We start from the raw sequence: 69,026 nt of genomic DNA, 5'->3' as shown, positions 1-69,026 counted from the left end.
CAAGTTGTCCTCATCACCTCAGGCTAAGCTTGCTGTACACAGAGCCGCCCAGACACTCCAACAGTGACTTTCCCTGAGCTGACTGAAAGGAGCAGCTCTTGGCTTTCATTCTGGAAGGAGGCAACGTATGTGTGGTATTTCAGTTGTTCTTGCTAGCCAAGTGAATGGCAAAAAGACACCCCAACCAGCTTCCCTTGAAGCTCATCAAACTACTTTTATTTGGTGAAAAGAAAGTTAAAAACAAACACCAATTGCAGCTTTCCAAACTCAAATTCCTCTTAAATGCACACCTTTATTTTGGTTGCCCTTTGCAACCATTAGGTACTGTCTTGTCTCCCTTAAAAAGAACTTTAATCTGCTAATATCTTTTTCTTATACAGTGGTAATGCTCTACATGAACCTGTCTACTGGGAGCGGAGACCCTCACCCCACCTTGTGCTTCTATTCCCATCAGAATGGCTCCCTCACTCTGGAATTGCTCAAAGGTGGCTAGCAGGATAGGTTTAATATCTGCAGCCCACCTACAAATGAATTGAACTCTGTGTAGAGTTACTAATTGTTAATGTCAGGAAGTAATTCAGTTTGCTTTGATTTCTCTGAGTCATACACAAAGAGGAATTTCCTATGCTCTGCTCATCACTGCAGAGGTGCCTTCATCAAACAAAGAAAAGCAAATTGCAATTTGATGAGAGAAATAGCTTTTCCTTCTAATGTCTTCCTTACAGCTAGACTGCATCTTTGTTTCTCCATCAACTCCTTGGTGATTGGATAAGGGAAAAAATACATGTATGGAGAGGAGATTCCTCTGTAGTGAAGAGCTGTGCTACAGAGACTCAATAGAAGTAACTTAATATTGTTTCCACTTCATTTGTATCTCTGAAACAATGATCAAAGAGTTACTAACCTCTCTTCCATCAGGATCTCACTACTCCCTCTCCTAACCTACAGTTATGCATGTTTTGCAAGGGGTGGTTTGTACAACAAGCTTGAAATAAGCTGACTCAGGCTCCGAAAGTATCCTCACTATGTTTGGACTTCAGTGGCTGAATTCCGTGTCACCTACAAATATCAATCCAGAATAGTTTTCCTGGATGGAGTGTCAGGAATGATATTGCTGTACATGTTTTATCTACCACTTGTGATCCTGATGGAACTTTACCTGCACTACTGTAGCTTCTCCTTGTTCAGAGGCACCTTTCTACGTGTCTGTTGGTGTTCTAGGTTCCCAAGTAAACATACTAGTTGAAAATGTGAATTATGGCTACGAGTAAAAAGAGAATGTTATTTGAAGAAATACATGTGCCTGGGGCAATCCAATAATTTCTTACCCTATCACATCTCACCGACAAAACCTGGGAGAAACTCAACTTTGGGCATTGCTTGAAGATCAGGGTCTCCAAGCTGTGCCCTGTGTTCTACACTGGCACCTTTGTCACCTTCCCCCAGAGCAGGAGAGCCCAATGAAGCGAGGTTCTCCTGGAGGCTCTGGTGGGAGCTTTGATGAGAGCCATTCCTCTGCTGCTGGCTTGTGCTGTGGGTCACCCTCCCAGGGGGCCAGGCTGGTCTGGAACTCCGTTGAGTGTGACTGTCGGGGCTGAGCTCATCCCAGGGCATTGCAGGGCTCTGCTCAGCCAGTGTTGCTCCCACAGTACCTGCACTATGCTATGGACAGAGGAACAGGTTAGAGCTTGTATTTGTACACAGCAGAGCCCTGCTTGCAGGACAAAGATGCAAGTTCTACATGTCTTAGCCCTTAGTGAATGGCTCAGGAAGTCTCACCCTGCTGAATGGTCACCTCCTTACTTGTTGCACAGATCCCTGGCTACTTTCCATCTTCTTTTTCTTGGAGATTGCTGGATTCCAGTGACACACCAGGCTATCATTTTGGACACTGTAGTTCTTATTACCAAGAAGCCAGTAGGTTTTCATTTTCCCTTTGCCCTGGGACAAGAAGAGGAGAGAGCAGAAAACAGCTGTTTTCATGGGGTACAAAGCAGAGCAGAGAATCACTATGGCCAGAGCTACTACCTGTACCACATTTGTTATCTCTTCTTCTCAGAAGTGGCTGCTCTTTGGGGAAAGAATGGTAATTTATGTGCAGTTTGGGTGTTAACAATTCTTTTCAGTTCAGAGACAGGCCTTGCTGGTCACTGGCAATGTTGCTATGGGTTTAAAATCAGCCTTATCGGTGTCTTTGTAACTGAATCCTAATGCTTTCAACCATGTTCATGTGATTCTGTGCAAGTGCAGACATAGCAGCTGGATTTCAAAGCACACAGTAACCCTGTTTTGTCAGTGAGGAGGAGTAATGTCTAGTCACTTCCAACTGAATTAGCAAAAGAACCTTGGGGCTATGGTTAAATATTGACTTACAGTTCACAGAAGAGCAATGGTCAAATCTGTCATATCTCCTTCCTATCTCATTGAACATCTTTACTATTGCAGGGTTAGAGAAAAGCTGTTACCTTGACTTCAATTTCTCCTCTCAGTTCAATTTCATACGCATCATCTGCGAGAAGGGCATCATATGTAGCTGAACTGATATGGATCTTCTGCGCTAGGATTCAGAGCAGAGCATTAGAAATGAGTGATTCCCCTATCCCCAGAGAGCGCATGCCAGCCCTCCTCATTTATCAGCCCTGTGTTTCCACCTCCTCTTTGGAAAATGTCAGTTGAAGAAGCACAAAGAAGGGGAAGATGGCTTAAACATCGGCTGAGGACTCTGCAACAGCTGTACATACCTGTTGGCTAAAACAGAGCAGCACAGTGCTGAACTGGATATGTGCACAGCAGCACTGTACAGCAGTTAAAATAGGTAGTAATGGTAGCAAAGTCTGGACCAAGAAGGCAAGCACTGCCCTCTTCTCTATAGCCATTACATTTCTTAATAATGCCTTTGTGTTAAAAGTCCTTAAACTCTGCTTTTGTCACCCTCTTTTTCCCCTTATTTCCAATTGCTTTCCAGAAATGGCATAAGGGATGTGACTCTACATGCCCATGTGGATACACAAGAGTTTCTTTTGCTTATTTGATAACCAGTGTACGTACAGGGACAGTGGGGATTGCAGGTCATGCACGTGCTGGTTCTTTAGACCTCTGGTGAGTAGTTCTCTAGCCTGGGATATGCCACAGAGAATGTTCCTTCTGTACAAACCTTATTTCACACTTGGCCACGCACACACAACTTGGGTGTTAGGGGTTTTCCTTTCACTGCAGTCCCTAAGAGGTGTGGAGTGTAGGTGTGAGCCTGACTGGCCTTTAAGGAACACACAGTGCCCAAGTCACTTACGCAAGCTGGTGAACTCCATGCGGGATGCTGTGTTTACAGTGTCCCCAAAAAGGCAGTATCGAGGCATTTTGTATCCCACAACTCCAGCTACACAGGGTCCTGGGAAAATACAGGGCAGAGAGGCCCCAATAAGAAACAAGTGGGAGAAGTGCAGGGAGATGCCAAAGGCAGGTACCTTTGCCAGTCACTCTGGATCCCCGAGGTCCTGCAGAGAGTCAATGGCTTGCATAGAAATGCAAATTTCTTTTGTTCTCACACAATTAGACTGTGTCTTATTCTCCTCCTGCCTCTACCTCAGCCTGCATACCTGTGTGTATCCCAGCCCGCAGCTGTAGTCTGCCCATTGGCATATGAGGGATCACGACTTGGCGAACTGCTGCCACCAGATCCAGAGACATTTTGGCAATCTCATCAGCATGTTTGGTGCCATTCCTCTCTGGCAAGCCACTCACCACCATATAGGCATCACCAATGGTTTCCACCTGATGGGAAGAGGCATGTGTCACTAAGTGGCAAACACCCAGCTTTACTTTCAAAGGGAGATCAGAATAAAACCTGTCTTGGCTCTCCACTCCTTGCTGTGTAGTCCCTGTGGATTGGCAGGGACTGGGGATTTCATGGCTTTCAGCCAGCTGGCCTGGTGTATTAAGTATTCGCTAAGGATCAAAGTAAGAAAGATTGCAGCAGCTTCCAGCTTCCTTGCCTGCAGGTTTGTACTCACCTTGTAAACATCATAAGACTCAATCCTGCTGTCAAAGCAGACGTAGAGATTGTTGAGCATCTCAACAACTTGCAGGGGAGTACAGGAGGCAGCGATGCTTGTGAACCCCACGATGTCCGAGAAAAAGATGGTCACCTGTTAGAGGGAGAAGAGAAGTGAGAAGCTCAGGTCTCCAGGCAACACTGGCTGAGCCTTTGAAGATTTTGGGAACCTGTGAAATTCCAAGCAAAACAGCCAAAGGCATAGGCTGCACATAGAACCAGTGTTGCAGAACTTAATAGATGCAAGCCCGAGCTAACAAGCTCTGCCTCCAAATTGTTCTCTATTACTTTGATAGATAGACTTTGGAGAGAAGCATAACTTTATCATCTGCACTGCTCTGAATACTTTGTACAAGATGGGAGGCTGAAAGTCAAATGCTTTGAGCCGTGATCACCAGACTCACTAAAGTAGGGCCTGATTTTTCTTTTCAAGTGATTTAAACTGTGGTAGAGATCACAGCCAGGTATCTGAACAAACTGCAAAATACAAAGCCAACTGTTGTCTCTGCTCTTGCTGCATTAGGGAATATTAACTGGGTTTGGTTTCTCTTCAAATGTTGTTTATCTCTGTTATGATCAAGTACAGGGAAACTCAAATTTGTAAAAGAAAGATCCACAGAAACCATAATAACTGAATTGAGGAAGAGAAATGAGCCTTAAAGCTGTTGGCAAAGGATCCAGTGTTTCTTCTCTGTGCTGCCTGGACTGTGTCGTTTAAGCTAAAATTGTTCTTTTATTCATCCTTGGTAATTCTGATTCATCCAGAAGAGGCACCTTTTCACTCCCTGCCTTGGTTCAGCTACTTTTGATGTCATGCCTACTGTGGATTATAATTAATTGTGCAATTACAGGTTGTTGTTTTGATAATGACACCTCCAAATGAAATGCAAACATTTATTATTGTGTTTCACAGCTGAAAGTAACGGAGCATCCGGGAGAGAAGAGTGAATAGAATGGCAATTGCAGTAGCAGGAGGATTTTGGCTGTGGGCTATGCAGCACAGCTGCTGAATTCAGGAGACAGCACATGCTGTGCGGCAGAGCTGCACATAAATGGGTGCCTGACCAAACTCTACTCTTGGTTTTATGTCAACAGGCTTCGTTACAGTTACACACTTGAGGCTATAAGATCATCCATCCCTCTCACCCTCCTCTAAGTCCAATGCTCTCCTTTCTGTTTATGTTTATGAAATAATATGGAAAAGTACAGACAGGGTTTGTCCTGTGTTGGTGTTTGGGATTCATCCCATTTTACAAGGTGGAAACTCAATTCTTGCTCCTATATACTCGTGATCTAATGATGCTGGCTGCCTCTCATGCGTAGGCTCTTAAACCCAAAGGAGACAACTTGCTAATATAGGATCTTTGACATCTAAAGCTACACATCTGGAAACTTCAGCTCTTTTTCCTTCCCTATCAGCTTAAGTGCTTCATGGCTCATTACACAGCTCTTCCCAAAACCCATCGTGAATCCCTGGATTTTCATCCACACTCAACTATTGGTGCAAAACCAGGTTCCTCCAAGTGGCAGCAAGGTAGGTGCTTTCTTAGGTGACTACTTTTCTCTCCTTGGTGACAGCATCCTATCCATTTGCTAACCTGGTCATAGTTTTCTGCCTCAACTTTCTGGCGTTTCCTTAGCTGCTTGGCCACAGATTTTGGCAACATCTGGTGTAAGAGGTCCTCAGCTAGCTGTCTTTCCCTTTTCAAATCCTCTGTCTTTTCCTTGAGGTTTCTGGCGTAATTGTGTATCCAATCTGTCATTTGCTTGAAGGACATCAGGGTTATGGGATATATGAGGCAGGCTATCACTAACAGACTGATCTTAAGGCTCATTGTGGAGACTATTTCTTTAGATTTCTTGAGGAGAATTTCCTGTCCCTTCTGCAGTAGGCAGCTCTCTGCATAATGCAGTCCCTTTACCAAGGTGGCAGTGGACGCAAATTCATTGGAGCCTGGGAATGGGATGAAAAGAGGGATTCCTTCATAGCGGGTGAAATGAAGTGACTGATTGACATTATCCATCCAGCACTGACATACGCTCTCTGATGAGAAGATAGCGTAGTTCAGAAGGGCAAAAAATTGATGCAGTTCTGTTTGAAAGCTTGTAGCTGCTGGCATCAAATGAGCTTTAAGCATGGCTTCTCTTATTTGAAGGATGAGTTTAAAAGCTACTATGTGTGCCCAGTCAGGATTGTATCTCATAGCTTTGAGGTCCTGATGGGGACTACTGAAATGCTCCAGCAGTTCAGAGATCACTCTGGACAGCACCTGTGTGGCATCAGTATCCCCTGTGCTATTTAACCTTTGTCTCACATCAGGGATGTAAAACCCACAAATGGAGATTTGCTCCTTCGTGCATTGGCAATTCTCACAATGCAGTTCTGCTTCACTCGCCTTACAGAGGGAGCTTAAATTCCCCAAGAGCTGAGCATGAAATGATCCGTTCCTCTCGTCTGCTGCTGGGAACGGCCCGTTGTGCCTTTCTTCCTGCAGGAGATAGATGAGGCGAACAGCCCAAAGGTTTTCACAGGAGGCAAGTTCCTGAAGGGCTTTCCCTGTGTTTCTCCATATTTCCAAGCTGTTGCTCAAATCAAAAGAAATGGCTCCCAGGAGGCTGCAGAAGGAGACCACGCATGCTGCCAAAATCCTTTGAATTGTTTTTCTACCACCAGCATTGGAAGGGGGAGAATATCTACAAAAAGAGAGAGGATTCAGGAAAAGGAAAGAACTGGGGGGTCTGATCCCTGTTTCTTCCTGAAAACACGACTGGCGCTAATAGCAGTATTTACCAATTCATTACATTCTGAAACTAAGTACAGGGAATATGCAGTAGCTGAACGTTATTGCAAGACATATTTTGTGATGTTTTCTTTAAAAGCAAAGCTGTGGTAAAGAGGCTGTTTCCATGATAGAGTCTGAGCCGCAGAAACACCTTAACAAAATCAGTCTGGTTTCCTGTGATATTGAAATCATTTGCTGAAGGTTTTATTCTCTGCGGTATTTCTATCTAGATTTAGATAGAAGCACCCCAGAAAAGGTGGGTTACTTATCCCAGTGATCACAAACTGGAGCTGTTTGGGGTTTTTAATCAAACCTGTAGAAGTTGTTCTTAGCTGGAATTTCCAGATGATGAATAATTTGTGTCCATACGTTCAAATGAGCTCAGCCGTTTCCAAAAGATTGTCTAGAAAAAGGGAACTGAATAAAATTCCAGTTTTGTTTCAGTTTTTACAGCAGATGCATATCCAGTTTTTACTGTTTGAGCTTCATAATTGCAGTTTTCTGTCCTCCTTTTGTGCTGCACATAAATGACACCCAGGCTCCATACAGCAAAGTAAAGATCTTCATTTTCAGAACTATTAATCAGCTACAATCTCACATTTATAATACTCATGGAAACAACTCGGGATGTTATGCTGAAGCTGGCGACTCCTGAATAACTGGACAGCCCTCACTGATGATCAATCTCGGCAGCTCCATCCTTCTTTCTCCTTTTCTCTTTCCCTCTGCATAGTAGAAGTGATTGAAAAAAAGCCCTGCTCAGATCCCCTGTTCTTTTAGAAACACGAAGTTCTATTTTTAATAGGACAAATAAAACCCCATTAAAGCCTGCTATTTCTCAGCAGAGGCTGGTATTAAGCAAAACAAGTTTCTGCTGGGCTCTTCGCAGCGGAATAGTGGTCAATGGGTGTAAAATAGATAAAAACATTGAAAGTGCAGTGCCCAAAGATGATAAAGAGCCACACTTTATTTATTTAATACAATATATGTTTATCTATATCTAATACAATATATGTTTATCTATATCTAATACAATATATGTTTATCTATATTTAATAAAATATATGTTTATCTATATTTCTTTTCAATCTAAAGGTAACAAATGCAAAATGTCTCACTGAAAGGAAATGCAAGCCAAGAAAAATTAATCTCTGAACCCAAACACATTTCTGTTCTCACAATGAATTTCCATCTTTTCCTCACTCTACCTATTGCTTACCTTTGAGTCACTTGTGCTCCCTTTTTAAGCAGTCGTTTTATCCTGAATCCACCTATATATGTGCCAGGAGGGAGAAGAAAACCACAACAGAAACCCACCTTGATTTTTATGCTGCCCACCTTCTGTGACAGCGAAAGAAATATAAATAGGGGAGTTAACTTAATGCTAGGCTAAAGGTGGTGATTCTGCTTGTGCTGTGCAAAGAATCCCCGTTTGTGTCTGTGTGTCAGCCGACAGTGACAGTTCAGAGGTCTTCACCCACCATCTGAATGACTTAAATATGAGCAACAGGGATATGAAGGAGATGGGTCCTCAGCGATGCTGCCGGCGCTCACTGCTGGGTTTTACCTTTCCCCTTGCTATGTCCCAAGACCACAGGGTGTTAAAATCAATCTGTAAAAGCATTTTGCAGCGCTCCCCACTCACCTGCATGGACCAGCTTGCACCCGTACTGTCTTCCCACGGGGCATCACCACTGCTTGCTGTGGTGAGTCCTGCTCAGCAGCTGCCTGCTGCCTTCAGCCCTGCCTGTGCCTTGCTTTGCCACCCCTACCCCCGGGGTGGCTCCTATGGCTCTCTGACTCTTCCTGCTGCCGAGCCTCTTCTCAGCAGGCTCACATCTTCCTCCAGGTGAGGGGAGCAAGCTCCAGCCCAAGGCAGGGGAAAGGCTGTAAAAGGTCTCTGGTGTTATCATTAAATACAGTGTCCAGTCTTAACAATACACAGGAAGATGTGGCAGGGACACATGTTTTTCTTTCACCTTGTGAAAAATAGCATGTATTGCAGTGTGATTTGGTATAATCTGTTGTTAAAAGTGTAATTTCCCAGTTGTTTCGGATCATAGGTGTCATGATTATGACTTTATTCAAACTGTTTCCCTTCTTGGTATCTATCATCCAGTTCTCTTTGGGTTCTATAAACATGTAGAACAAGTGAAAAATCAGATCACGAGCCCCAGGAATTTGTGGATGTTGTATCCAAGATGCCAGATTTAAATAGCTGAAATAATTCTTTAAATTTTAAATGTTAAAATTTTAAATGTTAAATAATAAATAATAAAAAATAATAATTTTAAATAATAAATTTTAGTTTTATTTTAATTCTTTAAAGAAGAATTTTGAATCTCAGTGATTTTTTTAAAGTTTATATTAAAAATAATTGATTGACTTGAGCAGGATGTGCTGCCTTCTAGGGTGCAATTGCAACAGTCAGTGTTATTGATGAATACAAGCTTCTAAAGTCACACCAGTAAAATCTTCATACAGCTCTAGTATAAAGGGATAATGCATTCCTAAGCATTGTGACTTATTTGAAAGTGAAAATAATTTGGATAACTTAAAAAGGGTACTTTAGTTTTACTGCAGAGATTGTGCTTGCCCTGGCACGGGCTTGTCTGCAGAGGTTACTTGTACATAAAGTAGGTTTGGCTCAAAAGTAGGTGGCAGAGATCTCAGGGGGAGCCCCAGGAATTGCACAGTGTCTGTATTCTCTAGCAGTGATACCTAGAACCTTCCCTGCAGGATCCAGCAGAGACCTGAGCGAAGACATAATGCTTGAGATAACAACTGCAGCCAAGAATAGAGCAATGCTGATGACACCATGCCCTTCACCTGCACCAGCACCTTGGCTGTAAAAAGGCCACCAGAGACCCCTGGGAGGAAGGTGAAACACAGGTAACGGCAGTCAGTGTGAATAGCTCCTCCTTGGGTGATTTTTGGGCTTTCAGTCCCATCAGGCCTGTTTGTGTCTGAAACCAAGCCCTAGGAGTGGTGTTCTCTGGACTCACCGCACACATGGAGGTGACTCCATCCCTACCAGTGCAAACCAAGATGGGTTTCACTGAGCCTCCCCAGTAGCTAGGCTTGGAGCAAGTGCGTAATCTACCACCAGCAAAACGCCCTGCTGCAGGTCATCTGGAAGAGCTCCATTTGCTGTGAGGAAAGAGAAACAACAGAATCATACTACCAGCTGTCACTGAAGAAAGAACAAAACCACGTTGATGTGTTTCTCCCAGGATCTGGATACTGTCCCTCCTGGTAAGAAACTCCCTAAGGGCTGTATTAAAGAAGCTGTGTGATCCATTCCTTAGGTCCAGTCTTGATGGATGGCCTTAACTTAAAAAGGTCTCATTGTTAGAGAAATGAAGGGCAGCTCTTTGTTCAGAAGGTTGCCATTTACTTACTGCTCTGGGAACTGCCTCTTGAGTTGGGCTGACACTTCTGCTGAAGTCTCTGAGGTTTTCTTCACATTACATCTATTCCCTTATGTGTCTTTTGAGTTATTCAGCAGGGTATGTTAGGATTAGTAAAGTCACCAGGCTGCACAACGTTAACGTTTGTGTTACAGTAACTTCTAACAGCTTAGCACAAGGCCCTCTAGTGCATTACTAGCCCCATTGCAAGCAAAATAAACTCGAAGGCAGGGAAAAACCACACTGTGAGTGAAGGGGCCTGATAAACTACCTCACTACACTGAGATTGAGGGGATCTTGAGCAGCATCAAGAACCTTTTCCCAATCAATCTCAAAGGAAAAGGCAGTACTGAAAGATTTTGTTCCACAATTTTGCAAATGGCCAAGTACTTACTCTGCATTCTTCCCCATTAGCAGTGTTGGATGCCAGGGTGCTTTCAGCAGGAGGAGCCAGGCCAGCTTAATGTGGTCATTAGGGTCATGTGTTTGGTGAGTTTGTGCATGTGAGCACAGGTAGGACATTGCTTTGATCACTTTTGAGAGTGGGGAGGAGAAAGAGAAGGTGTGAAGAGGGTTGCAAATAGAGTAAGACACAGTAGCACAAATACTCAGGCCAAGTGCTGTATAGCTGCTATTTGAAAGAGATGCAAGGGAGCGAAGAGACCAGTACACAAGCAGTAAAGATTCCTCCACCCTCAAAGCAATGGGAAATCCATGGACTGGAAGGCTATTCCCTGCAGAACTGTCCACTTTCCTGCTGACAGCTTTCTGTGTATTGCCTTTTATAGCCTCTTTTCTGCCTCTGGGACATGGGACTTAAAATGCAGTTAGTGTATCTCTGAGACAAGTGACTGATACCAATGGAAAAAGCGTGCGATTGTGGGTTAAATTTTTGTATGCCCAAGTTGCTAAAACTCCCAAACAGCAGTTTAGATGGACCTTGGATCCAGGCTATATAAATAACTTGGTTAAAAAACCCCATCCAACAGAGCTGCATATTGCATGTAGCATCTGTTTGCTTTCCCATTGCCTTGAAAGTTCGTAAGTGCTGTTTTCAGAGGGAAAATGTTAAATGGATTATTCTAACATCAGATACAACGACTGTGTTTGATATATTCAGACAGTGATAGATTCTGACGTACCAGTGGGGTTGGATTAGAGGATTTCTGGAAGCCCCCTTCCAGCCTGACTTCTGGTATGATTCTATCTATGATCATGAGCTTTTCTTTTGTTCTGGTTTGTTTTGTGACTGAATGGCAACTACCACTTTGCACTGAGTGAAAACCTAAATCTTCTTTTCTAGATCAAGTTGCGTGTGTTTCAGCATGCCATACTTCTTCAATAAACCAAACTGTAATCACTTTGAAGTGGAAGATGTTTCAAGCAATACAAAGAACCAGCTGTCCATGATAATGGAGAAATGCTGCTGTAGCGGGTGAGCCACACTTCATTTCTTTCCTATGTACCTATGTTAGATCAATAGCACATCCCTGGAGTAGAATAGGGCATTTTTACACCCCAAATCAGCATGCTGACCTGTCGCATAATGCAGTGTGAGCTTGTAAATGAAAAAGGGCAAACCATCTTCATTAATAGGACAAACCAGGCAAGAACAGGCATTCTATGATTCTATGATTTAGATCTCTACAGAGCTGCTGCCACAAAATGAAGTGTGCTAATTCATTAATGGACATTTGAGATCAATTACTTGGTAGCAACACTTACTGTTGTGTCTCTTTCTTCCTTTATTCCTACTATGGATATTTTCCATTCTCTGTCCTGCTTCCTTCCACCTGCCCTTCACCTGAAAAACCGTTCCTATTTAAAAACTAAACATCTCTATAGCATAAACCAAGTCACACATTAGAATGGAAGCAAATCTCACAATGCCAGTTTTGTAACCAGAGTTGCATTGTACATACAGACCAAACTAGAGGTTTCAAAGAAGCTGAAATTAATCTACAGTCTAATGTCAGTATTAATAAGCAGCAAACCCCCTGATTTTCATAGCTGCCATTCCACAGTAGGTACTGATTTGGATGGAAGATGCCTGGAGCACACATGTGGAAGACAGAAATATATAATGCATTGCTGCTTTGTCTGCCTCTCAAGCATGTATTATCCTCCCCAAACAATAGCACTTGAGAAAGCTGCATTCTGAATTTCAAATGAAATCAGCCAAAGTCTGTCCTGGCATCTTGTATTTATTATCTGACAAAAGCATAAATCAGGATGAGCTGAGTGCAGAATTGAGATTCTGAATTCTTTTTCTTCATGAATTAGTTGGCTTTCTTAATGTTTGAATTTACGAACTAACCATAGCACACTTTTCAGTTTAACTTCCAGGCCGTGATCACCTTCATTGAAGAGCACCTAAAAATGAAGTATAAATTTTGGCTGTTCAGTTACTATTTCAGCTTTCCTGTTTTATGGGTGTGCTTGTAAACATGGAATTTTGTTTAGATTTTAAACATTTCTGCAATTTCACAAATATAACCTTCTGCTGTCTTGCACACTGTAAATACAGAAACCCTATTCTTTGGTTTTCCCCTTTTTCTTTGCAAAGGAAATCTGATATAGTTATTATCTGGTAAGAATCATTATGTATTTAATGTAAAACATCCTGAAAGCTTTTTGCCGTTTTTGTTCCACTCCTGCTTTATGTAGCAATTGCTTATCCATCTTTTCCAGGCCTCGTCTGAACAGGCTAAAGGATCTTTCTTGGACTCAGTGGGCATCATACTGTTGGCAGTTGAGTGAACAACATCAAAAGCCTCAGCCTCCAGCTGATACCGTGGTGGCTTGGAAACTGCACCCTGAAGCTCTTATCATTTTCATGCCAGATGTTTCACAGAGACTAAGCAGCTCATGGAACTTCAGTAAGAAAGAGCAGGAACTTCTGGTATGTTCTGTTAAAGCCTAATAGTTAGTAACTCTTTCAATACACAGTGTATTTATAATGAAATCCATTGCCTCATATCTTCAGTCTGTTTCCTTGTATAGAGGTAACTATGCTAAACCAATTAGTAAGTGGAATGGTCTGCAGGTAACAGACACTGGAATCTACTTTTCATCTGAAGCTACACAGCAACCTATTTACAAATTCCAAGTTAAATCCTGCTGTAGCTTTTCACTGGGAGCACTTGGATGTGCCTAATTCATTCCTTGCTGGATGGACGTTAAATCTGCTGCTTGATTGTTCCCTGGGTTCATTTCTGTGTTCCTAAAACTACAGGCTGGCCTGCATGCCTCAAGATAGAACAAGGTTATACAGAGCCAGGGAAATGGAGATTAGCACCACCCTGTGTCTTTCTGTCGTATTGTGCTTTCCATATTGTCAGTCCCCACCCTAAATTCATTTATGTATTATTTTCCACATTGTATTTGCTTTTGATCCAAGCACTTTTGTCGTCAGTACTGGCCCCAGATGTAACATAAGGCTCCGCTTGTTTTAACTGGGTGGGAGGAAGGGGAGAAGAGAACAGAGACTGGAAAAATACCCCAACCACAACCAACCAACCAAAAAGGAAACCCAGCCACAGTTCAGTGATCAGATTAGACTGACAGATCTTTATTTAGAAACAACAGCTTTGGTATTTTAAAACCAAAAGACCTTTAAATCACTAGAAAGTGGGATGTGGTGTCACCCCTCCCCACAGCCAAAACAAACCAATGCACAAAGCCTCAGTATGCTTAGAACAGGAAACCCACAGATCAGGATTTCCAAGTGTAAAGCCAGAAAACAATTTCATTAAATTGGTTTTGCACTCTACAGTCAAAAAAGCTGAAAAACCTGTTACCAGCACTCAGGTATCTATGGTTCAGTTGAGCGACTTGTTACTGAAGTGGATTTTATTAACATCCTCCCACCTCCCCAGCAATAAGTTACGAAATGTATACCAGAAAGGAAGTTGCACTGAAGTTTTCTGGTTGTTAACTCTGTGAAGGGAATCATCATTCTTTTATTTTCCTGTAAAATTAAGAAACAAGTCAAAAGATCAAAGGATTTGGTGTATCTTCAAGTATTTTCACCAAATGGATTTCTCTTGGGGAACAGAACAGCTTAGAAGGAAAAAGAAACATCTGTTACACAAGATTCTGGGATAAACTCTTGAATAACCACACCTTCCAAGTCTCAGGTTCCTCTCTTAACAAGGCACAAAGGGATTGTTGCTTTCAGAAGGTCCTTGTTCTCAGCTGCAAAATTGTCAGGTGTCTGTGCAAATGGAGGCAGAAAGCAGGACTAAGTTCACTTGGACACTGGGATGTTCCCATTCAATTAATGAACAGGGTGTTATTTGAACACCCCATTCATCTTGCTTACTGCTACAGAGAGCCTGAGCTTCAGCTGCCTCCCCCTTCCCCCTGTTTCTGGAATCAAGATCTACATCATCTTCATTTTAAGAAGGTCCAGTTCAGAAGAGGCAACAGAAGTGTCTGTTGACAATGCAAAGCAGTGTCGAGAAGGAAGAGGTGTTACATCAGCCCTGGTGTGTAGTTGAGAAGTTTCTTGGCATTTCAGAGAATAGTGTCAGGGACAGTTACCTGCAGTAATGGTTAACAAGTCACTTTGTAAAGGCAGAAGGCAAGTCTGTGTATGACAAAGGCAACCAGATAGACAGCAGTGAAAAAAAGACATAAATTCAAGGACACATTTTGGGATGCATGGCAGGGCACAGCGGAATACACAATAACTGGAATTACTTCCTGACCACTTCCTCCTCTTGCATTAAGGTTTTGATCATGATCATAGGCTTATAAATGCAGTTGTACTTGACATACGTATCTACCCTACCTCTTCCTAGGTTGGTCTAGCCACAAGCCTCTTCCACTCTCAGTCTTTCAATGGGTGATACGTATTCAGACATGCTTGGAGTCTGGCCTGACCTCCAGTGCTCAACATGACAAAGCCAGTTAGCTGAGAGGAAAACAGCCAGCTCACTTTAAAACACCTCTTTACGTACCAACTGTCAAGTTTAGTTCAGTACCTTCTGTCCAACTTTACCTATCAAAATTGAATCTGCTTTTAGAATTTGGAAAAAACAGGGCAATCTAAAGCAAGACCTTTTCTTTGACAGCTCTAGTTAATTTTTTTGGAGCAGAATTCACCATCTATTGTCTATCCTGTGCTAAGTTTTTACTAGCAACTAAGTTTTCTAAGGCAACTCAAACCAAGAATTTCCAATTCTTTACACCAAAAGGAGATGCAGTAGAGCTTGAAGTCAGAACCTGAAACTCACAGTAAAAAGCACTCGGTACTCTTCTTAACACAGCTACGTGTTTCATCTGAACAGGAGAAACACTAACTCAGCACCTTCCCAAAATGATGGTGGTAAATGTGGTCTGATGGCGGACTTCACAGTGTCTATGGATCTGTGAACATTTACCAGTAGTCCCAACAGGTCAGCACTTTCACCCAAGAACACCAGCTTGTGTCTGTGTGTTCTTGTATGACACTTCACACATTCAAACCAGGCAGAAAAGCCTGCACGTCTCCCACACAGTAGTAAAGACAAGTATAGCAGCTCTCTCACAAGCACTCCTGTACTGCATAACAAGAAACATCATCTCATGACACAGCTGCAACTGTTGGCTTAAAACCAAGTAATGTCCTACATTGATGTATGGAAAAAGGACAAAAAAAAGCTGTGTCTGTCTTGATCTGCAGCCTTACAAATGTTTAAGAAGGACAGTGGATATATCTTTTCTAATGTTTGTGAGCTCTACTGCTCTAATCCCTGCCCTAATCTTACTTCTTGCAAGAAGAGGTCACAGATCACTTGTTGCAATAGAGACTGAAAATCCTCACAGTCCAAGACAGAACCTCCCTAGGCACAGCTGACAGAAAATCAGGTGGACAACACTCAGAGGACAGCAGCCCAAAGCAGCAGTCTTATACCTTACTCCTGAACAGCGGCTTGGCTCCTGGCCCACAATATTCATTGTAGATGAGTTTGAACAGAAACAAGTGAAACAATGTGATTAAGGAGGCCACACTGAACCAGAAAAGGAAGGGTAAGCCTGGGTATTGCTTGGCCATGTGTTCCTCATGAGCCAGAATAGCTTTCAGATGGAGTGTGTGTCTCAGGTCCTGCAAGTGGATCAGATCTGTCGATATATAAAGCAGTGGTGTGATGGGTTGAGTCACCATGACGGGGAACGTGTGGCCTCGTGCCTCTGAGGTCAGTTCCACAGGCTCATTCATACAGCCTGCTTCACACGCATATAGTTTCACTGGCTTGTCCTGGAATTTCACAGACACGTGCAAGAAGGGCTTTCCTTCAGCATCCAGCAGAACAGCTAGATTAATCAAGTCCTTATTGTAATGGATCCCACGTAAGGAATAGCTGTTATGAAGTACATCAGGGTCAGCCTGAAACTGAAGATGGTTTTCTGTGAACTGCAGACCCCCAAAACTAAGCACCATTCCCTGCATAAGTCCATGGACACCAGCTGCCACAAGACCCTTGCATCCTCGTTTCTGGAGAGTGAGCTTCCACAGGTCTGAGAGCTGCAAGATCTGGGTGACGCTGGTCAGCTTTGCTGGCCACAGGTTTTCTGCGTGCATGGTCGCGTGGCCACTGAAGCAGTGGTCAGCATAGTTCAAGCTGGCTTCCATTTTCTCTCTGTCCTCACCACTGATGAGTGGATCCAGCAGAGGAGCTGGCATGCTCGACAGCACGTAGTAGAGGGTCATGTTAACAGTCTCACTGGATGGTGTATGCGCATCTGTGATCTTTCTCATTTCAACCCCTGTAATAAAAGAAAACAGCCACAAGTCAGAGGATCACATGTGAGTATGACATTAACTAGGAGAAAATCAAACATGCACCTTGTTCAACACACAGGGGTTCTTTATAATCATAGAATAGTTAGGGTTGGAAAGGACCTTAAGATCATCTAGTTTCAACCCCCCGCCATGGGCAGGGACACCCCACACTAAACCATGCCACCCAAGGCTCTGTCCAGCCTGGCCTTGAACACCACCAGGGATGGAGCATTCACAACCTCCCTGGGCAACCCATTCCAGTGCCTCACCACCCTTACAGTAAAGAACTTCTTCCTTATATCCAATCTAAACTTCCCCTGTTAAGTTTGAACCTGTTACCCCTTGTCTTATCACTGCAGTCCCTAATGTCTAATAAGTAATGTCTAAGAAACCTTTGTCTACAAAACACTGAAGTGAAACGTTTCCTTTTATCTTCCTAAGATGCTTTCTCTGCTACTTGGCGTTTGAAAGCCAAGCTCCCACTAAAGGCAAAGCTAGTTTGATAAACAGATGCCTTATGGAGCTGTCACCATAACTCAGCAAGAATGACCTGTCAAAGGAACATCTATCTTTTTACTAGCTATAAACCAGCAAGTACTATGTTAGTTGGGCAGCTGTTCTGTTATGCAAGGCCACTACAATCTTAATGAAAAGCATCCTTGTAAGATACTCCTTAATTTTAATGAAGAAATGTGTCTTTTATACTGTCACTATTTCCAACCAATATGCTGGGCACATCAGTAAAGTTCCTGAAAATGTGAAAGCCAGCACATCCAAGTTAGGATTAGAACTGTTCTTCTCTAACTTCCTTTATGATGTAAGGAATGCTTTTTGTAAAGTATGGGTTCCAAATTAGGAGTGCTATTTTATTATCCCACAACATGCACCAAGAGAAACCTGTGAAGAAGAGCAGAGCCTCTGGAGACCATACAGTAACCAGTCTGAGCTTTCAGCTGCCGTCTAAAGCAACCTCTAAGGAAGTTAAACATCACTTTCCTTACCTGAAATGAACAGGTCAGACCAGGTCTGTTGGTGCTCCTGGAAAAGATCTTCCACCCCCATCTGCATCACCTCCAGCATCTCTTTCTTGGCGGACTCCCTCAGCTTGCTGAAGGTCTCCTCCAGCCTGGAAACCTCGATGGGCTCTGAGGTGTACACCACCGAGAGCACAGTTTCATCAAAGTGGGATTTGGGAGCAACCTGCACCCGGCTCACGAGCTTCTTGGCAGCCACCACCATAAGCACCACCTTGGGGCTCCCGGGCAGCAGCAGACGACCGGAGGACAGCAGGAACTGCCGCTCCTCCGCCTTCTCCAGGCTGGTGGCGAAGCGGCTGCCCAGCGAGGGGGCAGAAGCCGGGGCCGAGGCCTCGAAGGCAGCCACCCTCTCGGTGGGGTTGGCAATGCGGATGCGCTGCAGGTAGAGGTGCGGCCGACTCCGGTGGGCCACCACCTCCTCCCTCACCGTCACGCAGTCCCCGGCACCAGCCCCGGGCCCCGTCTGGACGCACCGCACCCGCCGCACGGCGCCGTCCCGCAGCGCCGCCAGAGCCGCCCGCGCTTCGCCGCGCCCGCCCAGAGCCCTCAGCCGCACCAGCGCCGGATACTCGGTGGCGAGCGCCGCGCCGCCGCCGGACCCCGCCGCCGACACCCAGAGGCGGCCGGCGGCCACGTCCAGCAGCAGGAAGCCGTTACCCGCCAGGGCCAGGCCCGGCCCCGGCCCGTCGTCCCCCACCGCTTCCTCCGGCAGGGGCAGCGCATCGCCGCGCTCGGCCTGCGCCCGCCAGGAGCCCGTGGCCGCCTGCAGGCAGAGAGCGGCGGCACCGTGGGGCTCGGCCCCCCGCCCTGCGCCCCGCCGCGCCCGCGCCGCGCCCAGGTACCAGTAGGCGACGAGCAGCAGCGCCAGGAGCAGCAGCAGCCGCCGCGCCCAGCTGCTGGAGAGCAGCCCCGGCAGCCCCTTCAGCCGCTGCTGCAGCCACATGGGCGGCTGCGGGGCGAAGCGGGGGCCCCGTCCCGCCCCGTCCCGCGGCCTCGGTGTTACCCCCGCGGCCACTGCCCGGCCCCGATCCCGCCGTGGCGCAACGACCCTTACGCCGCCATCGCCGCCGCCCGGAAGCGCGGCGCCGTGCGGCAGACCCGCCGCGGTTTGCGGCGCTTTGCGACAGAGCCGTCGCACCGCCCCCTGGGAAGGCGCTTGGCAGAGGGGCCTGGGCCGCCTCGCCACCGCGGAGCCGGGCCCCGTGCCGTAGTTCCGGGGCCCATACCATGGCTCCGGGGCCCCTTCCGTGGTTCTGGGCCTACTGCCGGGAGCTGTCTGTAATTCCAGTGGCGATTTACTCCCGGTATCACAGCAGGGCCCAGTAGGGGAAAGCAAGTTGTACTCCATCAAACCTTATTCTGCTGTGCAGTAAATAGAAGTTGATGATGTGACTTGGATGTGCACAGCAAGCAGCGAGAAGCTTTGTACCCCAGTGCAGCTCTCAACAGACAGGAGCAAGCCATAGAGAAACACAGCGAGTTCCAATGAAGTGTGACATTCCTGACCAGAGCCAGTGAACCGGCTGCGTGCAGGGGCTCAGAAAAGACACCTGAACTGATTCCTGCAAATGAGCTGTTTGATGTGTGAGGGGGCACTGGAAGGTATAAGGATCTGTAAGAACACTGGGTCAGACCCCATCCCTTGCACGGTTCAGGAGGGCTGGAGTTTCTTCAGAAGGTCTCGTGTGTTCTGGGGCTGTGTTCAAAGCCGAGCTCTGATCCTTTCCGGTTTTGAGGAAGTTGCTGCTTTGCTTGGAGCACGTGTTGCACGTACTCATTGGAACATCTGCACTGGCAGCTGCCTCTCCTTAAAAAGACAGGCAGCCAATTCCAGCTGGAGAGCACAAAGCAGTACAAACATAGAAACAGGGGAAGAAGATGGGCTTGCTGGCTTGGCATGGCTGCAGAATGCAAACAGCTGTCAGACAGGGACAGGCCGAGTGCAGCAGTATAAACGACGCATTCATGATTTCTGGTGTGCAAAACCCCCTTCCATTTTAGAATGGAGACATTTAACTTCATTAAAATGAGAAACTTGCCATTTTTACAATTCTAGATTGAGTCACAGATGCCAGCCTGAGATTTGAGGGGTTGAACACTTCTGATGGGGCTCCTGGCTGAAAGTGTTGCGCTGGGGCTTTGTCTGGGCCTGCAAAGTACTGGAGGAATCTTAATTAAATCTCTTTTTTCTTTAGGGAGAACGGCAGCTTTGCAAAAGGAAGTTTCCTATATCATTGTCTTAGGGAGAACTGATACTTCCTTGGATTATTGCCTGTAGTACATCGTTGGATCATGAGGGCTATTTTGTTTGCCTGGTAATTATGAGGGAAGTCCTGCTTTTGGACAAGGGAATGGAAACAAAAGTGATTTGAGTACACTCAAGAATTTTCTCAGTGAACACAACAACAGTAATGGTATTACTATTACCAAGTAATGGTTAACTCGGTGCATGTGCCACAGCATCACCCAACACAAGTCCTTTTCCACGCCTCTGCTAAACTTCCCAGTGCTGCGCCTTTCACACCTTCCTGTTGTGGTGTGTGCTGCATGGCCTGTGCTCAGGCATGGCTGAGGACACAATGACGGCTTCAGTAGTACACCACAGCATTGCTTTCATTCTACGTGATGTCTCACAGAACACTGTGACATTTATACAGCCTCTGTTATTCTGGAGGTCTTTGCAGACAAGCAAATATTATTGTTCACATCTTACAAGAGAGAACATAAGTAATCTCTCGATGTTGCTTTCAGTAATGGAAGCAAAGTGTGGTTTAATTACACACAGTGCCTAACAAAATGGCACTGTTGCTTTCAGGTGTTTGCCTCAGTAGAAATAACATGTTGCTCAAGGCCTCAGGTAAGGTATGTGTCAGTGGTAGCTCCTCATCTGGTGTTCTGCAGATGCACTGACCCTAAAGCCATTTTTTTATGTGTAATTTTATGGTAGATTTATTTTGCCTGTTCTCAAAGTTAGCCAGAATAAACTAGAAAAAGATGCATGCCTAAGTCAGCAGGGCTAGAGCAAGAAAACCCAGCACAGGTAGTTGTAAGCCTTAAAGACATCTGTATGGCCAGTTAGTATGGGAAAGAGCAGAGCAGGTTTTGTGTTTGCCAGGGAAGTACATGAGGAGGGATGGTAGCTGGCAAGAAAGTATTTAATCAGAGCTCCCACATTCCGTAGCTGCACATAATCCATTTAGCTGGTTTGCCTTTTTTCACAGCTGATCGTGTCAACCAGCTGCAGCACTAACTGCAGCTGGCCAGAAAGTGGCCCCCTTCCTCTTACACAGGCTCCGTTTGCTTCATCACAGAATCATGCTAACAATGCTGCTTTCCTCCTCCGCAGACCCGCGGCCGGTGCCCTCCGGCCGCAAGGCTGGACCTTGATCCAGGGTAAAGTTGCTGCAGCTGCGGGATCAACCCCCACGAACTTCGCGTCCCTGCAGAAGGAACCGACCCCTTCGCACTAGCCCCTGAGCTCCCCTCTCCCAGCGCGACCCGGCCCCTGCCGCTTCTCCGCCTCTCCCGGGAGGAGGAGCCCCCGCCTCCCGCTTCCCGCTTCCTCCGCCCGTCCCCGCCGGGCGGGTCTGGTGCGTGGCACAAGTTCCAGCAGCCCCGGAGCTTTCTAGAGCTGTCTTCCGTCGGGTCTGTCCCGCACGCAGCTCCTCCGGTCGGTACCGGCTCCCGGACTGGAATCCGGGCGGGCATTCGGCTCCATGCAGCCTCCGGCGGTGCTGCTACTTTGGATGCTGCTGGCGCTGCTCGGAGCGGGGGGCGGCGATGCCTCCCTGCAGGAAGGTAAGGAGGAGTCCGCTCCGGGGCCGAGGGTGGGGACCGGCAGCTTGGGGGCCGCTGTGGGTACCAGCACTGACCTCTGCGCCCCGGTCCAGCTCGGAGGCATTGCCCGAGGAGAGCCCCCGCCGCGGAGTCTGAGCCCCTGAGTGGCATCTGGAGCTGCTGCCGAGTTGTGAGGCAGGGCACGGCGTGGGCGCCTTCTGCACATGCTGCTTTAGCGCCTCAGTTACTCACAGCTCCGAGTTGTGTGAGAGCAGCCTTGGACGCCATCTCATCCCAGTAAAGTACTTGCGGTCCCCTGGGCTGCATCCCACTTGGGTCAGCCCTTCTGCTCTTGAACTTCTACAGTTCAAGAATTAGGTAACAGAGAGTATTTGATCCTGGTCTGGCCACACGGTGACCTGGGATCTAGGATGCTCCTAAAAGAACACAGAAGTCTATCTCCATGTAAACAGTGGGTAGGTGCTCTGAGGGGTAGTTAGGACAGCAGTAGAGGATTAGAGCAGCTGCAGGATGTCAGCCAGGCTGACAAAGGTTCATGTGCTGTTGCTCTGCCAAGAAGTTTGGATTGTTATCTCTGTCTTCATTAGAGAAGTGACAATTAAAAGGAGATTTCATCTTTTTACCTAGAATATTTCCCTTCACAATATGTGATTCGGGTATAGTTACCTTTATTATATATATTATCTAATAATAATACAGTTAATGTGTATCTGTGGAGTGTTGGAAGAGGAGTTCTTTAACTATAGTGGCTTAAGTAAAGCAAAACCATTTCAGTATTTAGGATCACTATTAAACAAATACAAGGAAGAAATTAATCTCTGTGCTATCCTGCCTTCCTTCCACACCCCAAGTCTTCCATGTTTTCAGTAAGGCTTTAGAGCAAACTAGAGATAAAAAACTGGGTGCTGGGAAAAGAGCATGAGGTCTGTTGGTTAGGAAGAGAGATTTGGAATGAACTGCTTTCTGGCATGGCTTAAAGAAGAAATGCCTTACCTTTTCTGTGCCTCAGCTTCCCCAGAGTAACGCGAGAACGATGATATTCTCTCTTGTATGTTCTTTTAGATCTCTGCAAAAGCTCTGAGCATAGTTATTTGTAGTTAACTGAATCTTAAAAAAACCCCAACCTTCAGTAAATGTGAATTTAAAACAGAGATTATATTGTCCACTACTAAATTATGCACCATTTTTTCTATTTGATCCCTGTATTAATGGTATTTTCTTGGACTCTGAACAGGAAGTGGCACAGTTTCCCGACGCACAGCCTAGGGATAAATTCATTCCTTGTCCTAAAATGCAGCTGTGATTTCCCTGTAGAGTCAGAGCAGGATTAAATAACTCTAAAATCTTTCGTTATTGAGCTCATTTTGTCACAGATTTTCATTACTATAAAAACTCTGATACTGATATTGGAGTCCCTGTTCCAGTGCTTTGTCCCTACAGGGTCCCTTTCATCTATAGTACTCAAAACCCCTCACAAAAGTGGTAAATGCCCTCTATTATCATTCTACAGATGGAAAAGATTATCATTCTATAGTGGGATAGCAAGACTGGCTTCTCTTTGCATAGCAGAGCTAGAAGTACAGCCCAGCTCCCCTGCTTCCTGGTCCAATGTTTGCTTTGTTAACCACACTGTGTTCCTATTCTGCAGCCTTGCCAGTTATATGATTTCTAATTGTCAGCCCAAGGAGTCTCTGTGCCCAGCTTAACAAAGCCATTTCTGCATCTCAAAAGTAACAGGGAGGCATAAAAGTGCTTTTGGAAGTTTTTAAATGCCTGCATGTGATACTGTAACTAAAAGGCTTTACTGCTCTGGCTCTGAAATACCTGTCAACTGTACCAGTGTTAAGCAACATCTTTGAGAAAGAGGAAAAAGGGTTAAAGGAGAAGGAGTGGAGACAGCATAGCTCAGCATGAGCTTCTAGTACTGGACTGAAGGAATGTCTCTTGGGATGGAAAGCTCTCGCTACTGCAGAGATTTCTCAGAACAGAAACTGAGCTTAATATCTCTCAGAGTACTACCCCCACAGACCAGTAATGAAAAGGGAATCTGTAACTTGGAATTCTGCTGAGGGGGATCATTGTCTCTGTGCTGGCTTTTCATGCTCCAGCGAGTTTACATGCTGCACAGTAAAACTGTCTTAGAAACAGGACACCGCTTCCTGTTCATCCATGTGAGCCTTTAGCTCTCACCTCTCCTCCCAGAAACTTCTGGCAGTCATATCGTAAACAGTTGTTTGCTTACTTGGGGTGGTGGCATGCAAATGAATTAGGGACCTATTTAATTTGAGATGTCTGAGAATTCAGGCTGAAATAATTGAATAGTCAGGCTCTTTTTCTTTCTTACCTTCTTTTATCATTATCATATGCTTTCTCCTCTCTTTTCAGGTACTAGAATTTGATACCTAGACAGATGCATTCCTTTCCAGCAAGTTCACATTTGCCCCCCTCTTCGTTGGCAGTATGAGCTTCAGCTTCTCAGAAACCATGAGCTCTGAGCTATCTAATAGAGCTGTCATGGTTTTGTGCATGCTGCTGTATGGCTAGAAACTTCAATGGCTTTAACATATTCCCTGAGGATATATATATTTTACTTATTTGTTTACACCCTCTGACTGGACAGGACACAAGGAACTGGAGTGTGCTGGAGGAGCTGCACTGTGAATGCGCTTCATACCTCTGAGAATCTGCCTTTAAAAACTGCAAGATTCATATGCTTTCATTTATCCTTTCTCTGTGTAAGTGTCTTAACAAAATACACCTGTAGCTGACCTTCTGTTGACTGTTCCCAGTCTCCTCTCTTTTTCTGATGCAGGTGAAGAATTTTAGGAATTTCTGTGGGAATATCCTCTTTCTTCCTAGCTTGGAGTCTTATGCTTATTTTTCACTCTTGCTGCCTTTGCCAGGTCTATCTAGATCCTTCCTCTCTAAGATCAGGCAGAATATCAATTTGGGTACACTAGGAAGATGCATCTGGTACATCCATTGAAAAAAAATCATTGTTCCAAAAGAAGTCTGCTCAAGCCAAGAAAATGTACTTTCAGTTTTCCAGGTATTTTCTGATGTTAAAATCAGATGGCCAGGGTTTGCATTTAGGCACTGTTGCCAGAGCCTATACAATTTTCATAGAATCATAGAACAGTTAGGGTTGGAAAGGACCTTAAGATCATCCAGTTCCAACCCCCTGCCATGGGCAGGGACACCCCACACTAAACCATGGCACCCAAGGCCTCATCCAACCTGGCCTTGAACACCGCCAGGGATGGAGCACTCACAACCTCCCTGGGCAACCCATTCCAGTGCCTCACCACCCTCACAGTAAAGAATTTCTTCCTTATATCCAATCTAAACTTCCCCTGTTTAAGTTTTAACCTGTTACCCCTTGTCCTCTTTTCTACTTAAGCAAAACTGTTAAGATGACATTTAGCATTTAATCATTACAATGAATAAATCAGAGCTTACACATAAAAAACATGTTCCAGTGGTACTATAGAGAAACTTCTGAAAGAGAACTTCAGGATTTAGCGCTCTCCTTTTTAAGGAACTGGAAATGAAAAGCAAGTTCATGCTAATGAAAGCTATGGCAGAATTAAATTCACATTTGTGTATGTATGAAAAATGTCTGGAAGACACCTCAGGAATGCAGTAGAAAATTGGAACAGCCATGGAGAGGGAGTAATAACGTTCAGCCTAATTTTGGTCTTCCCTACACTCAGTCAATGCTGAGTGATGAAAGAGCATCTCTGTGGGGAACAGGAAGCCAATTGCACTAAATGGGTGACTTCCAAGTGGCATTTTGTAGTATGTCTATATTTTATCTTCAGGTTTAATTCTTCATACTCTATGTGACAGCAGAGAATTGTAGCTTTCAATAGCAGGATAAAAAACCACTTAGTACATTGTATTTTCTTTTTCTAGCTCATAACTTAGGCCGTGAAATTGTATCTGTACATAATCTCTCATTTTATACCCAGGACCAAGTTTAATCTCTACTGCAAAGAAACAGTCTTGCTTGTGCTGCAGTTAGTTTTGGGTTCTTCAATCAAACACTGAAATCTAGAAGCGTCTTTGCCACATTCTGTCGCCTGTGACAGTTCCTCCAGTAAAACATTGGCTACATCCATTCTTTCTTTTTTACTTCTGGGAATCTTTGAGTTGGTTGCAAGAAAATCCAAGCAGCAGATAAGTAGGATTTGAAGCTGGTTTTCTTCCTGAGGTTGAGGCTTTGTGGGCAGTGAGAACACCTATAGTGCTTAATATTGCTTAATATTGTACAGTATAGAGATAATCGGGTAAGGTGTAAGCAGCATGTTTGCTTCTCAGCAGGATATGGGAGCTCCATAGCTTGACTCACCTCCCTTGCCTGATTTCAAATGAGCATCTGCCAATGTCATATAGAACAGATGCTACCTGTGCCCTTCAACAGCAGTGACTCTTTGTGCAAAGGTTGAGACTCCTGGATTCTATTGCTGGATTCATGATCAATATAAAGAATGTACTGGGAAAGTCAGTTTGCTTCTCAGTGGTTGGATTTTGACTTCTCTTTGTCATGTCTGTCAAGTACCTCTAAGATTATTGATCCCTACTTTGGCTCAGTATTGATATTAAAGCCTCTTCATCAGGTACAGAGCAGCTGGTTGTGAAAACAAGTTGAATGTGTCTCTTGTGCTTTCTCCTATATGCAGAAAACCTGCTGGTTCTTACTGTTGCCACCAAGCAGACCGAGGGATTCCAGCGTTTCAGAAGATCAGCCCAATTCTTCAACTACAAAGTCCAGGTGATGGCATCAGCCTTGGTGGTTGGTCAAAGGGAATTTTGAAGTGTGGAATGAATAAGACTTGGCCACAAAGTGTTTAAATAGAAGCCACAAAGTACTGTGACTGGGGCATTTCTGCCCAGTCTTTTATTCTATTCTGAGTGAGATCCATAACTCCTGCTCAAGGGAGCCCTGTGGCACTTTTCCATTGCAATGCCGAAACACACAGTACAGTTTGTGCTCCTGTCCCTGTTGCTGAGAGCACTTCGTTATTGTGCTACATGTTACTCTGTCCATCCCAGAGAATGGTTCAAAGGCTAGTGAATATACCTGGTTCATCTGTCCTGATTCTGGAAGGCTTTTTGTTGGGATCTGCACTGGGAGTTGTCAGGATTAGTCATTTTGTGGGTTCTGGTCCTTTCCTGTGAGTCTTGCTGGGAAAACAACCTGTTTGGTAGACCCTGTGCTTGTGTTTCTTTAGGTGCTGGGGCTGGATGAGGAGTGGAAGGGTGGAGATGACAAGAAGCCAGCAGGAGGTGGGCAGAAGGTCCGTCTCTTGAAGTCAGCCTTGAAGCAGTATGTGGATAAGGAAGACTTGATCATCCTTTTCATAGAGAGGTAATGGGTTGGAAAGTATTTGCCATGAACTGAATCCTAAGGCTGTTTGGACAGGTTCTTACTAAGAAGAAATCTACTGTGAAGTAAATTGCTTCTGGAAGGTGTGCCCAGACCTCTGGGTTTTTTTCCCCCTGAATTCTCTGCAGTTGCCTGAGAGTTGCTGAGAGCTGCATCTATGGCAGCTGGGAAGGTCTGATCAGAATAGCTGATTCCAACTCTGGCATACAGTTGATAGCATTATACCTGTTTCTGCCATGGTGGAATTTGGCTGCCTTCATCTGCAAAGAAAGAACAGACAATTTCTATGAACCCAGGCAGGCCTTTCTTACCAGAACTATTTGTTTTATAAGGTAAAGCAGGCTGCAACACAATCCTGGGAGCCAAGAGTTAGTCTGCCAGAGAAATGTGAAGAGGGAAAAGGACAGTTTGGAGTCTCAATGTCTTTTCATATGCCCAGCAACAAGGAGGGCTGGGATCTGTGTATCTGTTTCTAGCTCCCATGACAGGGAGATGGTTTTTGCAGGTCTGAATATCTATGTGTGTTTAGAGAAGTTGAGATGATTAATCTCTGGAATAAGTAACTTTTTCACTCATCAAAATGAGTTTAAAGTATGTAGATCCTCTTGCAGAAAATGCAAGTCTCATTCTGAGAGCATTGTCTGGGAATTAGTCAGTTCTAACCAGTACTGAAGAAACAGCAGCTGGAGTGCAGCATCCAGTGATTGGTGTCCAGCATAGGTTCCTCTCGAAGACTGGCAGTTAGCTCAGTGGAGAGTGGCAGGATGCCAGGAGATGTAAAAACACCTGTGGGTTTCTTTAATCTAGAAAGAAGTGGCAGAGCAGTTCTTCTTCCAATAGGTTGTTACAAACAGTGAAGGCACCAGGGCTTCATGGTTCTAAATGGGGGAAAAGCAAGAAGAGATCAACGTATTTTTCAGCTTGGAAGGTTTGTTTTTATCATCAGTGAAAACTCTGAAAATAAGAATGGGCATAAATTGACCCAAGCCAGTTTGGTATCTTCTGCAGTGGAAAGTATCATCTTCCACTCTATGAATAAAATTGCACTTTAATCAGTTATAATTATGACAAAAAATGTAATACTGTGAGGCAGAACTAAAGTAAAGGGATTCCTAACAAATTAGCTGTTTCTAGAAACTTGTCACACTGACATGTTTTTCTGACTCCATTCCTTTCTGTCCCTTTCTTGTCTGTCTTTAGCTATGATGTACTCTTTGCTTCGGGCCCCACAGAACTGCTGAAGAAGTTCAAACAAGCCAAGAGCAAGGTGGTTTTCTCAGCAGAAAACTACATCTATCCTGACAGAAAGTTGGAAGCCAAGTACCCTCAGGTGCGAGATGGAAAGCGCTTCCTGGGTTCTGGAGGTAAGACACAGAGCATTCCTTCAGCTGAGAACCTCTCTCAGCTTCTTATTCCTTTAGAAACACTTTGGGAGAAGTAGCAAGTGACCAGGTGTGGAAAACACCTGTGTAGAAGATGGTGCAGACTGAAGCCCTCTGCATATCTGGCCGTAATGGAAAGACTAACAATGCTCTTGTCTTTTACCTACATAGTTATGAATTGCCTGTAGAGGATAGGAACCTGCTCCCTATCACTTCTCCCTTTTCAGTGAGATGTGTCATTCAGGGTGGGGGGTATCTGAGCTTTGCTGGTGCTGAAGATGACAGGTTTGATTCTGGTGTCACTCCGTGTTGGCAAGTGCAGTGTATACATGCCTTTGCTGAAAGTTCATGTATCTCTGCAGCAACACAGAGTGGAGTGAGACTTTGTGTGAAAGAAGTGAGAAGAGCTTGTGAAAGAATGTGTATACAGGAGTACTTCCCTTTATGGTTGTATGGGTTGAAACACCTCTTCCTGCTTATTCCCACAGGCTTCATAGGTTATGCTCCAAACCTGATGAAGCTTGTGGAGGAGTGGAAAGGACAGGACGATGACAGTGACCAGCTCTTCTATACGAACGTCTTCTTGGATCCAGAAAAAAGAGTAGGTGTAACTAGATTTTGGGATGAGGAGGAGTTATCTGGGGAGCCTTGCTGTTAATCCTCTGTACGGTATCCCTGTCAACAGTAAAAGAAGTAAATCACATACATACTGACTCTTTGTTACTGCTCTGGCATCCTTACATGGAAAAGGCCAGTAGTGTGTCTAGTCACTCGTTTCCCTTCTGAAAATTTGCATTCTAGACACTACCCCCTTCTTCTGTTAGTAGAGGTTTTATCTTTAAACTTAAAATGTGGCTGGGACAGTAGATGTCTTAAAACAAGTTTTACTGGAAACTCATGACAGTATCTATATGTGCTGATGTTTAAAGCTATAGAGTGTGACAGAAGTAACCAGCCTCCTCCCAGGGGACATGAAACCCAGACTTGTTCCCTGCAGAGCATAGTGCTGACTTAGATATATCCAACCTAGCACTGAAGCAGCTTTTAGGTAAAGAGTCAGATGAGGCCTGAGTAGATTTGAGGTGATGAAGGGACAAAGGTTCACAGCCTTTTAGCCATTGTTGGTCGACAGGATGGGGACCGTAGGTGTCACAGTGGGTACTCTGATCTGTGCTGGAACAGAGAGGCTGCACTGCCTTCAGCAAACACTTCCATATCCTGGCCATCAAAATCTACATCAGCTTTGTAGCACCTTTGTAGCATGCCATGTAACATCATCCAGAAGCCTGGGATGGACCCTGAAAGCAGCATTGCCTTTCAGCACTGTGTGCTGCACTGGCCAAATCATCCAGCCCACAGAGTGATTCTGCTTCTGTTGTCCCTGCCCAGCTCTGCATGACGCAGCACAGTCTGTCCCTGAGGGACACCACAAATGCGTGAGAGCTGAGAAGTCAAACTGTAACAGTAAAAGGAGTTGCAGAGCTGGTAAAAAATTCAGAACAGCTGCACTTTTCTACTTCCCCTAATCTGAATATGGCCCTGTGATATTTTAACATGGACAGTTCCTTTGATGTTCTCATCTGCAGTTCTGGCCCTATGCCACATAAAGGCTGAGTAATTCCACTGACTTGGCATTCAGACAGCGGATGTTAGCACCCTGCTGTCCTTTCAAGTAATCAATCTTCACAGATGCCTGGAGAGACACTGAACTCTGCTAAGTTGGAGCTGAGTTTTAGTCTGACAGAAATCCAGTCGGAGTGACTTGTAGCAGGGGGTAAAAACAAAGTTTGCACACGCTGGCCTTGTGTCGTTACTGCGTTCTGGTTTGACATCAGTACCTGGGGTAACGCTTGCCCTGGGCATAGATGGTGAGAAACTGTCTTCACAGCAGATGGTTTTGCTGTCTTGGCATTCCTGCGTGTTGTATGTGGGGCTTATATGACTGTCCTGCAAGTATACTTCATTAATATGCTGCATATTATTGTTGGCACACCCACAACAGCTTTAAAATGTTTATTTGCATGGGTTTGCCTGATATGTTTAAATTGGTTTAGAAAATGGCACATTGTCCCAGATTGAAGTGAAAATGAGGATTAGCCAGGAGTGTTTTAGGCTTCAGAGCTTGGAGTAGGGAAATGATCATAGGAATGCAATATATCTTTGCTCAGCATAGGGTCTCTTGCACATAAAGAATGGGTGCCCACTTGTGTTCTAATTCAGGTTATTTATGTCATTCTTTTAAAGGAAAATATCAACATCAGCCTAGACCAAAGAAGTCGGATCTTCCAAAACTTAAATGGAGCATTAGGTGAGATGGCAGAAGGAATCTCATTTCTCCTTGGAATGCAACTGCATGTTGACGCCAGAAATAAAGTTATGGCTGAAGGGATTAAATTTCAGGAATTCCTGTCTCTGCGGAATAAGCTTCAGTAAAAAGCCTCTGCCAGAATTCTGGGATTTATTTGCAATTTCACTGTGACCAGCTAGGTTCTTACTGCAATTCCCTCTTCACTTGGGGGAATGCAGGTCAGGTTTTCCATCTTACACCTCCATACCATTTTGATCTCCAAGCATGTCTGAGTGCATTAGCCTTGGGGATTAAAACTGGGAGGGATTTTCAGTGCAAGTGATAACACACAACCCTGCCTGGGGCTTGCCTGTCTTTCCGCTTCAGAACTCTGTCTGGAATGGCATAGAAAGTGAGACACAGCCAGATACTGCCTGTGAGCACTTGCTGACGTGACCTGCTGATTAATTCATTTTTCTAGTCCTGGCAAAAGTGATTCACTTACTCTCTTGCCACTGCTGCCTGCTGCTTTCAGTTCATAGTCATGCACCATTCCACCTTTATTCCAGTCAGGTAACAAATTGTAACGGCACGGTAGTTTTTAGCTCCTGTACTCACGTACAGACTGGAACTTGGCTCTGTACTGGTCTGTTTTCCAATGCATTTTGAGTGGTTGTGCTGAGGAGATGTCTTGGATGATCTCTGCCAGGAGGGTGGACTTCTCTCAGGGGTGAGAAAGAGACATCACATGTGTAGAATGCTCAGGTGGGAAGGGCCTGAGTCCTCCCTGGCCATCAGTAGCTGTTCCTCAGTCTAGAGTTTGTAAATGCCCATTCTGAAAGACTGTATCAGTGTGGTTTTTGCTGATTCCCAGTATAAGGCGTATGTGTCAGCCCAGCAAGTTGGATTTTTGTCCAACTTCCCAGCCATCCTCCTGTTACTTCACAGGATCATTCTGAACATTTTTTCTCCTTTCTGGATGTGGTCTGTAGCCCTTAAACCGCTTGTGCATGGTTATAAACATCCATGCTTTCCTCTTTCAGCAGTCAGTCTATAGAAACAAAGCACTCTGTTGCCAATTATCACTAAAAGCCTTCCCCTAATAACATGATGGCAATGTTCTTTCTAGATGAGGTGGTTCTGAAGTTTGAAAACTCACGAGTGAGAATAAGAAACTTGTTATATGACACTCTGCCTGTGGTGATTCATGGAAATGGACCCACCAAGGTAAGTGGATGTCCTGAGGGAAAGATTTGATATATATTTGTTGCAAAGTGACCCTTTAGGCTCAAGTGTATCGAGTCACTGTCTTCCCATATTATTGACTTTCCCTCTATGCATTTATGTTTGAAAAACAATAAGTGGTCCAGGTCTGTAGCACAAGATGGGTCTGGTTCAAAGGTTAGTGTGTAATTAGACCCTCAGGCTGTCATGCTTTTCAGATTCTTTAGTCCAAGAAGAGGGTAAATGAAGTTCTGATCAGACATGATCTTACATAGGGGGTGGATGCAAAGAAACTCCCCTGTCCTGTAATGCGTAACATGGTAAATTGCCTTTTGCAGCTGCAGCTCAACTATCTGGGAAACTACATTCCTCAAATATGGACATTTGAGACTGGCTGCACTGTGTGTGATGAAGGTCTGCGAAGCCTCACGGGGTTTAAGGTAAGGCTAATATCTATTCAAAGCTCTCAAGTCTTACAATTACAATGGGATCTCGTGTGTCTGATGTGGTACATGAGCGAGCACTTCTCTTTCCACTCAATGTAGGATGAGGCATTACCAATGATTCTGATTGGCATTTTCATCGAGCAGCCCACTCCGTTCCTTTCTCAGTTTTTCCTGAGGCTTCGTAACCTTCATTACCCAAAGCAACGAATCCAGCTCTTCATTCACAACCATGTAAGTAAAGTTGGCTTGTGAGAGTCTTAGCAAATATGGGGAAAATGTACTCCTGTACTGTAGGCACCTCTGCAACCTTTGGCTAGACTTCCAGGCTCTCTAATCATGGAATCATAGAATCATAGAATAGTTAGGGTTGGAAAGGACCTTAAGATCATCTCATTCCATCCCCACTGCCATGGGCAGGGACACCTCACACTAAACCATGTCACCCAAGGCTCTGTCCAACCTGGCCTTGAACACTGCCAGGGATGGAGCATTCACAGCTTCCTTGGACAACCCATTCCAGTGCCTCACCACCCTTACAGTAAACAACTTCCTCCTTTTATCCAATCTAAACTTCTGTTTCAGTTTGAATCCGTTACCCCTTGTCCTGTCACTACAGTCCCTGATGAGAGTCTCTCCCCAGCATCCTTATAGGCCCCCTTCAGATACTGGAAGGCTGCTCTGAGATCTCCACGCAGCCTTCTCTTCTCCAGGCTGAACAGCCCCAACTCTCTCAGCCTGTCTTCATACAGGAGGTGCTCCAGTCCCCTGATCATCCTTGTGGCCTCCTCTGGACTTGTTCCAACAGTTCCATGTCCTTTTTAAGTTGAGGACACCAGAATCCCAGTACTTATCTGCAGTGGCACCTATAATCTGTAAAGATGTGGAAGTGGGAAGAGCTGTTGCTCGTCTGCTTTGGCGTTTTTGAGAACAGGAGCCTGAGCACCCTGGCATGAGCCCATCTTTTCCTTATCTTTCTTTTGGAACAGGAACAACATCACTTGATGCAGGTGGACTCTTTTGTTAAAAAGCATGGCAAAGAATATCTTGCTGTCAAAGTGATTGGGCCAGATGATGAGATGGAGAACGCTGAGGCACGTAACTTGGGCATGTAAGTGAAGAGGCCATATGCGATGGCTGGCAGAATCAGCCTGTGTCCACACTAAGGCAGTCTATTTCATCTGAGGATCATCACTGTCAAGTGGATGTTTCTCTTCTTTCAGTTACCCTTTTCTTTCAATTTTCTTGACATTAATTCCCTATGTCCATTGTGAATCTTCTCACTCTTTGTCTATAGGGATTTGTGCAGAAAGGATCCTGGCTGTGACTATTACTTTAGCGTGGATGCTGAGATAGTTCTGAAGAACACAGAGACTCTAAGGATCCTGATTGAGCAGAACAAGTAGGTTCTTTGGTCTGAGCAATCCTTACTGGTCATCTTTCACATGAGGAATACAGTGAGCTCTATTATCACTGTGATATATAAAGCACTAGGAAAACTGTGTCAGAATATTAGACAAAACCTCTTCTTCAGTCTTTTTTTATGGTAGTTGTAATCCCTGGATTTTAGGCAATGGGTGTAAATCATCTCTAGTTTTGTCTTTATGTAGGTGCTAGAACAAATCAGATTCTAAAAGACCTACTGCAGGGTGCAGTTAGGTATAGGAGATTGTGACCATATTTGCCCTTTCTTATGTGGGATTCTGTTCCAACAGAGTTAACAGAAGCAGCAACTCTGTAAGTGCGGGAGACTCTGACTCTTACAGTCCTGTGGATTGTACATCTTTCCCTTTTCTTCCTGTGGTAACGTCTTGTCCTGCGATTCCTTTTCCTTTTGTGCTCACAGGCTGGTGATTGCCCCACTGGTAAGCCGTCATGAGAAGCTGTGGTCAAATTTCTGGGGAGCACTGAGCCCTGATGGGTACTATGCCCGCTCTGAAGATTATGTGGATATTGTTCAAAGGCGGAGAGTGTGAGTATGCAAAGAGAGCTTCTTACTGGTGCAGTTCCTCAGATGTAAAACATTTCTACATTTGAGGAATTTACATTGCTGCAGCACATTCTCATCAAACTAGGTTATGTCAAAGAACCAGAGAGCACAACTGTCTTTGTGTATAGGAAAGGAAAAGAAGTCTCTACTCCCATTTGGAAGCTGCTCTCTGTTCTCTTCTGAGTGGAGATGATAAGGTACTTCAGGCAGATTTTCTTGTGATCAGAGTTAGGGTTTGAGAGTTCTGATTTGGCTGAAATCACTTCATCTTACTCATGTCAGTTGTAGGTAGTGTGATCCTTAAAATCCTGTAAAGTGCCGTTTAATCTTTGTCAGATAGTCTTTGTAAAGTACCATGTGATCCTTGATAGATATATTCACAAAACACAGTTGTTGGCTCATTCATATTCTTGAGGGCCCCTCTCTTTATTTTTTGGCCATTATATGTGTGATAAATGCTGGAAATCAGCTTATGCGCTTTTGGCTGCTTCACTGGTTTAAATCACTGGAAAAAAATAAGTTGATCTCTCTGGGAAGAGTTTCAAGACATTAATTATGTCCCAGCAAAACCACACAATGTCAATTAATTGCTTTCACAGTGGACTAACACTTGTGCATCTTAAAAGCTCTGGGCAATATAAGCGATTTTTCCTGGAATGATAATCCCTGTTGATATGGTTTCTCCCTACTGTTCTGAGTTGGCTCATTTAAGCAAGCCTGGTTGACACTGCAGTGCTGCCTGCCAACTTGTCCAGTCCAGCAGCTTCTGTCTTAGTGGTATTTCAAGTCTTGCTCTCCTACCCATGTGTTTCAGTGGACTTTGGAACGTTCCCTACATCAGCAGTGTTTACCTGGTTAAAGCCAAGGTTCTGCGATCAGAGCTTGACCAGGGAGATCTCTTCCACAGTGGCAAGCTGGATACTGACATGGCTTTCTGCCACAACGTTCGGAATCAGGTCAGTTGAGGAGAGAGAGGCTGCCAGGAGAGAACTGCATGCCAGAATGGAGGTGACAGGATTAAGTAGTTTCAAGGAATTCAGCTCTGTGGGGCATGGGATGGGGTGAACTGGCATTATTCAATATTCTTCAGGCTTGGAACAGTGTGGGATTTCTGTCTTGCTGTGAAACTACCAAGAGCCAGGGACCACTAAATGTGGATAACAGTTTTGTTCTTGGGCCTGTTGAGGACTGTTCTAAATGCGTGTGACAGGGTAAGAAGGAAGAACCTAATCTCACAGCAGCTGCTCTGCTCTGCTTCTGAGCCTGGCTGAGAAGAGGTACAGAATTACTGCCTATAACCTTTCAAAGTTCCTCATATTGAGGGTGGAAATTAAACTGAAGGCCCATAGGAGAAAGAATGGGTAAATGAACAGCTTGGGCAGAGCCATCAGCATTGGAGAACTGTCTAGTGCTTATATTTCACAGTGGCTCACAGAAATGTGAGGTCTTGATTCTTTCCCTCTATCCTGCAGGGAGTCTTCATGTACCTGACAAATCGGCATCAGTTTGGACACATACTGTCCCTGGAGAATTATCAGACAACTCACCTCCACAATGACCTCTGGCAAATATTCAGCAATCCGGAGGTGAGAGAACCTGCATGCTCAGCTTAGCATGTGAAGGTTTCATGACCAGCTTCACCAATAAGGAAGGTCCAGGCTTTGTAATAACAATGTCTCTCAGATGGGATGAGAAGAATAGTCGCAGAAGTTAAAGAGAGGGTTTGTGTGATTCATAACATCTGGATTTTCAAAGCCTGTGAAATAACTGCTGCATTAGTGCCTGGCCTTTCATTGCCTCTTTAACCAGGCCCCACAGAAATGACTGATTTGCTTATCTTTTAACTGCAGGACTGGAGGGAAAAGTACATCCATGAAAACTACACAGCAGCTCTGAAAGGGAAATTGGTAGAAATGGTAAGAAAACATCACTCTTACCCATCAGAATGGAAGATTAGCATCAGGACAATGCTGAAGACATTCCTGAGAATGACAGTTGTCACTACTGTCATACTTAGGAATAAGCAGTTCAGCACAACCTTGTAGTCTTTCAAATCCAGAGGAAACGTGACCTTGAAAGTATTTTTAGAGCCAAATCATTCTTCTAGAAGTACATCTCCAGCTCTCTTAAGTGGAAGTGGGGCACATACATCAGAAGACAATTTCTGTCCTCAATATTTTAGTTACTTTCCACTTAAACTGACTCAATCTGCAGTCAATTTAGTTTTACTCCTTTTGCCTCAAGCACATGTCCTCGTTTCTGCTATTCTCACCTGTCTACTTTCTGCAGCCCTGCCCAGATGTTTACTGGTTCCCCATATTCACTGACATTGCCTGTGATGAGCTGGTGGAAGAAATGGAACATTATGGCCAGTGGTCCACAGGTGACAACACGGTAAGAAGATGCAGGAGCTTTTTGGTTTCTGGTTCACACCATCATTCGTGTGTATTGGGTGGCAGCATTGCCTCCTGTAGGAAGCCCTTAGATCTCACAGTTAAACCAGGAAACTGGAGGCAAAACAATTTTGTTCCTGATTTTTTGCCCCTGTTCTTAAATGTGAATTAATTTTCCGGAGTCCTCTTTAGCCTCTTCTGAAGTTACAGTGTTCAGCCCTTCTGATGGTATTTTTTTTTACCTTAGGTTGTAATTATTTCTTAAAATGAGTTGTCGATCCTGAAATTTCTGATCAATAAAAATCTTTCTTACTTGTAGTTACCAGAAACAAGTGGTTTTCACTCCTGAATCCAAGGTTCCCATCCTTATGGGTATTTTCATGATTCTGTTTCAGGACAGCAGGATACAAGGAGGATATGAGAACGTCCCAACTATTGACATACACATGAACCAAATTGGCTTTGAAAGAGAGTGGTATAAATTTCTTCTGGACTATATTGCACCCATCACAGAGAAACTGTACCCAGGATACTATACCAAGGTATGTATGCCTTAGCATCAAAACTCATGCTCAGATCAGCACCTCCTCTAGTTGCAACTTTGAAAAGACTGCTGGAATCCTCTGGCAGTATGCATACTATTTCCCAGTTGACCCTGAGTATGATGTAAGTAGATGCATCAGGAAATACATGCTTTCCTAATGACATTCTCCTGCCTTATGGTTACCTTTCTCTCCTAGCAGCAGGATGCAGTTTATCACACCCTACTCTGCAACTCAGTAGCCATGGACTATTACAGCCCTGTAACTGATGTGCACTTTGTTCTTCTCTCCCGCAGACTCAATTTGAGCTGGCCTTTGTCGTTCGCTACAAACCTGACGAGCAGCCCTCTTTAGTGCCCCACCATGATGCTTCCACCTTTACCATTAACATTGCTTTGAACAAAGTTGGGATAGACTATGAGGTAAGTGTGTACCAGTGTGTCAGGAATGCAGTACAGCTTCTGGAGCGGTCCAGGCAGCTGGAAACCCTTTTCTTACCCACATCTGGCTTTTTCACACTAAGGATGCCGAGTAATAACTGTCTAGGGTAAAAAGATTTTTGAATTTATCAGAACACAGAAGATTCTCCAATTACCTTCTAAGATTTTCTGAAGGTTTCCAAGAAGGAGGCAGAGACTCTTTCCCTGAGGTGCTGATGTACCAAGCTGATGTGTCTCTTATGTTTCCATCAGGGAGGAGGCTGCCGGTTCCTGCGCTACAATTGCTCCATTCGAGCTCCAAGAAAAGGGTGGACCCTTATGCATCCGGGACGCCTGACCCACTACCATGAAGGTCTTCCAACCACCAAAGGAACCCGTTACATTGCAGTGTCCTTTCTTGACCCCTAGAGCCATGCTTCACAGGAAGGACCTTTCCCTGGCCCTGCTCACTGCTGACTTTGAGTGGCATCAGGGAATGCTGCTGAGAGTTTCTAAGGAGTTTCTAAGGCATTAAGGCTATTTGGATATTGATTTTTAATGATATTTTAAGACTCCACTACTGGAAGATCTCCCTCTCTGATACTGCAGGTGATATCTAGGAATATTGCTGTAGAATTTGGAAGGAGATATTGTGCCTTCATTTTTGATTGTGCTCCTCATCTGCTCGCTCTTGGAAGTGCGATTTACTTGAACCTCCAGTGATTGGTTGGCTTTACAAAAATGCTTTCTTGGACTCGAAATCCAGCTTCTTGGAAGCAAGTCACGAGCTCTCTCTCCAGATAGCTGGAAGCTCATTTTCATCCACGTATCCACATATGCAGGACTGGACATTAGACAGTAATTTCTGGGTACTATTCCAAATATAAGCCAATCAGGGAGCAGACTCCAGGAGTCATAACAGTTAAATGTCATACTAGATGAAACTCAGTAGTAAGAGCCTGAAGATCATCTGGTTCCTTACCTCTGCAGTCCTTGGAAGCGTATCACAAAGTTCAAAGCAGTAGCAGTGGCAATACAGGTGCTTCTGGTTAGCTAAAGGAAGGTCCACTAATGATGCTTTACCTCTGGGATTAGACTGAAGAGAGAAAAGGTTGCCTCTCTATCTTGTGTTACAGCAGCTGAAAGGAGCATTCATGCCCAGACAGAATCAGTCCATGTTGGTATGTACAGATAAAATCTGAGGAAGGGAAGGCTGAGAACAACTGGATCAGTGAGGAGGGCTTCACTGCTGCATGATATCTCTTCTATCCCGTGTTAAGATTGTCAAAAGCTCTCATCAATGTCTGGATAACCCAGTGCTCTTTGGTGGCCTCATTCCAGTTCTCAGAGATCGTTTTGATAATTTTCTTTGCATCTAATTTGAATGGGCCATCAAAGGAGCTGTTCTCTGGCACTCAGAGGGAGTCATTATCAATTATTTCAGATTGCAAACCAAAACACTCCAGACTCTTGTCCAGTGGGGTTGAATGTAACAGAAATGACCGGAAGGTGCTGAGAGCTTCTGGTGAACTGGTAGGTGTAAAAATCTGTCTGGACTAGACCCATGGTTAGAGAGGGAAGGGGAGAAACCTTTTCTACTGTTGCCTGTAAGATAACTTTGCTCCTCACACACTGTTATGCTCTGGGGCTGCCAGACCAGTCAGGGTGTTTCACAAGCAATTAAGTTCACAACTGTCCTTAGGAAAAGAACTCCAATTTTCTCTTAGTTCTCTGTGGCTCCAGCTTCTGTCTAATTGTAGATAAAGGAGCCCTTTTAGCTAGGATGGGGCATATTAAAGTAGGCAGAACAGCTTTAGACATGTACGTTGTGGCAGGGAACCTGATAGAATTGGAGTGGACTTGAAGAATCAACCAGGTTGGGAAAGGCCTTTTAAGATCATCAAGTCCAACCTTTAAGGAAGGCGACATTGACCTTTTCCTGCTGCTTTCCATGTGCTTTTTTGGGTCTCAAGGCTACACCCCCACGGGAGGAAAACCCAGGCAGGGGCAATCGGTTTGAAAAGTAAAACAGTAATAAACCGTGTTAGGCGACATCCGGAGCTCTGTGTTACCAAGCGAAGGAACGCGGTACGGTGTCGAAAAGGTGTATGTATTTATTCAGCAGGATTGTTTTTTTCACGTGCCTTGTTGTGTCTTTCCTCCGCTCGTGCCGCCGTGGGGGTTCAGAGCCGGGTGTCCTTTGGCTGCGCGTTGCCGGCCCGGGGAACCCGCGTTAACTCCGCATCAGCCGAGCTGAGGCCTGGCGGGAGTTGAGGCCCTCGGAACTACAGCTCCCATGGTGCCCCGCGAGAGGGCCCGCCCGTCGCGCGCTGATGACGCGCGCTCCCTAAGCGCCGGACTGGTGACGGTGCCGCGGGGTGACATGGCGGCGGTGCAGGAGCGGCGCTGAAGGTGAGAGGTGGGGCGGTGCCTGGGGACAGAGGGGTGGTGGGAGGTGCTGCAGGCCGAGCAGGGCTCTCCCTGGGCGGCAGGGACTGGGGAAGGGAGGGAAGGGGAGTGGGGAACCCTCCGGGGGCATGGCCATGCGGCCCCCCCCCGTGGTGGGAGTAGGAGAGGGGCCGATTCCCGCCATTTGGTCGTGCGCGCCAGCCCGCTGAGGCGTGAGGAGAAGGCGATGGCGGCCGCGCGGAGCATCAGCCCAGCGCATCTCCTAGTCCCTTGGATAGCGGGAGAACACAGCCTGGCCCACCACGGAGCTCGGCAGCCTGTGTCCCTCATCCCCTGCGTCCCTTTGCCGCAGGGAGGGGGACAGGCTGGACTCGGCGTCGCTGGAAGAGCTGCGGGACGGAGTTCGGCCAGAGCGAGGGAGAAGGCAGGTAAACGGCCTGCAGACGTTCATGTTCAAGAGGGACTCGAGCTGACCATGCCTGTCTGGTGAAAACGAAACTCAAAGTAAGCAGAGGAAGGGAGCAATGATCATCAGGGGCCTGTTTATTGGGAGGGAGGAGGGAAATTGCTTTTTTCTTCTTTTAATTTCTGATATATGAGTAATTTCTACTTGTAGAAAACGGAGATATTTCGTTGTGTAAGAAAGAAGGCTGTTTTTAAAACGTGTATCTAGCTAGTTCTTGGTAAGATGCTTAGTTGGCTAGCAAAGTTGGAGTTGGGTAGCTCACTTGGTGAGCCACCTTTATTTACTGTATTTTCCCCTGTAGCGCGATGTCCCTGCTCTTTACTCGTTCCAAGTCAATAGTTGCAGTGAAGAAGGATAAAAGACACATGGCTGAAGTAAATGCTTCTCCACTTAAACATTTTGTCACTGCAAAGAAGAAAATCAATGGTATCTTTGAACAGTTGGCTGCATACATCAGTGAGAGCTCCTCGTTCCTGGAAGGTAAGCTGGATTCTTGAACTGCAGGTGTGTAACAGTGCTTCACTCACACAGCAAAACCCCCTCATTCAATTAAATGACACTGCTAGACCTGTGCTCATTTGTACACTCATGCTGTTTATATAGCAGTATTTATAATAAGATTATTTTATTGAGTTTAGGTGGAGTTCAGGGTTCATATTTTCAAGCTGACAAGTTCATGCGTGTGAGGAAACAGCTAGTTAGTGAGCTATGCTTGTTCTTTATGTTGTTTGGGAGTTTAAGCTATATGAGACCCTTCAGGTTTTTTGCCTATGTTTCTTTCAGTTCTTACCTAGACATGTTGCAAGTGACACGTGGTGTATGCCAATAATTGGCTTTAGCAGCTAAAGATACAGACAGAAGATTTATTTTTGAGGGTGTTGGAGCATTTGAAGTGTCCCCTGTGTACTGTTCAAGGCAGTCCTAAGGTTGAGAATGGTTATTAGCTACACAAAAGAGACCATCTGATGATAAACACTGATGCAGAATTGCCGCAGGGTGTAATTGCATGTGTCAAGATTACCCACAGTCTTGGGGACACAGATAAGCATTTAGTTACGTGTGTTACATTATGAGTAGTAGTGAGACAGATGACTTCTGCAATTCAGAGACGTGATGTATTTTGGTTTTAGACACGCACAAGAATGTAGAGCTTGATCCTGTCACCACAGAAGAGCAGGTACTGGAAGTCAAAGGCTACCTGTCAAAAGTGAATGGCATTAGTGAAGTGTTGGCGAGGCGACACATGAAAGTTGCTTTTTTTGGCAGGTGAGTCACGTGCTTGTTGCCTACACTCCCCACTCAGTCAAGCGGCTGCCGTCTTTAGGACTTTAACCAGGAAAAAGTATTTATAGAAACACTGATGCTCCAGCTTTTGCTTGTAATGGGCATGTCCCTGGTACTAGTCCTCTTATAAATCGGAAACAAATATTGTAGCATGTAATTCTTCAACTTGAAATCATCCTTAAAATAATAAAACAACATAATCTTTTTGTAAGCTGCTTCTGGCACTTAAATTATTAATGCTTGTGGTACTGCTTGGGTTTAGGGAACTTTCTGTAACATCAAAATGAGTATACCCAAGTCTCAGAAGCCTAGCTATACTGTTCTTTAATCTGACTTCAGGACAAGCAATGGGAAAAGCACTGTGATAAATGCCATGCTATGGGACAAAGTCCTTCCTTCAGGAATTGGACACACCACTAATTGTTTCCTGCGTGTAGAGGGGACAGATGGACATGAAGCTTTCCTGCTTACTGAAGGCTCAGAGGAAAAGAAAAGTGTTAAGGTATGATTTCCTTAAGCGTAAGAGAAAGGAGAAGAGCTCTTCAGAAGTGCCAGAAAAAGGAAGGAGCAAAAAACATTAAAGCGTTATGAATAAACTTCAAAGTTAAGTTATTTAATCATTAAAGGAGTAGAGATGAAGAACAGGTTTTTGTTAGATGCAGGAAGGGAGGAATGGAGCAAGTTGCAGGGTGAAATGTTTTCAGTTTGTGAAAAAGATGATAGATTGTATTTGTAAGTGATAGCAGGGAACCAGAACGATGACTTGGGAAGTTCTGAGCTCTTTATGACTGGCAGAGAGCACAAGACTTCCTGGTAATCCCTCAGTAGCCTTTCTTGACAGTAAGCTCTCACTAGGCAGATGCCTTTTGACTAGGAAACTCAAGTGAGTTTTATGTGGAAAACCTCCCAGGGAGAAAGTGATTTGGAGTCGGGTTTTATCTTCAATTGTCTGTGAAGAGCCCTGAAGGGGAGGTAACTGTGTTAATGGGTCTTAGCATGCAGGAAATGTTATAAATGATCCATCTTTTTAATAGACAGTAAACCAGCTGGCTCATGCCCTTCATCAAGATGAACTTCTCAATGCTGGCAGCCTAGTCAGCGTAATGTGGCCCAATTCCAAATGTCCTCTGTTAAAGGATGACTTGGTGCTGATGGACAGGTGAGAAATATCTTTCTTTCCTTTCCTGCTTATCACACATTAATTACAAGAATGTCTTCAAATACTAATTTAACAAACATCAAGGAAATCAACCCTGTTCTAGTCTGTGACAGGGACTAAAGTTACTTGCCTGCAGTTGCAGTCAGTTTCTCTTGATTGGTACTGCCTTTTAGCCTGTACTCTGTGTCCTGTCAGCACAGTGTAGCTCAGACATGGGAAATTAATGCCCTGAAAAGCTAAAACACGTGTCTTAACTTTTTTAATTCTAGTTTTGCTGTTTCCACAGCATAGTAATGTCTCTTCTCTTTTTATTGCTAGCCCTGGCATTGATGTCACCACAGAGCTGGACAGTTGGATTGACAAATTCTGTCTAGATGCTGATGTATTTGTCCTGGTGGCAAATTCTGAATCAACATTGATGCAAACCGTATGTTCAAGTCCACTTGTTCAGTGAATTTGGCTAAAAGTTAAGAAAAAAATTGACATATTAATCTGAAGAGGTTTTGTTCCATTTTGCTTAGGAGAAACAGTTCTTTCACAAGGTGAACGAACGTCTGTCTCGACCCAATATATTTATTTTAAATAACCGCTGGGATGCATCTGCCTCTGAACCAGAATACATGGAAGAGGTTTGTCATGTGTTTGAATTCTTTCTGTTTGGATGGAGTCCATTTTTGACTCTGGTCCTTGCGAGTAGAATCATAGTGTTGTATGTGGTTTACAGTTTGTATTTTTATTACCTTTGTGTGGCAGTCAGAGGGAGTATAGACTAGTGATCAGGACTCTTAAATTCAGAGCTGGAAATCGAGAGTTTCACAGGGGCCTTTTGAAGTGAGATCACTTTGATAACCTCTGTAAGACTCCATCAAGCAGCAAAGATACTCCTTATTCTTTTGTATTGGTAGCTTAGACCAGCAGAGGGCATCAGGATGCCTGATCTAACCTCGAAGAGCTGGAGTGTAAAGTGGGTTTAACTGCATGTGGGGTTTATCCTGTTTGTCCCTCAGGTGCGTCGGCAGCACATGGAGCGGTGCACCAGTTTCCTGGTAGATGAGCTGGGTGTAGTGGATCGAGCCCAAGCAGGGGATCGCATTTTCTTTGTGTCAGCAAAAGAAGTGCTCAATGCCAGGATTCAGAAGGCTCAAGGGATGCCAGAAGGAGGTAAGGAAAGCTAACAGAAACTTTCTATTTTCTTACAGGGAAGAAAATGGAGAATAGCAGCCTTCCAATGTCTGAAGGGGGCCTGTAAGAGTGCTGGAGAGGAACTCGTCATCAAGGACTGTAGCGATAGGACAAAGGGTGATGGATTCAAACTTAAACAGGGGAAGTTGAGGTTAGGTATAAGGAAGAAGTTCTTTACTGTGAGGATGGTGAGACACCCTTAGGTTGCCCAGAGAAGTGGTAAATGCTCCATTCTTAGCAGTGTTCAAGGCCAGGTTGGACAGGGCCTTGGGTGACATGGTCTAGTGTGAGGCATCCCTGCCTGTGGCCGGGGTGTTGGAACTAGGTGGTGCTTTCCAACCCAAATCATTCTGTGATTCTGCATCTTATTCAAAAAAAAGGATAAAATTAGGGTGGGTCAGATTATTAATAGAGCAGTCAGAAACAAAGAGGTGGCTTCGCAGCACTTTTGCATTGGCTTCAAGGTAAAGCAGGAGCATTTCCTGATGTCCAACATCTGGTTGCTTTCTCAAAACTTAAGTGGTTGTTTTGTACTTTCTCTCAGGTGGAGCATTGGCAGATGGATTTCAAGTAAGAATGTTTGAGTTTCAGAACTTCGAGAGAAGATTTGAGGTGAGCATTATGGGTACCAACCTTCTGTTTAGGTTTTACTCCTGGAGGGCTGGGGACAAGAGTTTATAAACCTGGAGTGGGACCATGTCTTGGAAATAGATTGTGTGGGAAGGAGAAGTTGTGTTACTGTACTTCTGCCTGTGGCTAACCTTGGCCTGCTTTTTGTGTGCAGGAATGTATCTCACAATCAGCAGTAAAAACAAAGTTTGAGCAGCACACAGTGAGAGCGAAGCAGGTTGCTGAAGATGTTCGACTCATCATGGATTCTGTGCATATTGCTGCCCAGGAACAGCGGTGAGGAGAGCTGGGGCTTGGTGCTTGCATAACAGAAGCTTGTATTCTGGGCCAAATTTAAAGGAATCTGAGGATTTAATATACATAGCAGAATACCGCTTTTTTTTGGAGTGGGAAGAACATGTACCAGTAGTCTTGCTTCTGGTGAACTAGAAAGTATTGGGAAAAGAACCTCTTTTTTTTGTCCTGTGCCACGTGTGTGTAATGTGTTGTAGATACTGACACATTTTGCTCTTGCACTGGAGAATTCCTCTTGTTTCTGGAATTCAAATGGGATTTGTAGATCAAAAATGCGTTTATCTGACTTCTGATGAGCAGTTTTCCGTTTTTTCCCCCAGAGTTTACTGTCTGGAAATGCGAGAGGAGCGGCAGGAGCGTTTAGGTTTTATTGACAAACAGCTGGATCTCCTTACTCAAGACTACAAGCGGAAAATAAAACAGATCACAGAAGAAGTGGAGAGGCAGGTAAGGAGGAGTGGCTGCAGAAAACCACTGTCTGAAACAGATACAGCACGGTGGGGAAAATGCAAAGTGCTGACAATGCTTTTTGGTACTAGAAATGTGAGAGTTAGAGATCAGAAGGGAAGGAATGCTTTCAGAGGACAGGTTTGGTTTGGTTTTCTTTCCTTGAGGTACTAAAATGAAAAGGAAAATACTTGGGGGAAACTTTCGGAGAGACTTGTATAAGATGCTTTAAATAAACAATGAGACTTTGATTAATGTTGGGATTATTTCTGCTATGATATTTCAGTCTTAAATGCTTCCTAAGGTACTAAAATATTTCAGGTAAGTTTCCTTATTTCTGTCTAGAATAGCGTCAGTCTTATTGTTGTTGGTAACGTGTTATTTTCACTATTATGAGTATTCAGAAAAGGCCTCTTAATTTTTCAGTCTTGCACTGCCTCAGTCTTTGCATTGTTACAGAAGACATAAGTCTACATACTTTTCAGCCATCTTCTTTGTTTGCAAGTCACCAATATTGCAGTTGGCAACACAGTGTGTGGCACAGTTGTGTCTAGTGCTCAGCAGTGCTTTACTAAGAGATGAGTGTCTTCAGTGTTGATTTTGTGTCTCTCCTAGGACAGGGTATATAGAAACTGTTTTGTGCTGTTTCTCTAGGTGTCAAATGCAATGGCAGAAGAAATCAGACGGCTCTCAGTGCTAGTAGATGAATACCAAGCAGACTTCCATCCATCTCAAGTAGTTCTTAAAGTTTACAAAAGTGTAAGTAAGTGTAACAGGTTGCCAGAAGATATTTGTAAATCTCCATCTCTGGCCATGGATGGAGCCAGCTTCAAGGCCAGGTAGGACAGAGCCTTGGGTGACATGGTCTAGGGTGAGGTGTCCCTGCCCATGCAGGGGGGTTGGAACTGGATGATCTTAAGGTCCTTTCCAACCCAAACCATTCTGTGGTTGTATAAGTGATGTTTGCTTCCCACAAGTTCCTTAAGCAATTTAAAGAGCCCTTTTTTAATTGCTCTGAGTCATTAATTGTGCCAGATCATTGAGATGCTTAACATTCTTCCAAACAGGATATGAGTTAAGCTTTTCATATTGTGCATAATCTTTTGTTAGAATGTCCTTTGTGTTTGGACAGCTTCTACAAAAAATGAACATCTTTAAAAAAACCCCAAAACAAACCATTAAAAAATGAAGAAATAGATTTTATTTTTTTCATAACCACAGTGATAAATTGTTACATGTGATGTATCACATTGCATAGATCAAACAGAACTTTCCCTAAGCCTGAGTACATGCGACGTTTTTAATTTGATTTTTCCTATCTTTCACTGAAGAATGGGGGTAAAAATGAAATTAAGATTAGAATAGTGGGCAGACAGAATGTGTGCTCCTGTTCTGGGAGGGGTTTTTCAACTGGGAGGTTCTAGCAGTTGCAGCCTGCATCTTAACCTGTGGTTATTTAAAGCGTAACAACTCTTCCTTTCTTTGTCAGGAGCTGCATAAACACATTGAGGAAGGCCTGGGCCGTAACATGTCAGATCGTTGCTCCAATGCAATCACTGCTTCCCTGCAGACAATGCAGCAAGAAATGATAGGTCAGTGCACAGGCAACATTGCCCTTGCTTTTTCCTTTAACTGTAGTGCAAAATAAGTAGGTAGATGTTCTGGGTTTCTCTTTAATCTGGTGGCTGATGTCTTAGTTGATGATAACATCATCTTAGTTTCCATCTTGATTAGTAGTGCTGTTATGAGAGGGCTAATTACTCTTGCCTTTTCCACTCTATGTCTGAACTTGTGCAGTGATTTGTTAATGAATATATACAACCAGCTTAATCCTCATAGCAGAGAGGAGCTGTGTCTTTGGAAGCTTGAGAGATTCTCCGACCAACATCCTAGTGAAATGTGAATGGCTTTTAACTAGGTGCCTGTCTGAATATAAGCTTTAATAGTAATATGGTGCTTCCTCATTTTTAGAACTGGGCATTAGGTTCTGTTTTCCAAGCTAATGCTAAACTGTGAACTTCACCAGCTACCTGTAACGATTTAAGAGGATCTGTGGGAAGATTTCCTTCTGAGTTGATCTGAAGAAATAAGAATCTAAGAGTAATTCATGATGTATCTTGTGCCTTGCAACATGCTTGGCTTTAGGAAGTGTAAGGTATTAAGAAAAAGAGCTGTGGAGAATGGAACAACCCATAACCACCCTGATTACAGAATACAAGTCCAGTTAATTCTTGAGAACTCAGTAGCTGGTTTTTGAATGTGTTTATTTTCTGTCTGTGCAGATGGTTTAAAACCCCTTCTCCCAGTCTCTTTGCGGGGCCAGATAGACATGTTAGTTCCCCGGCAGTGCTTCATGCTCAGCTATGATCTGAACTGTGACAAGCTTTGTGCCGACTTCCAAGAGGACATAGAATTCCATTTCTCTCTTGGATGGACGATGCTGGTGAACAGGTTTTTGGGACCAAAGAATGGTCGTCGGGCCTTGATGGGTTATAATGACCAGGTAAGATACCTCATTGTGTGGTTGGGATAGATATGATATCATTTCAGTAGCTGCTGAAGTTTTTAGTGAGAAGCACTAAGTGAGCTTTCCTTCTCTTATTCTGTACTTTGTTTTGTCACTGCTTTTCTGATTAGGTTCAACGCCCTTTAACACCAGCAAATCCCAGTCTGCCTCCTTTGCCTCAGGGCTCTATGACCCAGGAAGAGCTCATGGTGTCGATGGTGACTGGACTGGCCTCATTGACTTCCAGAACTTCCATGGGAATCATCGTGGTTGGTGGTGTGGTGCGTTGGCAATCTGAGCCGTATTTATATAAATACAGTGGGAGCACTGACTGGAAAAGTTCTTGCACTGCTGAATCCTGTAGATATTTGCAGATCACAGATAGTGAAATACATTCTTCTTTGATACCTTCCATTTGAGTATAAATACGGAGCTTATTCTGCATAATAGTTAGGCTTGGAGCCAGGCTTGTTGTGAAGATAACCCTTTGTAGTACATTACAAAAGCATTAGTCTCTGATTCTTTTGTAAGAATAAAAGAAAAATCAGTATTTTTCTTTTCCCATTTACAGAGGAATTAGGACAGAAATATCTAACGAGTGCCTCTGATCATGTTTATCTTCCCAGAAAGGGAGGAGAGCACTTAATTTTAAACCCTATGCCTAATTTATTTCAGAGCAAATCAGCACTTCCTGCTTTTCTGTCCTTTGAAAATAATGGATGTTTTGAATCTTGAATGTCCCCAAAGTCTGGAGGCAGAAGAGGTATAACTTAGATGGTAACTTTAGGTCCTCTTGCAGGAAGAATCTTAAGTTTCTTTAGTGCCAAAGTCACAGTGTCTAGGGGCAGATGATTTCTCAAAGGGGAGACGGTCACTTAAAAATGTCTTTTTACTTCCAAAGCAGGGATTCTGTGAACCAGACAAAGTTCGTTTGCACTTGCAGATGTAATTTAAATGTGCTGGAAGAGATAACCCATACAGAGCCCCAGTAGTTTACGTTAGGTAGGTTTATTTTGTAGACTGCGCATTTGACCAATGTGCAGACTGCTGTCTGACCAATGAAGGCTCCTGCACGTCAGAGTTGTTTATCTGTCTTGTTTTCATGTGCCTAGAATATAAGTGCAAGACTCTGGGCACCACTCTTAGAAGTCAGCATCGTTCCTGGGTGATCGTGTCATTTGGTTTTCCTTGTGCTTTTTTTAGGTCTGGAAGGCTGTGGGTTGGAGATTGATTGCTCTCTCTCTTGGCCTTTATGGGCTCCTTTATGTATATGAGCGCCTTACCTGGACCACAAAAGCGAAGGAGAGAGCTTTCAAGAGACAGTTTGTAGAGTATGCTGGTGAGAAATTGCAGCTCATCGTCAGTTACACAGGTTCTAATTGCAGCCACCAAGTCCAACAGTGAGTTTCCTATATTCAGCTAAAACCTTAACTAGTTCTGTTGTTTGACTGTTGGGTTGGTTTTCTTTTTTCTTGTTTTTAAATCTGGAATTTAAGATGAAGATTTATCTTATTTTAACATGTGTTTTAAAAGAAAATTTGAATCACTGATGTAGTATTTCGGTGCTGTTGATCGTTAGTCTTAATGTGCTTCTGCCTCTCAAGTTGCTCTGGTGCTCTGACATATTCTTGTGCAGAAGTGGAGAGATGAACACCTGAGTTTGTATCATCATCACTATATGTCAAAGGGATTTACTCCTTGAATTTGTTTCTTGATTTGCTTCTCATATCCAACTTTTCTTGTTTCATAGAGAGCTGGCTGGAACGTTTGCTCATTTGTGTCAGCAAGTGGATGTCACACGGGAGAATCTTGAGCAGGAAATTTCTGCCATGAATAAAAAAATTGAAGTTCTGGATTCACTGCAGAGCAAAGCAAAACTGCTCAGGTGAGATTTTATTATCCCCTATACACAGCTGTTTGCATACAGTTGTTTTTCATGGGATTGCCCCAAGATGTTCAGATTAGGGTGTATCTGAGTGCATTCCTTCCATCCTAGCATTTAATGTGCAGGCATCAGCATCTTTCCCTGCTGCATAGTGTTCCCTTTGCCTCTGTACTTTGCCATGTACTGTTGACAGCCATTTAAATCTTCTGTCTCGCAAACTCTCTTTTCCTTCTTGTTTTTGACTTGGAGTTGCAGTTCCTTTCTGTTTATCAAAATGCAGCCCTCTGCTCCTACAAACTCCTTCAGGCTATTACAGAATTATGCAAAAAGCCTCACCCTTGCCTTTGTATGCAGTTGTCTGATGTTTTTCTTCACCCTGCAAAGGTTGTTGGGAAGAATTTTCCAAACATTCCTTATCTACGTGGTAAGATAAGTGTGAAGTTGTGACCATCATCTCTGTTTGAATCTCAAGGCCCAGGGATTGTTAGTGGGCAAGCTTTCCTGACCTGAGGAAGGGAGGGGATGGTAGTGGTTGTTTGGAATGGACCTCTGCACTCCTCTCCATGCCTGGCTGTTGACTCATTTGAATCATGCTTCTGTCAGATGGGCTTGAGCTGTTCTGCTCACCTCATGGAGACTTTCTGTCCTTGCAGGAATAAAGCGGGTTGGCTTGACAGCGAGCTCAACATGTTCACACATCAGTACCTGCAGCAAAGCAGATAGTGTGGAAAGAACAGAAAACCAATGCTGTTTCCCTTCAGTGCTCTCTTAATTACTGCAGAGAACATGGTGGGTGATGGAATTCCCTGAAGGGAATAGGCAAAAGCCTATTGCTGTTTCCAGTTGCTGTGTGAACGATAGGAGTCTGCTTCCCTGTTCTGTGTCCCACCTCCAAACACTAGCTGTTGATAACTCTTCTTTTCCTTCTTGTGAGACCAGGCTACTTCAGAAGGAATGTGTGCTTTATACATTCACAGGGGCTTTTTAAAGCAAAATGAAGTACAGTAATAAGTTGAAACCAAATATTTATCAGGCTGAAAGTTACTCTGACACATCTTTGAAGACTCCTTCATTTTACTATATGAAGGTAGATCTTTTGACTTCCAAGCCCCGAATTTATGTATATGTGACAAGTAGCAGTTTGTCTAAACCCAGATCCCTTGCACAGAGGTGTAATGATGGTTTCACAATGCATTTATAGCCCATGCAGGCCTCTCTCCTAGGTTAATATTCCGTTATTATAGACTATGACAGAGAATCACCATGTCCCTTCATAGAAAGGTTTATTACTGTCAGGATGTTTAAAACAATGAACAAAACCCAGTTCTCTTCCAGAGCAAGAGGGACTAAGATTTTGCTTTTGTAAGCTTATTATCTTTGGAGTTAGTTTGTTCCTGTTAAGAACAACTTAATCATGCAGTCTGGCCCATTTCATATTGTGGACAAATAGTTTGCAAGGACATAAGTAGGTCCTGTGAAGGGGGTAGTGCTGAGAATCTGGCACCTTGTTGAGGAAGAGAAATAGGAAAAACCACTCAGTTGATGGAATGTATGAACTACCTGACGAGATGAGTTGATGACTGTGGGGTTCATTTTTGGAAACACACAGCTGTGTTTCTGGAAGCAGGCCTTTGGAATTCCATTACCACAATTTGGCCACAAGAACAGCATGAGGATTACGAGCTGTAAGAGATTTTGCTTCATGCAGAGTTCCCATAGGATGTGACAGTCTGTGCAGTAATATGATTTGATTTTGTTTTTCTTCTGTTAAAAGTATGAGAATGAGCTGGCAGTGCAGCTCCTCTGGGGCAGGGGAAGGATGGGTCATGGCAACTCTTTTTTTTTTTTAAGACATTATTTATTTGCAAATAGATGAAATTAATCATTGATGTTTGCCCTGAAGCAATTTTGATTTTGGAGTGTCAGATTTGGGAATGGTAAGGACTTGAGTCTTTTCCTGTTGGAGTTGATAAAGGAGACATTTCCACTAATTTTACTTGTACCAGGATCAGGTTCCTATGTTGCAAAGTTTCTTTTCCACTTGATGGGTCAGTATTTTGCCATGTGTTGGCTATAACCTTTTTGCTCCCCACAAAATATCTGAGGAATCCAGAATTGGATCCTGTAGTTCTGAGGTTAGTGAGAACCTGAATCTGGTCAGTGTCAAACTTCAGAGAATATGGGCTCTCCTTGAGCAGGTCCCAGGTGAGTTCAGAGCTACTAACAGTGAGGGGTTTTTTTCTTACTGACAGACTTTTCACTTGCAGATGGTATCAGCTGGCCTTAGGATTTCTCATTCATGCTCAGGTGTGCATATATGTGCCTGTGCCAAGTCCCCTGTTTTGTATGTCACAGAAGTTCCAGAAAGAAGCAGCTGCCTGATACTTGAGGGAGTAAAGGTAGCGAAACGTCAGTAAGTACTTTAGGCTGTTTTGAGATTTGCAGTAAGACCTGAAGTGTCTTGATTGTGTAGGAGCTGACAGTGAGACTCTTGTTCTGTCTCTGGAATGCCGGAAGCAAACATTCCACTTCCAGCAGACAACTTTGAATCCAACCCAAACTGAAAAGCTGTTTTCATCAGAGGGCTGCCTTGGCCTTGGTTGGTTTCTTCAGGCAACCACCAGGACATATATACATCTTGGATCAGCTCCAGAAGGGAGTAAGGGAAGTAATTTGAGTCCTTGCCTCTGAAAATGTGTTCTCTAGGCTTGTGGTGAAGTATACCAGAGTACGTGGAATCATCCACTGTTACTCTGCTGCGGGTATTACGTGAATAAATCCAGATTTCTAGTCTCTCAAGCTATCATGTACACAGCTCTAACAGCACAAGCTGTGTGCTGTGCTGTTGAGCTAAAACATTAAGCACATCCCTAATACACCAGGAAATTGTCAGTGCCAGGTAGGGGAAGATGAAGATGTATCGCTGCTCAGCAGCTCTAGGCTGCCTGAAATGCTGAGCTTGCTTTTAAAAGCGTGTGGTAGCATCTCTTCATCGGACCTTTAGGGGAAATCTGATAAATGAGCTGATCTTTAAGCCAGTGTATGATCTGTAAAGGGAAGAGAGATTGAGAGGCTCCTAGAATCTGGGGTCTTGCCAGTGTGTGTGTTCCCTCAACTGTTCAGGTTGTGGTGGGGTAGGCATTGCCACTGCTGTGCTGAAACCTAACCTGTAGAACGGGGAAAGAAGCACTTGGAAGTTTTAAGAAGCAGAACTGCAAACATGGAAGGCAGGAATGTTTTCAGTGTGTGTGTAACCTTTGTCCCTAGAAGCCTGAGTATCAACAATCAGACTTTTAACAGAAAGGTGTATGAGCTGGATTCCTGTACAACAGAATGCAGCTGTACTTCTTTAACTCAGAGTGGTGGAGGAACAGACATCAGCAAGGAGCCTGTTCTCTTCTGATGTTCATAAAGAAATGATAAGCTATTCCTTAGGGCAGGAATGCCAAACCAAATCTTCCCCAAACTCTTATTAAAGAAGGTCAGCTAAATGCACTTTATCTTATTGCTGCTACTCCTTTTTCTCATTGTGTTATGTTGATGGAGCTCTTTGAAATACTCTTACCAGTGAGTTTTCTCTCTGCTGTATTTAAGGTGATAAATTTGCATGAATTATTCCTGTATCAATGCTGTAAACAGTGGAAACCAAAATAAAAATGAATTGGAAAAATACTTCTCCTGATGTGTGCTGTGTGTGGTGATACAAAGTCTTCACCTGTAAGTATAAGAGTTACTGAGACGATATAAATTGAAGTAAATTGCATGTTAGACAGTAGTGACCTTTAATCTATGTGCTTACTGTGAAAGTTACCGAGGAGACCAATGATACTTAATTATCCAATGGAAAGATTGAGAGATTCCTTCTGAAGTTACACTAAAAATGTTGGTATGGGATCAGTGATTTCGTGAGAATATTGCAGGAGGTCATGGTCAGCAAATACTCTGTTGAGAGACTGAAATCATGGTCTGTGACTGTTTCTCGGTTACTGACCACCCCATCCCTGCAGTGTTCAAGGCCAGGTTGGACACAGGGGCTTGGAGCAAGCTGCTCTAGTGGAAGGTGTCCCTGCCCGTGGCAGGGGTTGGAACTGGGTGAGCTTTAAGGTCCCTGCAACCCAAACCACGGTTCTGTGGTTGTGCTGTGCGGGTCGTTCCCAACCGTAGATTTCTGAACCGCTCCCGTTTGGCTGCGGGGGGCGCCGGGCTCCGTGGGCCCCTCGTCACCCGGGGAGCTGTGCCCGTACCCCGCAGGAGTTGGGCCGGAGCCGCGGCTCGGTTCCGGCTTCCCCCGGCCCAGCCTTTCCGCGCATGCCGGGAGCCAAGGGGCGGGCTCAGCCGCTGAGGCGGCCGCTGGGCAGCTGGAGCGGCCGAGCTGCAGCCGTGGCCGCCCGGGGAAGTCCGGCGGCGGCTGGACCAGGACGGGGATCCCCGGCGGGGCGCGGAGGTGGGCCCGGGAACGCGGAGTCGGCGGCGGGGGAGCGCGGGGAGTCGGAGCGCCCGCAGCCCTGGGGCTGCTCGGCCCGGCGAGACTCGGGCTCTGCACGGCGCTGTACGGGGGGGGGTTCACCGGCTCCGTGCGGCTGCCGGGCCTCTTGGAGAGGGATGGGGAGGCTGGCAGTGCCCGGGGCCATCCCCCGTAGGCAGGGGGATCAGAACCAGCGCGTGCGCGCAGGAAGAGCTCTGGGAAGCTCTGCGTAGCTGTTTGTGAGACAGCTTTAATTCGGTATCACAGAGATGGGAGTTCCTAGCTCCGGGGACAACCACCAGTTACTTTTAACTGCAAGAAGTTAAGGTCCTTTTCACAGAGGATTCAGACTAAAGCTTGAGTTCCTGGGTCTGAGCATGAAGGACTAACAGCTTCTGATCGATTATACTAAGAGTGGGTCTCATCTGGTAAAACACTTTCAGAAAGCCCCTTGGCTAATGTTATTTTCAGAGTATTTGCTTTCCGATGAGCAATGATGAAAGGATGCTCTTAGCATTGTCCTGTGAGAACTTGTTTTGTTCAAATAAGCTCAGATTTAGTGCCTCAAGACTGGCATTTCCATTTTATGCCCAGTAGTGCAACTCTCGCTCTATCTATCTATCTATCTATCTATATGCATATATATCACAAAAAGATAGAGTATAGTTTTATTGTTAGCACTGCTCTTTGTTCCAACCAGTGCTGCTGTACAGGACTTGCATTTAATTCCTTGTGTCCAGTTGCCAAGGCAGCAGACACAAAAACAAATGGGATGAGTTTTGGAGAAGGGTTTAGGGATCCTTTGGGACGTAAGGTCCTGGAGAAGCAGAGAGTTGTCTTGAGGATATGATTGATTACTGAAGCCAAAAGCAATGCGGGGGGGGTGGGGGGGGCGGAAGGGGTAGGTTTAGTTTTCTTAATTAAAACAACACTTTCTGCTAATTTAGAGGAGATGGTGGTGGTGTCACCATGTTGAACAGTGGGACAGCTTCCCACTCAAACTGTCTATCTATCAATCATCTTTCTGTCTGTCTGTCTATATCTATGTATCTGTCTTTCTGTTTATCTATGTATCTTTCTGTCTATCTATTTATCTATCTCTTTTTCTCTCCCCCTCCCAATAAAAGGGTAGTAACCCTCAGTGCTTAATGTATGGCACTGGAATTGCCTGAGCCCTAGTCCTGAGTTATAATTGAGCCTTTTGGAGTCTTTCTTCTGGAAGCGGAGAACAGTTTGGACTCAGTATTTCTTTTGGATGTAGTAAATACATTCATATTCCTTAGTCGTATTTTGAACTTGTGAGCATCCTGCTGGTATCCCAATATGAATTTGGATGCTTGAAAAGCACATTCAAGCAGAATAAGGTTATTCTAGATATCGGCCTCTGAGTTAAATGTCTTATTTAGCTTTTTGATGTGAGTTTTTTCATGTTTAGTATTTGTGAGAGTCTCTTATCTCTGCTCAGGCAGCTGCAAGCTTTTGAGTGCAAACTATTTGACAGTCCATCTGGGAGAGGTATGCAGTGGTGCTAGTCCTTAGCATGAAGAGCTTTGAGACTGGCTGGTTTCTCAGGAGCAATGATCGACACTCCCAGTGGTCCAGCAGCTGTTTGTGGGTTTTATGAGAAGTCCCCTGCAAGTGGTTTCTCCTGGGACTGCTCCTTCCCTTCCTGCTTCCATTGATGTTGTTCACCCTTCCTCTGGCTTTACAGTGAAACGTCTTCACAGGATGGAGATAGAGCACCTGCAGAGGCTGCGTGAGGCCAACCAGGACCTTCTGCAAAGGCTCAGAGTGAAGCAGGAAGAGCTCAGAAAAAGACTTCGCAGCAAGGCATCTCTTGATAACAGAACAGCTCCTGAAAGCTCTGTCCCCTTGCCCACAAGAAGGGTATGTGTTGTGTCTGTGCTAGAAGTGCTGGGAAGCAAATGGACCTTTTCTGAAAAACAGCAGCTCTGCCTATGGAGTGATGCAGTAAAGGAGGCAGATGGACTCGGAGGAGCTGGTAGAAAGTAGAATGTGGAACATGGAGACAGAAAAGTAGCTGTGTGTTGCTTATCCTGTGGTCTCCACCATGTTCTTGCAAAGGGGTCAGAGATCAGGTCCTGTCCAAAGAATGTAGGTTTCTTAATCAAGGATAGGAATGAACTTTGTGGAACATACTCTTTATTTCTTCTAAGCACGAAGGCTGAAAGTTCAGTGTTCCTCAAATTGGGAAGAGCTGCGTTTCTCTGGAAGTGGATCCCTTCCTTATCTTCTCCAGGCATTTAAATAATGTCTCATGAATAATAGATGGGTTTGCTTTTTTTTCCCCACAGGAATATAAAGGGGTGAGCAGACTAAACAAGAGGTTGATTTTCTGTTACTGAGTGAAATGTCCTAGCAAAAGGTGTTTGTAATCTGAATATGCCATGTGGTATGAGAGTCTCTCTTCTTACAGAAGACAAAGCCAGCTGGTGCTGTGGAGCCTACACCTGACCCTGCAGTGTTGGTGTCTGTGCAACCTGGAGCTTACGCAGCCAGAGCAGCCCTCTGTTCATCTCTTAAACACAGCAGCAGTGACAGGGGGATACAGCAACAAGAGAAGATGCAGGAAGCAGTAGGTTTGGATTCCAGCTTTCCTAGGAAAGAGAAGAATGTTGTGCCAGTGACTGCAGTCATTACCTGTAGTAGAGAAACCTCTGAAGTGGAGAGGGGTGGCCATGCTCAAGGCAGTCCAGAGAAAGAATCCTTCCCTCTGGGGCATGGAGAGAACAGAAAACAGTCCACTCTGCTAGATGGCTTCCATGAGAAGAAGCAGCTTGAGGGTGATCTGGCCTCATCACTGAGCAGCAGCCAAGGTGAAGAGACCAGCAAGCAGCATGTGGTTGTTAGACAGCCTGTAGTTTGTAAATCAGTCTTGCTGACACCTCAGTCCCAAGAGCCAAAGGTAAATGGGGTTTTTGCTTATTTTCATCAGTCAATAGAAGGATGGGGGAGAAAGGCTCAGGAGAACATTGCTTGCTCTGTTCTCACCATGCAATTTTGAAGTTGGGGTCAGAGCTGTTCCCAGCCTTAACAGCTGGGGGCTTGTGGCAGTTTGTTCAGGCACTACTTTCCTTAGCCCTTGAACTGAAGACTGCAGCACTTCACTGTGAGACTCCTTGTTCTCTGTGTATGTGATTCACATCTCAGGGAGAACAGCCTGGTGTGGTGCTACTGCCACATAGCTTGTTTCTATAGGTATGGAAGGCAGGTTATTGCTGTGATCTTCCTCCAGCCCAGCAGAGGTGGCCTGATGTTTGGGGATGTGTGATGCAGGGAGCGTTTTGTATAAAGCCCTGACAAATTCTGCCTTTCCCTGGGCAAGTCCCGTGCCTCCTCTTTCTGTTTTGTGACTTGAGAAAACAAAGGGCTGCTGAGCAAGTTACTGGTAGAAGCATAGATAGGATCCAGCCACAAACTAAGCCACAGCTGTCCCATTTGAACAGTTGTCTCCTAAGCTGTATCTTTGAATGTCTGCTAGTTATCTTATGGATTGTTTTCTTCCTAGAAGGAAGCTGGTCATGTCACTTTTGAATCTGACCCTGAAGAATATACCATACCTGTGAGCACCTGGTCCATGCGTCCTTTCCTGGGCTACGACTGGATTGCAGGTGAGTCCTAAACATGAAGCAAAGCTCTCAGTATCTTGTAGTAATACAACAACATAAAACACAGTTTACAGCCCCTTTAAGTTTAGGTGTGACAGAACTGCAGCCCTAGAGTCCATAGAAGGTCTCAGCAGAGGAGCTGCAGTTTTGTCAGATGCCATTCCTTGTCCAGTGCATCCCTGGAACAGTGATGTGGCAGTGGAATGGGAAACCAGGCAACAAATGTCAAAGCTGAGTGAGGTCAGAGGGGATACCAAATAACTAAATGAATGAATGCAATAATGGACCCAAATCATGCAGTAAATCTCTGGCTTGACACGCTGCCGTGTTTTTCATTAGTATTAATTTTGGTGCCTCAGACCTTTGCTTTGACTATTTTGTGTGAGGTTTGCTTTGGTGCTTTTCTACGTGTGGTGAATCCTTGACCTTTTCTCTTTCCTTGGCACTCTCAGGACTCCTAGAGACAAGCCCTTCAGTAGCCGAAAAATCTGACCAGTACTTTGCTGAGCTGCACGAGTTCCGACAGGTCAACAGAGAAGAATGTATTCATGAGCAGCGCCCAGAGTAAGTGGGTCTGGGGGAAGGGCTGATGCAGCAATGTGTCTCTTTAGAGTGATGAGAAGTAGAGTCTGATTGGAGTGGGAAATTGTAAGGGTGGCTTTGTAGGCCTTTATTTCCCTCCCTGTTTTGAAAAGGTGGGGCTGTTCAGAGAGCCTGCCCCCGACACTGATTTGTTTGCATATTTCTTTAGGCCCAGGGCTGTGGACTACATAGATCCTGAACAAGAACCAGATGCGATAACCAGTTCCCATAAGTGTAAGATCATATTTCCTCCTAATCTAATTTCTGTGAACAAACAACTGAGCAGACTTGCCTGTCATTCTGAGAAAGCCCTGCATTGTGCAAGACAGGGACGAATGTGTGATTTTTAGGTGCAGCTTTTAACCAGATTCAATTTCCTACTCCAAAGATACTTGGGTCTTCTAAGGATCCCCTCTCTATCAGTGTCATCTTATTTCGTCAGGGTTTCTTGTAATTGGCTGATGTTCTCTTTGTAACTTGAGAAGGTTGAAGTTCTGGTTTTGCTTTTTAGGAACTTATCTGGGGACAGGAAATGTAAAAGATATTTCAGGAAAAGCAGCTCTTTCTATAGAATGTGTGTGTGACAGTGGTGGAACACAGCTTTGTTGAGTGGATTGAGAAGCCTTCTGACAAACAATAGCAACAGCTATTGTTTAGCTATCACTGATGGTAGCAATAACTACCATGATGGTGTTACTCTGTGGCAGGTGTTTACTGTTACCAGTTAAACCAGCGCCTCTTCCCTGTCCCTGTGGATTCAGAGTCTGCCTGCCCCGTGTGTAAGATCCCACGTACTCACTGGCCCCCAGAGAAATTGGGAGAGCCAGCCTATGTCAGGTAACTACGAATTATTGCTTTGTGATATGCAGAATTCAAGGAAACAATAAGAAAGAAAAAGCTGATGATGTGAGGGGGAAAACAGTGCCTAATTGCTCTGTTCATGGTAGCTGTTCTCTCTCTCTTGCTTTAAAACTCCTCACTGATCTTATCTGTAAGCAGAAACAGTTTTGAAGTCAGTGAGAAATGCAAGTCTTATCTGAATTTGCTTCAGAATCTGAATTCTTTACATGTTAAGTGTCTAATGCTCTAATCCAAAACTGTTTCACTTGGTTCCCTTTGGGGTTAGACCCTTGGGTTCTGAGTGGGGCAGGCATGCAAATTGCCTTTGCCTTGTGGAAAGTGTAGGCAATTACTTCCATTCTGTGGTTGCAGGGTCAGCATTCCCAGGTCTACCCTTATGCCTGCCTACAAACACAAAGCCCATCGCAGGAAGAGCTTTGAACCAGAAGATAGCTTAGCGTTACCTTCGGTAAGTTGCTGTCTTCTTATTGATACTGATGGCACAGCCCAGGTTGTACGTTGTTTTACAGCACCAGAAGGAAGGAGAATCTGGGGCTCATCCCCCTCTCAGGGCTTCCACTAAAAGTTCTGATCTGTGTCACTGAGATAGCAAGGAAAACCAGTGGTGTGTGCTTCTGAGTTCATACCTTTGTGCAACTGGCATAAAGTATATGGCCCTGAGAAAAAGAAAGTGCCATATGGAGCTGTATACTTCTGAGGCATGATTCAGCTGACTTATTACAGGCATTGACTCTTCAACACAATGAACCAGACCTCAAAAGTGCCCGTGTTTCTTTCCATAGATGTTAGGGAGCCTCAGAGACAAGTTTCCGCGAAGTATTCACAGTGTAGGCCAGGCAAAATCAGTAGTGGCAAGGGTGGGTTTAAAACTGTATTAAGTGAAGTTGGTCTTGTGTTCTAGCCACAAGGCAATGCTGCAGGCAGTATTACTAATCAGACCTAGCCCTAGGTTTCCAGGGAAGACGTAGGAAGAAGCCTGATTTTGAGGCTTAGGGAACTGGACAAGTGGAGATGGGTTCAGAGAGGCTGGTTGACTGAATTCACACAGCAGGAGATGGGTTTAGAAATAATTAGTGAAAGGTGGAAAAGGGGACACCTGTGCAGTTCTGCTTCATTAGAGATTTCTTCTCTTTCCTGCTAGTCCAAATTAATTACTTGCTTAAACCTCCCTGCACAGAAGTTATTATGTAGAACTAACAGGCCACAATGGATTAAAAAGGGTAAAGCACTGCAATGGAGCACTCCCATCTCTTCACAGCACTGCCTGGCTGGCTGGAAAAATATCATCTCTTGCAGCAACCCTGCGCTCAGCAGTTTGGATCTGCGAGCTTCCCTGGAAGAGAAGCCTCCTCACCATCCTTGCCTGGTAAGAGTAACCTGTTAAGTACCTATAGAGATGCTGTGGATTGCACAGACAGGAATTGCAATGCTGTCTCTCTAAAGAGCATCATAATCATCAGTGGCTGAGCAAGTGAAAATGCCTGGAAGATTTTCTCCTGCTCTCCATAGGGAAACATTTTCCTTTGATGCTGCGTAAACTAGTGTGCCCAGACACAAACCAGCAAATGGAGCTGGAGAACTGGCAGAAGCCTCTTCAGCTCCCCAGTCTTCATCAAATGGGAAAAGCCTGGTATTCCATTAATACCCGCTTCATTTGGATTCCAGAACTTGGTGTCCAGAGTGTCAGGAGGAACCAGAACTGACCAGCTTCTGAACCTGACCCGCTTGGCACACTTCAGATTGAGCAGTGCTTCCCAGCAGAGGGGGAGCAAACCAAACCTGGCCACTAGAGAGCAGCTCCAGATTTAAACCTGACTGCCTCAACTCTGTGAACCACTGACTTGATTGTCCTGGTGACGGGAAACTACTTGATTTGGATAAAAATAAATCTTTGAATGGATTTTTAACTAGTTTTCATAGTCATGCATGTACAGGAACCACCAATGCACATATATGAGAGTTTGTACATTCAACTGTGGTTTTTTACTTTCTTCCTTTGCTTTTTGCAGCTACTTCTAAGCAGATGCATGAGCTCCCCTGCCTAGGGCTGGATAAAGGGATGTGTACAGGATGCCTAACTAGTACTGCTACCGCTAGGCCAGCTGTAGCAACAGAGTTCAGCTGCCACCTCAACTAAATAAACCAGAAGTGTAATGTTAACTCTGGATGCCAGGGTGAGGAATGGGCCTGTGGATGGCCCGAGTCAGTGGAATGCATACAAGTATGTCCATTTCCAAATGTTGGGAACATGACATGTAACTTGGTAATGCCTTAAACTTGAGTTACTCAATAATTTAGTTTACAGAAGTGCAGTTTCTTTTCAGTGCCATGTCTGAGGATGGATTACATCCGAGTAATTATGAATGTGGAAAAAGTATAAAGTGAGACTTTATTTACCAAAAAGCCAGGTAATGCCTTAAGATGTTCCCAAATTCTGCTTGCCTCAGAAAGCTTTTTCCAAGCTTTTTGGGGATAAACCAAAAACCATTTTGGAGCTTTGAAATTGTGACAAAAGAAAATATAATATAGAATGTGATTTGTTTAAACTTTATAGACCGGTCTTACTTTCCTTGTCTGAAAACAATAGACCTGATGTTTCATTTTGCTTTGAATAAGCCTGAAAGAGCAAATCTTGCCACAAACTTATTTCTGGGAGCTAATGTGATGGAAGGAATTGGGATTATACCAATGATATTTTCAGCTTCTTGGCATTCACTGTTATTTATATATCAACTATATTACTTATTAAATCTCATGTATGAATAGACTTGAAGATTGAAAATATTGCTATAAAAGAAACAAATCCAGTGACTACAAAACACTGGGTGCCAAATGTTACAGTAAATTAAAATGCAAGATTTTTACTCCCTTGCCTTCAAACCCCAAACTTCAGAAGTCATAAAAATCAGGCACTTCAAAACCAGAAAATGTCACGAGTAGTTCTGCTTGAGCATCTGTGTAATAAAGCACACAGATGGGAGGTTAAGGTGATGATCTCCCTGGGAGCCAGAGCAGGCTCACACTTGATATTGGGAAGCATTTCTTTACAGAGAGAGTGTTCAAATGTTGGCACAAGCTTTCTGGTGTGCCAAGCCTGTGAGTGCTGAAGAGGCCTATGGACAATGCCAATAAGGTCTAAACAAGTCAGTTTATTTTTTTTACAGAAAGAAGCAAACTGGATCAAAGAAGAAGAAAGCAAAACAACAGCAAAAAAACCCTCAGTTGGTTTAAAGAGTCGTGTCATGGACAAATGTCATGGATTTTCCACAGCTCCTTCTGGGTTCTGAACACAACTTGTGGCATGTGGGAAATCCTGTTGACCTTGGTCTTCAGCCCCTGGTTGATCAGACACGCAAGAAACCTGCAGAAATCAGCATTTAAGTATTGTTGTGTAAGAATGCAAGTAGAAACTTGCTTTTTTTCTCATTAACTTGTACAAGTTTCTCAATGATTTTATACATGGCAAACTCCTTCCCAGAGTGAGCCGTGTCAGCTTGGTATTGCAAGGTCCACAAAGGACTGCATAAGCCTTCTTCAACATGAGGCTGCTTAGGGCTACCTGACATACCTTCCTTATTTTAGGAGGTGATGAGGTGGGAGATAAACTCCCACATCTCCTCTTGCGGGAGCTCCTCTCCTGCAAACATGGTGATTGTTTTGCACTTGGAGTTAGACTCTGGGTTTCTGAGTTCTCTGTCGTCATCACACTTCTTTCAGATTCAGATGTTGTGCTTTCATGTTCCTGCAGAATCAGTAATACAAAGTCAGTACCCCAAAATACATCACCCAGGCACATGTTCTCATTGCAGCATCAGTTTTTCTACATATTCCACATGCTCAAGGCAACTAAACTACTGAGCATCTGATATAATTTTCCTATTTCTACACTTTAGAGGTGCTTTATTTTGGTATAATTAGCTGTCAACATAGCGAAGTTTTCACTTATGACTGTAAGACAACACAGCTTAACCACCGTCTTCTGATGGTGGCATCAAACCAGCCTGAGCTAACGAGGAAACTGGTTTTACTTCCAACAATTGGGCTTCCTTCTCCTATAAGAGCAAATATATTTGAAATAGCCTGGCTTGCTGTGAGCGACAAGAAGAGATGGAAGATGAGGATCATCGGCAGGCATCATTTTGGAGAGAAGTGAAAAACAAAACCCCAAGAACTTCGTAATTGTTCCACAATCTAGAAGAGAGTTTTGAAACCTAAACCCCCAACCTATCCAATATTCTCAGCTCAGAAAATCCTCTTGCCCGTGTATAAAGGTTGGATACTTCATTATTAACATGCTAGATTGTCAGACAGCAGCAGACAGACAATGACAACTCCACATATCCCCATGTGCTCACACAGAAGGCATACAAACTTACTGAGTTCTTTGGGAACTTGCATTTTGCAAGGATGCTGGAAAAATTGAAGTTTGCAGGCAGGAGTTTGATTGGCCAAGCCGGATCTAACACTCTGACTCTGATATCAAGTACGAGTAGTTTCTTCACAGGAAAAAGACCATTCCATGTAGAACGTAATTGAAATAAACATTTCTTAGTATTTGCATCCACCTAAAACAATCAGACAATTGTAGGGCTTGTTAAGTGAACAGAAAACAATTTCTTGATGTTTTCTGTAGAACTAAAGATTTCCTCTATTTCCTATCTTAGGAACAGTTTGCCATTTTAACCCCTTGAACTTGCTCTACAGAACTTGTAAGCAGTGCAGGTCCTACATCTATACCCATGGAGTGAGTAACAGAAGCTCGAATGTGGAATTGTTGTTTCAAGGCTATTTGAAGGTTTTATTGCACATCACCATTCTCTGAAAACTTTATTCAACTATTTCCCTAGCAAAATTCTCGTTTTCCTTGCCCAATTTCTGTGGGGAAAAAAAAATACAGTAAGTAAAGTATTGGAGGCCAACAGGGATGGAGGCTTCACAACTGCTCTGGGCACCCCATCCCAGTGCTCAGTCACCCTCTCAGTAAATGAGTGCTTCCCCAAGTTCAGGTGGACCTTCCTGCCTTTGAGTTTATGCCCCTCGACTCTTGTTAAGGGCAAAATATTAAAGATAGGGCAGCAGAACAAGAAAACCCCAAATGGAAGGCATGTGTGTTCTACTGGGAACAAATGCTGAGATCACAGAACTTTTCTGACAGTGTGCATACCTCTTCAAACACCCAAGGAAATATTAAAGATAGGTTTTTAGCAAATGCAGGAAGATAGTCTCCTCCCACGTTCTTGATGATGGAATCCATCAGGTACATGAGCGGCAGTTTCTGTGACGGAGGAGCCTGGAGTAATGAGAAGAAACTGACATGGGGCTTCAATCACGAGACATGCTGCTCTCCCAGAGCTTTTGGTGGGATGAGTCCCAAACCCTCTGCTACTACGAACAGGGAGGGAGGGCTCTCACCCTCCTGGGAGTCCCCTGCCCACTTTGCTGTCTCTCCTTGTCGCTTCTACATTCCTCCTCCTGCGACACCTGTGCCTCGTGCTGCCTTTCTCCTCCTGTGCTCCTCAGCACTCCATCTCCCCTATGCCCTTCCTCCTAGCCCCCCAGGCCGCCCATGCCTGCTGCCCCAGCTGGTTCCTCCAGCAGTATGGGAACAAGTAGGAGTCAGTGGCTTATAAAAACCTTGATGATTTCTGCCTCAATCAGGGACACAATGTCCTTGGTGAAGCACATGTTCTCCTCAGCCAGGATGGTCAGCACATTGATGCGCCGCTTGCTATTGTGCGTCAGCTGCGCCAGCAATGTCTCGTATTCGAATTTCACATCTTCCCAGGCCTCACTGCTACCAGGGCTGCTCTCTGGGGCCAACATGCTGCTCTGAGTGGGGCCTGCAGCAGGACCCAACCCACAGACCGAGAGCCTTTGATCCCCTAAAGCCGCTGTGGCACAATGACAGCCTCTCTTCGCACCCAGTGAGTTTGTTGTGAGGATGGGGCCCGTTGCCTTGGAAACCTCATCCAGTTCCCTCACTGCGCCCTGATTGGCTGGCGACCCTCTGCTCAGCCCCCGATTGGCTCATCCCTCAGAGCATCTGCCTCTGACTGTCTAGGACCATCTCTGCTTGGCTCCTGGGCTAAAGCCTCCTTCTTGCACCGCGTCCTGACTCTGCTTGTGTTTCCCTCCTCCCCTGCTCCTCAACTGCTCTGCCTCCGCCTACACCTTTCCCTCTCATCCCTGAGCTTTCCTGGATCACCAGCCAGGGCAGGGGATGGATGGAGGGCAGATTCTGATCAGATCTTGGCACCAGCTCTGGGCATCCCCATAGGCAAGAAGGAAAGGAGGGCTCCTTCCTCCAAGCTCCAAGCTTTCTTTTTATTCCTTCCGAATGATGGGATGAAATAGCAGGAATTCCGCACCCAGAGGAATCACCAGCTCCATGCAGCTGAATAAATGAGGAATTATCCTAGGGCTTCTCAAACACATCATAGAATCACAAAATGGTCTGGGTTGGAAAGGACGTTGAAATCATCCAGTTCCAACCCCCTGCCATGGACAGGGATACCTCACACGAGTCCAGGTTGCCCCAAGTCCAATACAACCTTGCCTTGAACACTTCCAGGGATGGGGCAGCCAGAGCTTCTCTGGGCAACCTGTTCCAGTGCCTTAGCACTTATCTCAGGAGCTAGATGCCTAAATCCAGAACTGATGTTTAAAACAATATTAGGTATATTAATTCCTGTTTCATTTGTCAGAAAAGTGATGTAATTGCAGAAATATTCCTCACATCTGGTATGTTGACACAAAACATCCGACAGCAAATGCCAAAGGAGAATCTCACGCTAAGGCTCTTTCTGCTGCCTCAAAATAAGCATCTCTGTGGAAATGGATTTCCTGAATCAAAACACTACCTGGGCTTATTTTAACCCTAAAATTATTCCTCTGCATATTGAAATGTGGCTTAATATTTTTTCTTAAAACTAACTTGTCAAATCACTAAATCTTAGCACAGCAGCTTAGGGTGGCTCAGAGAGGACTGGTTGTGCATTTTGCAAGGAAGACTGGCTGGCAATAAGAACCAAGATGTCCCTGCTGGCATGGAGACCATCTTGAGTGTTTTCCCATGAGTCTTCTGCCCCTTTTTATACACCACAGACTAATTATGGTCTAGTGTATAGAGCACTGTCTTGGCACACAGAAAAAGCGGGTTAAAGGAGGGTAATGAACCTCTGTTTTGCACTTGCTGGATGAGATTTTTTAGCAATTGGGGGGTTATACAGAATGAGTGTTACGTCTCTGGGGAGGAAAAGGGGTGCACACAAGAAAATAAGTAGACCAAGAAAGGAAACAACAGGCAGGAGTGGAGCTTGTGTTTGTAGCAGGCTGTAAAAAGCCCACTGGGCAAACCAAATTTTGAGATCAAGTATTAGTACTATGTACTAATTGACGTAGTAGTCAATAGAGGTGTGTATTGACTAGTAGGATGTTATTGCTTTAGGAAAAGGTTTCTTTGCCCTAAGTAATCCCCATGGTAAATGTTAAGTGTTCCTCCACACAGGAAAGCTGCTGTCTCCTCCCATGACCCTGTACTCATCAGTATCTCCTTGGCCAGCATACTAAACACACACATGAGAGCGTGAATGAAGGGAAACCAAGGTAGGTTTGAAAGAAACCTCTAGTTTTCATTGCATTTGTTGACAAGAGAGAAGACAAAGTCTTCAGCTAGTCACAGCCTTTTGCTCAGAAACAGTAAGCTGCTGGCTCAACTCTTTGGGTCTTATCTCTATGTAGGACTGGGAGGGAAAGAGAGACTGCAAGACCAGAGGCTCAGAAACAAATATGGATTTACCAGCATAGATACAGACCATATGACCTGCAGCCACTGAAACGGCATCTTTTCAGATTGTTCAGTCTAAATGGAGGTTTAGCTTCAAATAGGAAAGAAGCCAGGACAAAAATAACAAGGAATTCTCCAGGCTTATTAAAGGAAACAGAATGAAAGATCTGATGTGTAATAAAAGCATCAGTAACAAAATGTCTGCCTGAAGAGGCGGAAGGAATGCCCAGGTTTCAGGTTCTGCCGAACAGGCTTTTGTTTATGAAATACAGAATTAAATTAAATCCTAAATGTGACTAAAATGATGTGAATTAGAGGAGATGGTGACATGAAGTGTGAGAACAAAAGCTCTTTTCCTTCAGGCTAGGTTTTCAGGTTTATTGTATAGCACCATGATTCACCAGCAGCAAAATTCTGTATCTAGAGAAGGTTTCTGTGAGACAAAGCTAGCTTGAAAGAAATACATAGTTTCTTTTTTGATAATTTCCTGCAATTTCCTAACAATTTCCTATTACTAAAACCATCTTGAATCAGGCTATGACTCTTGTTAGTGCAAACAGGACAGTGAGGAAGCCTCAGAAGCAAAGGTCTGTGGTGGGCTTGGGGCCTCAAAGTGCTCTGTCCACGTTGGAGATGACTTGTGTCCAAGAAACATCCCTTGTCTTAATATGTGTAAATATCTCGGGAAAAGCTGTTTCAATCCAAGATGTGGCTGAGTTTTCACAATTCTCCCTTGTGAAAGCAGGGGATGTCCCAGGAGATGTTCTTTGAATTGAGCCATGCTGGCAGGTTCAACACATTGCCTTTTTCTCCTTTGTTTTGAAAGAAAACTATTACTATAAAAAGATCCATTAGGGTGATTAGCTGTCTACTGAAGTTAGTTCACAATCAATCGGGGTGACACTCCTGGTGTGTCAGGCTGGCTTTTCTGCAAAGAGATGATGTGTTATAGCAGGGCTGCCAACTGTACGTCAGGGGCCACATAGACTGCACCAGCTTTACTAGGATTCATTTGTTTCATTTCTAGCTGAGCAAGCTTGATTTGCCAACTTTCAACCAAGAGCCCAAAAAGACCTGGATGAGATCTCTCAATGATCTGTGACTCTTTTGCTGGGGAACAAAGTACAGTTACTGAGTTCCAACCACAATACTGTGTGTCACCATCAATACAAACCCTTCCAATGTCACTCGACAATCACATGAGTATGGTGAGTACTAAGAATAATACTAGTGCAACTCTTTTGATCCTGCCTGTGAAGGAAGGTCCCATTCCCCCCAGCCTTTCTTTTCATGGGGACACTCGTGTTATTGGTAAACTGGATGATACTGTCCCCTTTGCAGCATGTTCTCTTACATCGTCCAGAACTTTCAGTTCTTGTGGCATAGCTCAGCATTATTCACATGACAAAATATTACTAAGCAATTATCATCATCTCACTGTTTTTTACTTCTGTGACATCATTATCATCCCCAGTAGACTCTTCTATAAAGAGTGTCAATGGGCTGAGTATGCATAACATGGCA

The 69,026-nt window shown here is 44.5% G+C and overlaps 4 protein-coding genes across 6 annotated transcripts; 3 read left to right on the top strand and 1 right to left on the bottom strand.

Annotated features, from left to right (window-relative positions):
* Nucleotides 1–13,794: 13,794 nt before the first annotated feature.
* Nucleotides 13,795–19,128, bottom strand: KIAA2013. The gene is made up of 2 exons (XM_080631391.1): nt 18,015–19,128; nt 13,795–16,997 (listed from the first exon to the last, which is right to left on the bottom strand). The coding sequence occupies exons 1-2, from the start codon at nt 18,991–18,993 to the stop codon at nt 16,138–16,140; spliced, it is 1,839 nt and encodes a 612-aa protein (XP_080487517.1). The 5' UTR covers nt 18,994–19,128; the 3' UTR covers nt 13,795–16,137.
* Nucleotides 19,129–19,302: 174 nt separating this feature from the next.
* Nucleotides 19,303–38,358, top strand: PLOD1 (procollagen-lysine,2-oxoglutarate 5-dioxygenase 1). Of its 2 annotated transcripts, XM_080631090.1 has the most exons (21): nt 19,303–19,652; nt 20,246–20,365; nt 21,397–21,848; nt 26,531–26,622; nt 27,083–27,219; nt 28,438–28,601; nt 29,108–29,220; nt 30,864–30,927; nt 32,036–32,133; nt 32,469–32,570; nt 32,676–32,807; nt 33,563–33,684; nt 33,871–33,975; nt 34,420–34,545; nt 35,378–35,519; nt 36,036–36,149; nt 36,414–36,479; nt 36,853–36,957; nt 37,352–37,498; nt 37,795–37,920; nt 38,191–38,358. In XM_080631090.1, exons 3-21 carry the CDS (start codon nt 21,767–21,769, stop codon nt 38,344–38,346), a joined length of 2,193 nt encoding a protein of 730 aa, XP_080487216.1. In that variant the 5' UTR covers nt 19,303–19,652; nt 20,246–20,365; nt 21,397–21,766; the 3' UTR covers nt 38,347–38,358. The 2 variants fall into 2 exon arrangements, with proteins under 2 accessions (XP_080487216.1, XP_080487217.1); XM_080631091.1 differs by lacking the exons at nt 19,303–19,652; nt 20,246–20,365 and adding an exon at nt 20,404–20,464.
* A 2,331-nt stretch (nt 38,359–40,689) lies between these two features.
* Nucleotides 40,690–53,822, top strand: MFN2 (mitofusin 2). The gene is made up of 18 exons (XM_080631089.1): nt 40,690–40,830; nt 41,094–41,272; nt 41,923–42,058; nt 42,416–42,578; nt 43,111–43,235; nt 43,554–43,662; nt 43,757–43,864; nt 44,243–44,396; nt 44,962–45,029; nt 45,202–45,323; nt 45,662–45,788; nt 46,443–46,547; nt 47,278–47,380; nt 48,071–48,291; nt 48,426–48,575; nt 49,498–49,694; nt 50,045–50,179; nt 50,833–53,822. The coding sequence occupies exons 2-18, from the start codon at nt 41,098–41,100 to the stop codon at nt 50,900–50,902; spliced, it is 2,268 nt and encodes a 755-aa protein (XP_080487215.1). The 5' UTR covers nt 40,690–40,830; nt 41,094–41,097; the 3' UTR covers nt 50,903–53,822.
* Nucleotides 50,891–67,309, top strand: MIIP (migration and invasion inhibitory protein). 2 transcript variants are annotated; one of them, XM_080631092.1, is made up of 11 exons: nt 50,891–50,968; nt 56,356–56,531; nt 57,082–57,570; nt 58,174–58,276; nt 58,726–58,837; nt 59,025–59,089; nt 59,563–59,692; nt 60,068–60,164; nt 60,975–61,082; nt 62,881–63,107; nt 67,224–67,309. In XM_080631092.1, exons 2-10 carry the CDS (start codon nt 56,373–56,375, stop codon nt 63,001–63,003), a joined length of 1,386 nt encoding a protein of 461 aa, XP_080487218.1. In that variant the 5' UTR covers nt 50,891–50,968; nt 56,356–56,372; the 3' UTR covers nt 63,004–63,107; nt 67,224–67,309. The 2 variants fall into 2 exon arrangements, with proteins under 2 accessions (XP_080487218.1, XP_080487219.1); XM_080631093.1 differs by lacking the exons at nt 59,563–59,692; nt 60,068–60,164.
* Nucleotides 67,310–69,026: the final 1,717 nt, after the last annotated feature.

This window comes from Psittacula echo (genome assembly GCF_963264785.1).
Source record: "Psittacula echo genome assembly, chromosome: 17".
In the NCBI taxonomy this organism is placed as follows: Eukaryota; Metazoa; Chordata; class Aves; order Psittaciformes; family Psittacidae; genus Psittacula; species Psittacula echo.
The sequence above is the reverse complement of the archived record's forward strand: the minus strand, read 5'-3'. Positions and strand labels throughout refer to the sequence as shown.

Coding starts and splice junctions, on each gene's coding strand:
- KIAA2013 (XM_080631391.1), bottom strand. CDS start 18,993: ATGTGGCTGCAGCAGCGGCTGAAGGGGCTGCCGGGGCTGCTCTCCAGC. Junction 16,998..18,014: donor GTCTGACCTGTTCATTTCAG/GTAAGGAAAGTG, acceptor CTTTTATTACAG/GGGTTGAAATGAGAAAGATC.
- MIIP (XM_080631092.1), top strand. CDS start 56,373: ATGGAGATAGAGCACCTGCAGAGGCTGCGTGAGGCCAACCAGGACCTT. Junction 58,838..59,024: donor ATTCATGAGCAGCGCCCAGA/GTAAGTGGGTCT, acceptor ATATTTCTTTAG/GCCCAGGGCTGTGGACTACA. Junction 59,693..60,067: donor GGAGAGCCAGCCTATGTCAG/GTAACTACGAAT, acceptor CTGTGGTTGCAG/GGTCAGCATTCCCAGGTCTA.
- PLOD1 (XM_080631090.1), top strand. CDS start 21,767: ATGCAGCCTCCGGCGGTGCTGCTACTTTGGATGCTGCTGGCGCTGCTC. Junction 27,220..28,437: donor ATCATCCTTTTCATAGAGAG/GTAATGGGTTGG, acceptor GTCTGTCTTTAG/CTATGATGTACTCTTTGCTT. Junction 37,499..37,794: donor ACCCAGGATACTATACCAAG/GTATGTATGCCT, acceptor TCTCTCCCGCAG/ACTCAATTTGAGCTGGCCTT.
- MFN2 (XM_080631089.1), top strand. CDS start 41,098: ATGTCCCTGCTCTTTACTCGTTCCAAGTCAATAGTTGCAGTGAAGAAG. Junction 41,273..41,922: donor GAGCTCCTCGTTCCTGGAAG/GTAAGCTGGATT, acceptor TTTTGGTTTTAG/ACACGCACAAGAATGTAGAG. Junction 49,695..50,044: donor TGCAGCCACCAAGTCCAACA/GTGAGTTTCCTA, acceptor CTTGTTTCATAG/AGAGCTGGCTGGAACGTTTG.